This window comes from Cibotium barometz, chromosome 30 (assembly GCF_041138505.1).
Source record: "Cibotium barometz isolate CiBa-2024 chromosome 30, ASM4113850v1, whole genome shotgun sequence".
NCBI classification, from domain to species: domain Eukaryota; kingdom Viridiplantae; phylum Streptophyta; class Polypodiopsida; order Cyatheales; family Cibotiaceae; genus Cibotium; species Cibotium barometz.
The window spans coordinates 21,722,048-21,794,136 of NC_141075.1; the positions used below are offsets into that span (position 1 = coordinate 21,722,048).

Here is a 72,089-nt window from a genome sequence, read left to right on the forward strand (position 1 = left end):
TTGAGACCTACTTACATGGAGTGTGAATTCCAGCATGAGGTCTACCCCAAAGCCACTCTTGACGATTGCCCCTGAAAGTGGGATACCATGAATCTCCACAAAGGGTCGGGGGCTCTGGTAGTCTATAAGGGAGGGATTAGTACAGCTAATACCCATGCAGCCGGCAATACCAAAGGGAAGGGGAAACCCACCATACTGCCCACCACTAAAATTTGTGCTCGTACCATTGAGTTTCTCCAATAGTGTACTCAGACATTGTTGGACATCCGGGCTAATCCGAAGCAGATCAAAGAGGTTCACTCTAGCATGGTATTTCCTTTGAGTAGATCCTCAATATAGAGAAAGGTGTAAGCTATGGTTTGTAATGTGGAAGAGAGGGGGTAGGTGGTTTGTCCACAAAACACGGAAGGTTGGTTGTGGAGGTCCTTGAAGGCCTACAAAGAAGGACTGATCTATGATTATGCATGGAATTGGTAGAGTTTTATCATGTGGCTCATCCCCTTGTTTCTCTTTAGGCATGGCCTTCCTTTGTGATATGGTGACCACTATAGTGGATGGTGGATCCTCATGGGTAGGTGTTGGGGGTTTGACGAGACCCTCCAAGGGTGGGAGAGGAAGGTTAGCGCAAGTGGACGGAGGATGTCCTACAGAGACTAAGTGGGTGGTTGGGGTTGGAAATGTGAAGTCGAATAAATTAGATGCCCTTTGCTTGGGGAAATCCCGAGTATAATGGTCCTTGGATTTCATAAAATGCCGGTAGGGCGGAGCACCTTCACGAATGGGGTAAGGGCTTAAGTAATGACCCTATTCCCCTCATCTATAGTAGCAAAAGACAAGACAAGGTTGGGGAGAGCAAGTAGGACGGTTCACGGTGGCTGCTACCATGGTAGTTGGTGTAGGAGGATTAGGGATGAGTGGTGGAAGGTAGGTCACCTGGGGAGTGGGTGGGCAAGGAGCGTAATGGGCAAGGTTGAGGACTGCCGATGGGATAAAGAGGTTGTTGTTGACGAAGTTGACAACAAAACCCCTTGAGGTAGTAGTAGTCTTTATCTTCATTTTCTTCTTTTTCACAAAAGGAATAGTACCTCCTTTTTTGGGAATTCTTCGGATGGTGTGTCTAAGTGACTAGCATATAGCACACCACAACCCCTTTTTTGGGCATTCTTCGGATGGTGTGTCTAAGTGACTAGCATATAGCACACCACAACCCCTTCTTCAATCTCCATTTTGAGTTGGAGAAGATACTTTCTTCGCTTGGAGGTTTCTTGCTCACTTTGAGTGCCTCTAGCTCTCTCTTTAGTTGAGCCACTAGGTCATCCAATTGTGCCATTATTGGATGTACAGAGCCTACATCACACTAAAACATGAGTCGTGCATTTTCAAGTTGGGATGCTATCTCCTAGAATTCCAACAATTTTGTTGGTGTGGGCCAACTCTCTCAAATATTTTGCTCTATGAACCTAGGTAAGGCTTGTGTCACCCACACTAATGCACCATGAAGTCATCAGGGTAAGTCAATAAGCGGGCTACGAGCACTGTGGTTTGTGTCATGAGTTCTAACACTCTCTCCCCCTAGTAGCAATTGGAGCCAGGATGGAAAGTCCAGAGGAAGGTGTCCTTCAGAGTGGTCCAGTTTGCAAAGTGGTCAATTGGAAATCGATTGAACCACTTGTCCTGTAGAACCTTGGAGAGTGGAAAGAAAGAGCACCAAGAAGGCATCCTCCTGCTTAAGACTAGTCTTTTCAAAATGGAGATGAACCGTTGGACATCGTCATCCACATCCTCAATGGTGGATGATCCTTTGAAGGTGGGAAGCTTGAAGTTGACTCGGCCCAACACTGTGCGAAAGGGGTTCTATGATAGGAGGATTAGTTGAACCAGTAGGGTTGGCTTGGCCTCCTGCGTTTTTGTCAAGAGTGGGATTACCAAAGTTAGCTTGCCATAGGAAGAGGATCCCTAGTGGTATGTAGTTGAACCTCTTCTAACTATGGCCATGTATTGAGAGAGGACTCTTAGATGGGCTTGCTAGACTACCACCACGGGAGCGTGTATTGGGCATCCAAATAGGATGCCAACAGAGAAAGAGGATTTAACACAGAGGAAAGGGTGAGCTAACCAGACTCCTAGGCTGAGTCCCACCTAGCGCGCCAAATTTTAGTGTAGCAGGGCTAGTTGCCTCAAACACTAAGTGGTGGCTCTTCTCTGAACAGTATGTCCGGAGTCGCCGATGCTCACAACACAACATAGACGACACTATGTAGTAGAAAACGACACCAGAAGAGACAAAACTACAAAAGGAATGAGAACACTCACACTACTCAGAGAACACTGGTACATGACCTTCACTATATCGTGCGCACTCACCAGTGTTGAGATATCAAGCTCAACTAGTGCTACGGAGAGAGATAGAGACAGACAAACAATCAAACATATAGAAGAGAAGAGAGAGAGAGAGAGAGAGAGAGAGAGAGAGAGAGAGAAGCCTCATCCATCAATAATCTTAAATCTTATTACATTATCTTTACCAATTTTTTCAATGGAATGCATTTCAATCTTTCCCTAAAAATGAAGCACTTTTCCTCGGAGCTCCTACATCTACTACCCACAATGTAAAAGCCATCTAATAATCCCAATGCCTCTTTGATTAAAAGAAGCTTAAGATTGTCATCTAGCCTGAGAGGATCTAAGACTATATAAATGTATCAAGGATTAATATCATCCCACCCATCAAAGCCAAGAATTTCTCATTTTTTGCTACAATGATATCCAAAAAAGCCCAATTGTGGCATCTCCTCAAAGAAGATCGTATCCAACAATTTGTTATTGTCATCGGTCAACTTCAAGATATTTAATGACATTTCTCTACATGAAACATAATCAAGCTATATATTAATAACAATCATAGAGATAATAAGAAACAATAAAAAATACTTATACAATCTACCACCAATGGTTACTAAATAATAACACAACCATGTTTATTTTCGAAGAAGCTTATGCTTTGGGACAGACTTGATGACCTCATCAAATACTTGTTTTGCTTGATCTTTATCACCATGGACATTATAGTCTATTTCATAGCGATCAATCAAGCCCAGGTTTTAATAAATAATCATGAGCGTAATATTTTCATCTAATTTATCTGAATCTAATCGTATAGTAATTTGGAAAACATCGTTCCAATTAACAGTAGAAACCCGCCATGGCCCCAACTTGGAACATGGAAATAACGACACTCAAACTCATCAAACAAATTCGCCCTTTCCTCAAAGCAAAGAGTGCTTCTCATGTGCTCAAAAACAATGCTAATCACCTCTTCTATCTGTCAGTCATACATACAATTATATAAGTAAGTAGAAGCATGAATACTATATACGTCGAGGTGTGTCAAATATACTAATGCGAATACATTGTGTGTGTAAATGGATGTTTGGACCTATACATTTGGGTGCTTAACATTTGTGTGTGTACATGTGTGTTTTACTCACACACACACACATAACAATAACAACAACAACAACCACACACTCACACACAAACACACACACACAAATACATAAATATATATATGATTATTTATATATATATATAAGATAAAATATATATATATATATGATTATTTATATATATATAAGATAAAATTATATCTATATATACACGTGTGTGTATGTACACTTCTGCACGTCATGTTTGGGTGTGTGTTTGTGTGTTTGTGTGTGAGTACATGCACACACTCACCTACACACACACACACACACACACAGTTAATGCATGAAAAATAATAGCTCATTTAAGATTATTAAAACATTTTTGCACCATGTGTGTCGGTGTGTATGTGTGTAGGTTAGTGTGTGTGTAGGTGTGTGTGTGTAGGTGTATGTGTGTGTGTGTGTAGGTGAGGGTGTTTGTGCCATGTGTGTGTGCGCGTAGGGGTGTGTGTGTGTGTGTAGGTGAGTGTGCAAGTATATGTGCGTAGGTGTGTGTGTGTGTGTGTGTAGGTGAGTGTGCAAGTGTATGTGCGTAGGTGTGTGTGTGTGTGTGTGTAGGTGAGTGTGCATGTGTGTGTGACAAATTCTACTCTCTCTCTCTCATTTCATTTTTCATTAAAAACAACACATGGGTATATGTAAATAAACACTCTCTCTCTCTCTCTCTCTCTCTCTCTCTCTCTCTCTCACGCACACACACACAAACACACACACATAGTTAATGCATGCCAAATAAAATAGCACATTTAATATTATTAAAACATTTAAAAAGTCTCTCTCACGTGAAAACACACAAACACACACTCTCTCTCTCTCTCTCTCACTCTCTCTCACCACACACACACACTATTTCAAAAAGCCTCAAAAAACCTTTGCGCCACGTAGGTGTGTGTGTGTGTGTGTGTGTGTGTGTGTGTGTGTGTGTGTGTGTGTAGGTGAGTGTGCGCACGTGTGTGTGACAAATTCTACTATCTCTCTCTCATTTCATATTTCATTAAAAACAACACATGGGTATAGGTAAATAAATAAACACACCCACACTCTCTTTCTCTCTCTCTCTCTCTCTCTCTCTCTCTCTCTCTCACACACACACACACTGTCAAAAAAACCCACACACCCCCACAAAATACACTCTATTCACTGACTCAAAAACCCTCAAACACACACACACACATACACACACACTTTTAAAATTTAAAAAAACATTTTCACAAACTTTTAAAATTTACAAATACATATTCACAAACTTTTCAATTTAAAAATACATATTCACAAACTTTTAAAATTTAAAAATACATATAATACACACACTCACTATTCACAAACTTTATGAATTTTAAAAGTAATAGCCCTTATAGGTATTTTTAAATTTAAAAATACATATTCACAAACTTTTAAAATTTAAAAAATACATATAACACACTTTTAAAATTTAAAAAAATTTCAACATTTAAAAATACATATTTATGTATTTTTAAAATTTAAAAATACATATTCACAAACTTTTAAAAATTAAAAATACATATTCACAAACTTTAAAATTTTAAAAACACATATAACACACACACACACTATTCACAAACTTTTAAAATTTTAAAAAACATATTTATGTATTTTTAAAATTTAAAAATACATATTCACAAACTTTTAAAATTTTAAAAATACCACACACACACACACTATTCACAAACTTTTAATTAAAAAAATTAAAATTAAAAAATTCATATTCTCTCTCTCTCTTGGCCAACGTGCTCGCATGCAAGCGTGAGCTTCTCCCTTTCCCACACACCCACACCCCCCACACACACACACGGCCCACGCTGGGCTTACCGTGGAGGGGAGGCGGCAAAACAGACGACACCGAGGAGGGGAGGTGCCAAACACCAATCTCTCTCTCTCTCTCTCTGGGCCAATGCAACCAATGTAGAGGAGGGGAGTCGACACAAACAGACATCACCGAGGACGGGAGGTTCCAAACAACCAATCTCTCTCCCTCTCTCTCTCTCTCTCTCTCTCACACACACACCCCACACACAGACAAACCTTATTTATGTTAACCATTTTCATTTTTTATAGAAAACTCAGAGCTTACCGCCGTGGAAGGGAGGCACACTGCAGACGACACGTGCAGTCGACACTGAGGAGGGGAGGCGCACGTCCACGCTTCCAACAGCCCGCACAGTCGGGAGTTGTGCACAGAGCACGTCCACGCTTCCAAAAGCCTGCATGCCAACAAAAAAAGCATGACTGGAGAGCATGTCCCCGCGAGAGAGAGAGAGAGAGAGAGAGAGAGAGAGAGAGAGATGCTCACCACCAGGGAAAGCTTGCGTGCGAATAGGAGGGGTGCTTGTGCACAGAGCACGTCCATGCTTCCAACACCCTGCACAGTCGGGAGTTGTGCACAGAGCACGTCCACGCTTCCAAAAGCCTGCATGCCAACAAAAAAAGCATGACTGGAGAGCATGTCCCCGTGACAGAGAGAGAGAGAGAGAGAGAGAGAGAGAGAGAGAGAGAGAGAGAGAGAGAGAGAGAGAGAGAGAGAGATGCTCACCACCAGGGAAAGCTTGGGTGCGAATAGGAGGGGAGCTTGTGCACGTTGACTAGAGAGCACATCCACGCTTCCAATAGCCTACACAGCCAACAAAAAAAGGATGACTGGAGACTCGAGCGCACGTCCCCGCGACACAACCAACAGAGGATTTGTGCACGTCAACTGGAGAAGTCGGGAGCGCGAACCACCAAACAGAGGACTTAGAAACATAGAGAGAGAGAGAGAGAGAGAGATGCTCACCACCAGGGAGCAGAGGAGAGCTTGCGTGCAACGAACCACCAACAGAGGACTTAGAAATATAAAGAGAGAGAGATGCTCACCACTAGGGAGCAGAGGAGAGCTTGCGTGCAACGAACCACCAACAGAGGACTTAGATATATATAGAGAGAGAAATGCTCACCACCAGGGAGCAGAGGAGAGCTTGCGTGCAACGAAGGCTAGATGCTGTGTGCATAGGAGGAGAGCTCACTCGAAGGACCAAGATGTAAACAAAGGTGTGGCTGCTGCATGGGATTCAAATTCCCTCTCGCATTAACGAGAGGCAGCAACTTGGGACCTAAAACTTGGGACCTGCAACCTCTACAACCTGCGAACCTGCAAGAGAGGCAGCCCAGCAGAGCCTTGCACCCCTGCAAGAGAGGCGGCCCACATACATTAAGGGCGGCGCTGCATTGGAGGTGTGGTGGCCCAACAATGCAAGAGAAAGCCGGCGCATGCAGTGTCGACGTGAACATGGAGGCAAGGAAAAAAAGGCGACACGTGGAGGGCGATATTAGCCCTTTAAGATATAGTAGAGAAGTCCATACAATATGCCAGCTTTTTATATGAAAAAACATTCCTTAAAATAAAGGCTATTTAAAATAGCCCACTAATACATAATATAATAATGACTTTTATAATACCTTCCCTAACTTCTTTTTATATATAGCCTTTTCTTCGAAAAAATAATAATAATGACTTACGCTGCACCACCAAGTAGTAATCTGTTGAGATAAAAAATTTGAGGAAAATATACGACAACAGCAGACGCGGTCAGAGACGGCACATACTAGAGTCGTCAGAATTCGATTGTGCAGGCGGCGTGCACAAGCCCACAGAAGCCATGGCTAGCGTCCACCTTTTCCCAGCAGGCAGCGTTGGAGCCGCTTGCTAAGCAGCATATAAACGCCTCGAATGCATCAACCCCGCTGCTGTAGCCCGACACAAGGATGCCGTCCCCTAGAGTGGTTGCACACGCAGCCACCCTTATTATCTGTTGCGGTATGGAAATCCTCGCTTCCCACTGCTCTTCCTTGGACTTGTACCTCATCAGCTTGCCGGCATACAGCTGCCCCTTCATAACCACCACAGCGCATGGAGGCTTTCCTACAAGCCACAAATTGTCGATAACCTCCCATTTTCTGTTAATTACATCAAAACTCTCTGGAGTTCTCCCAATCTGGCCTTGTAAGTCCGCCGAGATCCCGCTAATCACAATAAATTCACCATTAATCACAGCCGCTTTGCATTGATCTCTCTCTGGGCCATATCAGGCAATGGCTCCCATACATCATTCTCCACATCATACATCTCTGCACTGCGGAGGGCATCGTTGCTACCATCATGGCCACGTCCAGCTACGATGACTTTTCCATCTATGCTCCCACAGGCAAAAACTGACCGCAAAGTGAGCATGTCTGAGCCTCTTTTCCACTGCCCACTTGAGAAATTATAAGGATTGCCTTGCTTGAGAGAAAGAGAGGGGGACTGTTCTTCTCCTCTTTCCTTCAATCATGGAGCTGTAGAGTACATAAATGTGTGTGTGTGTGTGTGTGTGTGTGTGTGTGAGAGAGAGAGAGAGAGAGAGAGAGAGAGAGAGAGAGAGAATCATGTACACAGGTCCTAATGTGTGTGTGTGTGTGTGAGAGACAGAGAGAGAGAGAGAGAGAGAGAAAGAAAATGGCATACGTCCTAATGTGTGTGTGAGAGAGAGAGACAAAGAGAGAGAAAGAGAATGGCATACTGATGGTTTGTCAGCACGCTCCTTGCATACGAGAAGAAAAGAAGATGGAAAGCCAATGTGGATACTTTGTTGTGCAGACTGGCATGAAGACATAGCTAGATTGTCAAGGCACTTTGTGTACAAATCTATATAGGGAGAGAAAGAATATGGGTTGGGGGTGTGTGTATGAGAGAGAGATGGCAAGAAACATTCTGTGTTGGAGAGAGAGAGAGAGAGAGAGAGAGAGAGAGAGAGAGAGAGATGGCAAGCAACATTTTGTGCTAGAGAGAGAATGTACTATGTATGTGCATTGGAGAGAGAGACGGGGAGACAGAAAGTGAGAGACTCGGTGCTAACACAGGTAGGCATGGGAGAGAGAGAGAGAGAGAGAGAGAGAAGAACCCAAATGTAAAATGGAAAATTTGAATATTTTTAATGTAAACTTCCCCTAAAATTTAAATGTTTGCTTACCTCTTTGAAAGGTAAATCTTAAAATAAGAAGATGGGATTACGCTAAACCTAGGTTTTCTTCAAGCATTGGAGGGAGCAGTGAGAGATCTATGTGGCACAGTGTGCACAAGAGGGAGTGATAGTTAGAGAGAGAGAGAGGAGGTGTAGGAAGTAGAAAGAGGGAGAGAGCGTGGGCCAAGATAAGTGGAACATTTTCAAAGGACGTAAAATTACTCTTCTTTACATATTCAAAAAGCTGTGAGACAAAGAAAGAAAGAGAGGGGCATCAAAGATAGAGAGATGAGAGAGAAAGGAGTAGGGTTGTTGCAAGATCAGGGTATCCAATTTTATCCAGTTTATGCTAGACTGGGACAATGCTTGGAGAGCAAATTTTGGGGGGCAAGGTACTTAAAATGAGATCAAGCAAATAATAGAAAATACCCTTGTCCTTAAATTAACTCAATATAACTTAAATTAATATAAATTAGTCTAATTAATCAAAATTAATCAAAAATATGATGAAATGATAAACAAATGATCTTTCCATACTTAGAGCGATCCAATTTATTTTTTCATAGATGCACCATTACAAGTACACTAGTCCCTATAGGTTTTAGATGATTCACATCAAAAATGTAATTTTACTAATTAGATTATTAATATTTGCAGGCCTTTTGATAGTTTGGAAGAATTTTGAAAAAGAGATCATTAAAAATCCAACCATTGGATTTGCAATTTTTACTAACCACCACATTCTACTAATGTCTTAGTATCTACCCACTCTTTTGATCTACAAGATTGAGGATTTTAAGTGGTAGCTATTGTGGGTACAAAAAGTGGCATATATTATAACACTTTAAAGACCTTGAAATATTTAAAGAAAATAGACAAATATCTTAAAATTTTCTCGAAAAATCAAGTTAAGCTCCATATTATGTGAAGATCTAAGGTACAAAGTGGGAATCTCATATGAGTTTATATGTAAAAGATATTAGCATTTTATGGAATCAGTTCAAATTTGGGACAGGGTGTATACATTGACTTTATACCTAAGAAAATGAGGACTTTTCAATGCTTAATCAAATTATGCAACTATATTTCCAACTTTGAATATGATGTTCCAACAAAAGAACTTGAAACAAAATTTCTTCATTTACTAGGAGAGATTAGCCACTAAAGGTAAACAAATGCCTATTTTTTTACTGTTTACAGGGTGCCTGAGTGGACAAAACTGGGCACCCTGATCTTGCAACCACCCAGTAGCATAGTGAGGTGGCAAAAAACATTGGTTATCTTGTGTGTCCATTGGGAGAAAACATTGAACAGCATGACCACCTGTGACCTTACCCAAGCGGGCTAGGATAACAACTTTAAAACAGGCGAGAGTGTGTGTGATAAGATGCGAGCATGTGACATGTTGATGGAGAGCATGCCTACATTCTAGCTGGTTTACAATGTGCTCAACCATAGTAGTTCTTAAAGGCGACGGGTTGAGCTGCTTAGAGAGAGAGAGAGAGAGAGAGAGAGAGATCTTAGAGAGAGGGTGTGTATTTACGTTTTGACCTATTCGAGCCGCAGCAAACCGCTCGAGGTGGAGGGACAAGCTCCTAGTATATATATAGAGGTGATGTTTCATCATTTTTTCATTGAAGAGTGCCTTCCATTAACATGTACTCTCCTCCCTCCCTCCCCCTCCCAACTCTCTCTCTCTCTCTCTCAGAAGAAAAGACATCTCTTTCTCTCTCTTACACACAAACTCAAATACAAAAGCATTCTCCCTCTCTCTCTTTCTCTCACACATTTGATCTCTCTCTCTCTGTCTCTCTCTCTCTCTCTCTTTGTACGTAATTACCTAAAACTTAGCCTTGCAATTAAGGCAATCCCTTAAGAGCTATGAGCTCGGGATTGCCTTTTTCCCTTTTTTTGGTGATACCCTTTGGTTACACACCTCTCTCTCTCACACACATATTGGTTCTCTCTCTCTCTCTCTCTCTCTCTCTCTCTCTCTCTCTCACACACACACACACACACACAAAGTACATACACACAGGCTTTCTCTCTCTCTCTCTCTCTCTCTCTCTCTCTCTCATACACACAGATACACATAGGTGCACACCACACCACACCACACTGATGCACATAGGTGTGTTGTGGTGCACACCACACCACACCACATAGGTGCACACCACATAGTGATCACAACCATACCAAGCAGCATGAAACTTTTGATATAAAAAACAAGATACACTACACAATACACTCGCTTCCACAGTGAGCTACTTGCTAACGTTAGGCAAATATGGACTCTCATTTTTGCCCCTTAAGGATTTCCACGCCTCCTCTCTCTAGAAAAAATGGGCTCATAGGTGAAATTTTTACTAATCAACTCAAAAGTGAGCGAAGTTTCGACATTTGGGATCTACTCTTTGAGGCCTTTCCAATGATATATAGCATGATAAGCAATTTTAAATATTCAAGAAGTCTCAAAATTAGTGATGACGTAGCATGCCACATCATCACCAATTTGAGGACTTCTTGAATAATCAAAATTTTTCATCATACTATATATCATTGGAAAGGTCTTGATAAGTAGATTCCAAATGTGCAATCTCTGCCAATTTTTGATTTGATTTGCAAAAATTTCACGATGAGCCCATTTCTCTAGAGAGGAGAGGTGTGGAAATCCTTAAGGGGTAAAAAAATGAGAGTCCATATTTCACCTAATGTACTGCATAAAGGGCCATAGCCAATCCTTGATTCCTCCACTAGCTATCATCCATAAAGAATGGCTACCTCAAGAAACAATGATATCACTCCTCTTCTTAAGGTAGCACCATAGGGAGTATTTCTCTTGGGCGACACAGATGACAATTGCCATGCTTGGTGACATAGATGACAATTACCATGCTTGTTGACGCCTGCAATACGCATCTCACTTAAGTTTTCTAACCCAGTACTTTGTATGGATGCCGATAGGATATCATGGCTTCTCAAGGACTATACACCCTCTTGTAGCCTTACGGCTTTTGTATATGTTTCTATGCTTTATGCATAACAAATATGTTTGACTGCTTAAATCTCCCTCATTTGCATAGAAGGGGAAGATTCTACCTTATTCTACTCTTTAAATTATTTCATGATATGCTCATCATGCTTTATGTTATGATTCTTGCAGGATGATAGCGAATGGTATGAGGAATTGATTGAGTTGGGCTGTGACTCTACCCGACTCTGTCATCTATTACCCAGGGATTGTTGGTATGTATTAAGCATGCTGAATTTCAAAACAAGCTCATTGATCTTGATAGGGCTAAGCTTGAAAATGATGAATTTGAGAAACTCCTCCTCCTCCAATTAGATATAGCTTCTTGGTTTAATAACTACTCTATTGCCCTGAAAGATGTCAAGAAGGCTACATCTAAATTTGAGTCTCCCTCTCAGAGTCTCCCCTCTTGACTCAGAAAGGAGGATACTGAGTCTCAAAATGAATGGATGGAAAATGGCCCTAGTTTAATGAGGAGATTTTACGTATCTTACTAATGTGCTAAATTTTCACAGGCCCTATCTGAAGTGTGCATGCGAGAAGCATGGCCACAAGAAAGATGCTTGCAGGAGCAAAAATATCATATGGGTGGACTATGCTCTATGGTTCATTCTGCATAATCTCGAAGATTTGTTTGCAGAGGAGATACTTTGAAGCAAAAAATGCTTCTCTTTCTCAAGTGGACACAGGGCAGGAGGCGCTCAAAGCTCAAGTCATCTTCCTCCATTATCGGAAGCTGCTCAAGTAAGCCATCACTCACATAGCTTTACAAGAGGCTGGCCCGATTCTCCCCTACATGGACAATGATATGACAAAACTTCTTGAAAGAGCTTTAGCCAAAGATGTAAATGCAGATGCCGAGGAGTCTACTGCTGAACCGAAACGGCAGAAAGAGAAGATACTCGTGGCCGTTTCACTGGTAGAGGAAGGGGATGGCACCATCCAGCGCAGCCACCTGTTAACAGAGGAGGTGGGCAGCTCGGCCAGACGTGGCAGCAGCCGCAGTGACACTTCATAGGCCGCCCAAGCATCCAATTCGATTTGTAGTACTGCTTCTACTGCTGCAACTAATCGGGCAATTGATAATAGCTCTGAGTAGATCTCGGGCCAAGACCAGCAACGAGCAGGAAATGGGAGATACCATAAGGCACCTATTATATGATTAATTTTTGCAGGAGTTTCACACCATAAGGCTTCACGAGGGAAAGGTTCAATTGGCAGCATATGGGAGAGGGTCAATTTCTTCTACCAGGCGCAAAGGAACTCTAGCATTTCAAGCATGTCCTATTTTGTAATGGTCTTATATCTTTTATCAATATTAAAAAGACTATCTGGCTTTTTTGTTTTGCATATGATGTCCCATATGTGTGCTGATTGATTTTTGGGATCGTTTGATAATTGGATGGAGATTCCGACCATCTTTATTTGAACTCCTAAATAATGCTCGATGTACTCTTTAAAATAGCCATGATTTTGAATGTAATTGTCATAAGCATGTGGAATTCAAACAAGGGAAATGGGGACATGTAATCACTAACAACATTGCTAATGTTGACCACCTCCCTACCCGGGAATGCTTGGCCAAGGGTCTTAACCATATCCCTTCTGAATGAATGGTGCATTACATCTTGCAAGGAAGAGCTCTCTCTCTCTCTCTCTCTCTCTCTCTCTCTCTCTCTCTCTCTTTACAAACCTTAGTGACAAGGGCTTCCTAACTCCGGGAAGTAAATAAGTAATGCCACTATTTGATACCTTCATCCACAAGGAGCTCTCTACCTTTTACCAAAAATCATTAGATAAGTGAAGGCCCAAATATTATACCTTCGGTAACCTTAATAGAATTTCTGCCTTTGTTAAACTAACAAAGCTCCTACTAATCCCACTTTTGTATGTAAGAAATTCATACGTATCATGGTGGCTAAATCTTGGCTTGATAGCCCTGACTTTGAAGAGATACATGATTGGCATGATGATATAATTACCAGGCTTAGCCAAGAAATTGCTACCCTACTAAAAGGTTGTGGGAAACCCCCGCCACATAAATTACCATTTCTTATGGCTACCTATAAAGCACACAAGGACGAACTGAGATGGATCACTGATGCTCATAACTGTATATATTCTCGTATTTTTGCTGTCTTGACAAGCATTCTTAAAACATGTGTTGAACCTCTACAAAGCTCTTGTATGAGATTAAGCAAGAAGATAAAACCTATCTTCGAGATAAACATTCAAACTTTCTAGATAATCAACTTACAATATGACCTACTAGAGCATTTGTCACTCAGGGTGCTTCACATATTTCATACCCTCATCTGTCTAAATCATCTGATCTTGGTACATGGTCCAAGCGAAACAAATTGGCCTTCCCTTTAAAAGAAGTCATTGAAATCAATGATTAGATCATTGATAAATCTTTTATTCTTATGGATGATCATATCTATAGGACAATACACGGGATCCCCATGGGATTGGCATGCTCTCCAATGTGGTGCAACCTTGGAAAAGGTGGTGTTTGGATTCTCAGAATCCTACTGATTGTACAATTAGCAGACTCTACTAATTACCAGCTGCAGTAGTGGTTGATCAGGCCAACTGCCAGGCTTGAGAGACTATGAGCTGGTGACACCAATTCACAGAAGTTCTTGGATTACCAGTGGTGGTTAGCAGACCACCACAAGTTAGTGCTTAGAGTGTATTGACAATGTTAGACAAGAGTGAGTTGACACAATTACTTAGACATCAGAATTAAGTATAGAGTTCAGAGACAATGATGATATTATAAGACATTAAGAAACAAAGTTGATTGTATTACATTAACAATGAGATACAAAGATAATACTGCCAGATATCATAGACAAGTCTGCTAATGCCAGTTATCAAATACAACATTGATAACCATCAGGTATCAGAGAGTTACAACAAAGATAGCTCAGGCTCTGATAATTACAAGGGCTAAGGGCTAATGGATACCAGAATAGCTCTAAGGCTCAAAAGTGAGTACAAGCTCCTAAGGCTCTCCTAGGTCCTCACTTGTCAAACCCCCAAAATGACCCCGGAGTCACCTTTTTGTACTCTTTTAACTGTTGACAATCATTGTTCAACTACCATGCCAAACTCTTGCCAGATCTTTGTCCGTACACCAGCATCAGCTGCCTCTGCTGTTCTCTGCCTCTGGTCACCACCTGACTCACTCAGGCTCACATCAGCCCCTTACATTCTTCCCCCTTTTCTTTTTTTGGCCCGACTACACCCTCCTCTATCAGCAAGCATTGGGAAACTATCTCCTAGATATTATGGACCCTATCAGATTGTCAAAAGAATAGGATCAGAGGCTTATGAACTATATTTACCTTCTCATGTGCATGTGCATCTAGTGTTTCATGTCAGTCCGAATGAAGGAAACGTTGGGTGTCTCTGATCAGATAGTATCTCCTCAAGCATTGGTCGAGGTGGAGGATATGTCCTCTCTAAGCCTCATGAACGTGAAAAGGTTATTGATTCATGGAAATTGATTCTTCACAATTGAATAGTTCCACAGCTTCGCATCAAATGGCGAGATCGTACTGAGGAGCATTCTACATGGGAGCCAGTTGATATTCTACGATTACATTTCCCTAATTTTCTTGCGAGTTTAGGAGTGAACTCTTAGAAGTGGGGGAGAATGTTATGTGCACAACTGGCACTTGCAGGTCATACCCATGTGCTGATAGGCTAGCCAGTGGGTCACGGGGGAGATGTTGGAGAAAGAGCATGAATCAATGAGGGAATGTGTGAATAGGCTAAAGCAATACATCACGAGATGTCCGAACAATGAGAAACCTAGTCAAAGAAGATTTATCTCAATCTTTCTAGAGGGCTTACGAAACAAAATATTGTATGCTCACCTGTATGCAAGAAAACATACACGCTTCAATGAGTGTTCCCTTGATGCAATGGACTATGATGATAACTTTGACATGTCCAATGTCTCAAGTCAAGAAGACCAGCCTAAGGAAAAGCATGAGTGGAGTAAGGGACTAGACTCCCCCAGTGCCACCACTGCAATAGAGCTTAGCCCAAAGAAAATTACAAACATAGTCGTGAGGAAGATGGAACAATTGTACCATCCAACCACATATCAACCAGAGGCTAGCAATGTGCCAATGAAGAAATGGTGTCAACTATGTAAGTGGAACTTTAGGCACACAACACTAGAGTGTCACCATATAGCTTGGCATGTTCTTTGCAACAACTTAGGTCACAATTGATGAATAGTGAAAGACCTTTTGTGCCAATACAAACTCGAGAGCAAGCTGATAAAAAGAAGAACGATAAAGTGAATCAAGATGAGCAACCAAAACAAGGAGAAAAGGTTTCAGTTTCTAAAACGAGCTTAGGCGGATCTGTCTTAGTTGACAAGATCAACGAGCCTTTGGACGTAGCCATTAAAGCGATTCTTAAGAAGCTGCAAGAGTATCCCAATCCTAGGGAGGAAAAGATAAATCTTGCTGTGCATCAGCAACAATTGATTAGGGACACTCAAACTGTTTTGGAGGACCTCCACCAGCCTATGCAAGAGGGCCGGTTCCATAAAAGCCAAATCTAGAGACAATACCTGAAGTCACTTCAAGCGTGGAAAAAGGGAGCGAGCCAACTACTCTTCCACCTTTGGATGAGGCTGTGCTTAAGGACGAACCGCTTGTGATTGAACCTCAGAGGCCATTGATTTGGGGATGAAATACTGGAATTGGAGGAAGAGATGGGTAATGAGATGTGGGAATCAGTATAAGGAGACAAGTTGGAGAGACATCATCTATCAAATCTCCGCCTCTTTCTATGTTGGATTTCATGGGTCAACAGGGCTTTGAAATAGACATTGCATCTCTGTCACATAAGATGGGCAAACTGTAGTTTCAACACCCAATAAGCTAACCCTTAAGACAATGCCATCTTACTTAGGAGAATACGAGAATCATTCCGAAGTTATGTGAGTATCGTCGATGTGAAAGTTACTTCCAAAAGAGAAGGATACAATGAACTTACATCCTTTATTGTCAACACCAGTAACTTGTACCCTTCCATTGACTACTTGTTGTTAAAGGTCAAATAAGAATTATGGGATGAGGTAGCATATTATTTGATAGGACAAGAACCGAAAGGTAGATCCTTAGGACTAAAAGACTTGTTGAAGGAACCAAGGCAGTACACTCCAGTTCCCATTCACAAAGTTGGAAAATATAATGAGGGCGATGAAGGTAAATACTACACTGCCGGTACATATCAATAAAGTGCAATCTATAGCTATTCTAGATATTGGGGCAAGGGTTAGTATAGCAACAAAATCCATATGGAAATCATGGGGAGCACCAGCCCTAAGAACACGAATGAATCTACAACTCTAGCAGATGGCAGCCTTGAAAATCCTATAGGACTGCCAGAAAATGTCACTATAGGACTGCTAGAAAATATCACTATTGAATCTTGTGGCATAGAGTACGACCATACTTTTGCTGTAGTGGACTTTGGAAAGAACACAAATTATGAGGTGATTTTGGGAATACCTTTTATATGCGACAATTCAGAATGATTCAAGACTAGGGCTATAACTACTTATACCTCAGGCACGCGAATGTCATTATTTACGAGGGTCAACCTCAAGAATCATGCCTATGAGGATGTTACACATTCCCCTGTTGAAGGGTTCGACTTAGCTTCATCTAAGAGATCATCAAAGCTAACTTTGTCTAAAGGATGAGCGGACTTGTGGATATGTGGAGCCTCTTGTAGAGACCTCCAACCAGAGGATGTTATTATTGATAGAAGTGTGACGGATGAGGCATATGTCCTATGCCCTTTTCGGAACATAGGATCGATCCTCTAGAATGGAATCACATCTTAGCCACTCTGACAACGTGTGCCTAATTCTATAATCTAGATGGCTATGACATTATTCCCATACGCATGCTTAGAGTCTATCATGATTCTGATGATACCTGCTCTGACCATGATAGCTCTATTGAAGAGTATTATGAAATGGAACACAATTCTAACATGAGTAGGATTCCTGAGACACACAAGGAGCAAAGCAGTTCTTTGCAAAACAATGATGAAGAGAGGAAAATTGGGAACACTTTGCCATCAACAATGTCTTGGCCAATAAAACATGATGATTTCCAATTGAAAGATAATGCCACCACATCTACATTACAGTAGTACAGGCTATAACTGGTCTACAAAATCTCTCCACACTTTTACGAGTATGAGGACAAGAGAGGAATTTTTTTCCAGCTTGTTAAAAAGGCACGACAGGATATCGATCCTCCGAGGCAAAGTGCTGGCTACACCTCAATTTAATCACATGAGTGGGAAGGTAATTCTTCACATGATGAATTTGGAAATGACTCAATTTGGTCAAACGGATAGAAGAAGTTAGAAAGGGGGGAGTACCCTCACGCTTTGAATGCAGAGAGACACAAACCTCTAGTGTCATTATTGAAAGTAAAAATCCCCTTGTTAACTTTTAGAAGTTACCATACATAGATCGACATGGGAAGGAATGGGAGCCAATGTGTGTTGATTGTGGTAGGACTCACATCTTCAAAGATTGTCCATTCTATCAACCCCCAAAACCACACGCACCGATGCCATCAATCATGAAGATCATAACAAAAAGGGCGGATTAACCTAACAAACATTCCCACATAAAAATAACTCTTTTGTCTAAGAAGACATATGTGTTTGTTTCTACAAACCTGGATTCTAAAACGAATCAGAGTGTATTTTCCTATGTAGTTTGGGAAGCTTTAGGTAAGCCGACTCTAACTCCTCTAGGATCAAAAGACCAAAAAAGCCTAAGATCTATAATTCTAAAGTCAAGATACAAGAGCAACCTATGTATTGTACATTTCCTAACTTGGGCGAGACAGCCAAAGATGCCACTTTGGGGTGGTTTTGGATATGTCGAATAGATTACCAAGTGGACGAAAAGGGCAATACATACTCCCTTAAGGTAAATTATTTAACCCTTACAGGAGAAAGATGCACAAAGGAACCCAAAAAGGTTCTAGAAGTCCAACCTTTTCGTGAAGATTCTTCAAAGGTTATGACAACTTCTAAAGCAAGAACAAAACCGCCTATAAAGAAGGTCACATTCAAGGAACCAATGACGACAGTGGTGACAACCGCTACCAAAGACCATTCTCAGCAAGCTAGTGTTGAAGTGGAAAAGTCACTTCAACCACTACATGGCTACGGAAGGGGGGAGTCCCAATCTTCCACAAGAAGTAATCAAGGAGTCAAGTAACCTTCTTGTGCGAAACCCCTGTACTTCGAAATCACTCATGAAGGAGTCGACAACCACCATAACCTACTGAGACAAAGGTAAGGCAAAAGCAAAATTAGCCATTCTACCTCAGCATCCCCAAGTTTCAACCTCACAAAATCCACATCAACTCATTAAGGAGTCAGCAACAGCATCTTCATCAACAAAATCCACATTAACTCATTAAGGAGTCAGCAGCAGCATCTTCATCAACAAAATCCACATTAACTCATTAAGGAGTCAGCAGCAGCATCTTCATCAACAACCAAAGGCTCACAAGAGATAGAGTCTAACACTAAGCGGCGAGGCAAAGTTTATCAGCACCAAGAGCATAACAAAGAAGACAATCCCAATAGGTTCTAGTGCTGAAACAAATGTTTGAAGCACGAAGACTACGCAAGGGTGATGAACACAAATGGGTAGAACGCCAACCAACAAGACGCATATGGTCAAGTGGCTAGACTTTTACTCAAAGGTCATTGGAAGCACAAGGTTACAACCAAGGCAATAGAGAGTTTTGGTTGCCAAAGCCAGAGTTCACAGCGCACAAAGTGCCTTCCACCACCGATCTTCCAATAGGAGGAGCTCCAAAGAGACAACAAACAACACAACAACCAAGGCGCAAGAAAAGGAAATCAAAGCCAAGAAGAGGACCAGATAAACCCAATATAAAAGATAGGTATGTTCAGACATGGATCCCTAAGAACACCATATCTCAAATATGGTGTTCAGAGACATGGATCCCTATGTTGGGACATGGATCTCAGATAAACCCAATATAAAAGAATAGGTATGTTCAGACATGGATCCCTAAGAACACCATATCTCAAATATCAACTAAGGGAAAGAGCCACTTAGTCTGGATCTTGGCCAAAAGAGAAGAATCAAAGGCATACCAAGAATGGATTGTCCCAGAAAATCTCATCAGTGCACAAGGCTATTATGAAGGGAATGCACAACTATGGCTACCAAAATCTCTTCTTTAGAGCCAAAGAAGCCACCTACCTTTTTCAAAAGAGAAGCTGCCGCAATCAAAGCCCAACAAACAGTGGAGGCCAGTGAGACAACCACTTCATATAAGGTCACAAACCCTCATGTCAATAAAGCTATATCCATTAAGCAACAACAAAGATGGGTCCCTAAGAAACTTTTTGTCGATAAGCTTTAAGCTTATTCAAGGCCAAAACCAAAAACAAGTCAACAATGGGTCCCAAAGCAAAGTGCTACTAAGGCCACTCTTAAATCCAAGGCCCTTGAATCAGAAGAGGATGAATCACTAGAGCACGAATCACTACAGGAAGAGGCTTCACAACTTTTCAAACCTTCAATCCAATTTTCAACCTACTGAATCAAGAAGAGGATGAATCACTACAGCACGAATCACTACAGGAAGAGCCTTCACAACTTTTCAAACTCTTCAATCCAATTTTCAACCTACTAAAATTTAGGTGTCATTAGATAAATCCTTACCAAAGTACAATCAAGTTCTTATATACGTAGTTCAAGACACAAACAGGAAAGTCCAAGTCACCAGTAGTGAAAACTGCAGGCATAAGAGTCAAGAGTCAGGCATCCAAAAGCCAAAACGTGCTTAGATATTAGACCCAATGCTTCATGTAAATATTAACTCTGTGACTAAGAGTCGTAGCTACTAGGTTACTGCTCAAGCTCGAGAGTTGAGCTAAGTAAGTCTGTCGCTCATGCTGGATGAGGTGAACATAAGAGTCGAAGTCTACGTTTATTTATAAGTTAGCAGAGATAGGTGTTCACACAATGCACAGGTGCACTATGAGGTGATTGAGTGTGATATCCTTGTCAGCAAAAGCCACTTAACGGATGGTTGGCAGCCGCTTAGATGCTCTTAAGTGTTAAAGTTGTTACAACTTATTTCTTAAGTACCCATAGACTTCTCTTGCACCGCATTTGATTTGACGTTGATATGTGAAAAGCATATAGGTTGTCCCACCATTGGACATTATGCATTCGGCACTCTTTGTTAGTTCACGTATGCAAATCACAACAAAGCATATGAATGTACCAAAGCTTCTTAGAGGTGGATCACAAGCTGCAAACATGCCACTAATGATCTTTAAATGACAATCAGAACTACAATTTGCAGGTACAAAGAGAGTAAACCTCAACAATAAAAACCCTTTTAGGAGTGTTGGAAGTTATTGGAGCGCTTCCAAGTGCTCCATGTGCTACATTTACTCCTATGAGAACCCTTCATTACTCTTTTCTCGCACAGCATATATGTTTAAATTGTAAAATTCTTTGTAAGCATATAGGGTGTTTACCTCTTGAATGCATGCATTAGGCACACTTTTTTGCCTTCACCCATGTACAACATACAACATGACAGACTATCAAAGACAACTCCAGCACCTACATAATAAGATCGACAAGTCGAGCGCACTTTTTCTCTCACAGGGTTTTTTCCCCTTGACCACATTTTGTGTCATGCACCACAGTTATATTTTCTCTTTCAATAAAAGAATTGATCAACCAATGACCAAAAGGCAAGGTAAACTAAGCTTCCATCAAAGCTGAGAGAACAAGGGCAAATCTTCACTACTACGGATGTCGCCACCAATGAACTTCATGTCTTCAACAACCGGAACCTCAAGTAACCTCACTTCAAAGTCACTTCAGACTATCAAAGACAACTCCAGCACCTACATAATAAGATCGATAAGTCGAGCGCACTTTTTCTCTCACAGGGTTTTTTCCCCTTGACCACATTTTGTGTCATGCACCACAGTTATATTTTCTCTTTCAATAAAAGAATTGATCAACCAATGACCAAAAGGCAAGGTAAACTAAGCTTCCATCAAAGCTGAGAGAACAAGGGCAAATCTTCACTACTACGGATGTCGCCACCAATGAACTTCATGTCTTCAACAACCGGAACCTCAAGTAACCTCACTTCAAAGTCACCGGGAGCCGACAAGTCTCTGCAACACGGCGCCTGAGGATGGTCGCTATTTTAGGAAGGGGGGAATGTTCCGGGAATGCCAGAATAGCAACCGGGAATGCTGTTATAGGAACGTTGAAATGGGCTATTTACTATTTTTAGCCAAAAACAGAGTATACGGAGTCAGATGGACATGTGGGTTCGTTCAATGTGTAGCTTATGTCAATATCTTTGATTCAAGCACTTAACTTCATCAAATTGGATGTCCGAGCTAAAAACAAGAGAAATACTCATTACCGTAGCTTGTCCCACAAGAATGTGTGGATGAGCGGTGAAGTGTATTTTAATTATGACAGGTTAGTAAATTGGGTTTGATTGAGCTCCAAGTTGTATTTGGGACGTGTAGTTTCATGTATTATTTATCTTTTAGCAAATGGCCTAACACTAAGTGTGAACCATTTTAAGGGTTTAGTATAAAAGCCATTTTTGCTAAAGAGATAGGGTTCACTTGGTCATTCTTGTGAGCTACACTCTCCTTGAGAGCTCTAGCCTTTGTAACCTCTTGAGAGCAACAAGTTTTCCATGCTTGTGAGCCCATGTAATCTTTGATTAATCAATGCAACTAATTTCTCTCTCATTCTCTTAATTAATCTCTTTATGTTAATGTGATTTAGCTTAAGCTTGCCATTGATTCTATGCATGCTCTTGTGTGGGTGTGTGTGTAAATGGTTGAGCCCAAGAGCTTTTCTTCTTCTTTGCTTGAGCTTGCTTGAGTGCAGGTTAGCTTGAAGTGTGTGTGCTTGATTTTAGTTAATGTTTGATTAGGAAGATTAAAGAGTGATTAATTAGTTGATTTAAGCACCATTCTTCGCTTGCTTATGCTTGTGGGTTTGCATAGAGAATGGCATAGTTTGTGTAGTAGGCAATGAGTGGGATTGAGTAGTGTGTGTGCATGTTTGATTGAACCCATTACTTGCTTCTCTTTCCTATTGCATAAGTAGTGTGTGTGTGCATTGGTTGCCTCTTTGTTCTAATTGAATAGCTAAGTGTGTATGTATGCATGAGTAGAGCTTATGGATGCAAATCCAAAGCATATACATTGAGTAGTTGATTGAGAAGAGATGGAGGAATGTGTGTGTAGATAGATCGGGATAATGTGTATGTTTTCGGGGTAGTATAGCTATTGAGCATAGAGTTGAGGGTGAGTAGATTGAGCATAGAGTTGAGGGTGGGTAGATTAAGCATTGCTTGAGCATTCTCCCGCAAGGGATAAGCCCTCATGCACTAGCCGGGTAGAGCTCCACCAGGTTGACATTGTGTAGAGATACACTATGGACCGTGGGTTTTTAGCTCTTGCTTTCACTTAGCTATGAGATAGGGAAGACCGCTTCTCTAGCAGAATATACACAACATGGCCAAGGTGAGCATGCATTGAATTGTTTTGAACGTATGCAGCTTGAAGGCAACCCTCCAAATGAGGTGACGTATGCTTGCATCTTGAACACCCATGGTATTATAAAAGCCATTGGTAGGGACAAACAAAATTCATGAGAAAATTGCGAGAGGCAAGGATTGTTGCAAGATAGTATTGTGCTAGGCAATTCCCTTTTGGAAATGTATGCCAAGTGCGGTGCTCTAACAAAAGCCCAATGTGTGCTTCTCTCCATCATTTTTTATAGCTGCAATTAAGGGTGAGAATAGAAGTCAAACATCAGCATTTTTGGAGCTCTTCTCAGGAGGAACAAATTGGGCAAATTTGGGTGTGCCTTGGGAGAGAATTGGGCAGCGTTTCTGGATCAAGAAGAGGGTTGAACATCAGATAGTTCTTGCTGAGGAGCTCCCTTCTCATAATGTTATCTCTTGGAGTACATTGATCACAGGATATGCACACCTTGGCCGACGAAGATAGTTCTTTTCATGTAGTGACCTATGTGGCATGTGGGGGTTATGCAAGAAAATCTTAGATGCTTTCGTGACCATGTATCTAGAATGTGGTGTGCATGCAAAAGCAAAAGCATTACTTGACATGCTTAAGAGAAGGAATGTAAACTTGCCTTGGCAATGCAATAATGTTAGCCTTGGCAATGCTTTGGTGGATATATGTAACAAATGTATTGAACTGTCGAAGGCACAACAAGTGCTTGATGAGCTTCCTGTTGAATGTTCTGGATAACCTTGGAATGCACTAATAGTAGGATACACCCAAGAGGAGCACAATGACCATGCTCAAGTTTTTTTTAGATGGATACAACATGAGGGACTTTTTCTATGTGCATGAGCCTTCATCTGCATCTTAAAAGCATGTGGTAGTATGGCAATGGGGAGGCAATTCATGATAGATAGGCATCATGAATCTTAAAAGCATGTGGTAGTATGGCAATGGGGAGGCAATTCATGATAGGCAATGCTTGCAAGCAATTTGGTGCTTCCTGTGGGAGTGTCTAACATGGCTAAAGATGTTACTTCTGGAAAGGGGGTTGCTTGGGAGTAATAGTGTGCTTTATAATGCTTTGGACTTTTGGTTTGGGATTCATTTGGACTAGTAACATAGTATGCTAAGCAAGGTCAGGGTCAAGATGCTTTAAACTATTTCAAACCGATGAAACAAGCGAGTCTCTTTTAGGATTAATTGCATCTTGAAAGTGTCTGACATTAGGAGGAGCTATCGATGGGGAAGAAGCTTATGATTATGTTGCTTGGTAGAATTTTTTGGGAAGAATTATTTTTATTGGTGTTGCTTTAGCTGTAGATATGTACCCCAAATGCTTTGTACTTGCAATTGTTTGAAGAGCACTCTTGGCTCACGGTCTACTTGCAATCATTTGAGGAGCTCTTTGCTCCAAATGTGAGCTTTTGAAAAGCACTAATTAGAGGATATATTTAGCAGGGGTGAGGATGTCTTTGAGCTCATGCCACACAAGGGCCTCATTCCAAAAGCAGTGACCTTGCATCTTAAGACCCTTCCATGGGAGCATGGGAACTAACATGGCTGAATAAATTAGACAGGGCTTATAGGATGAGATTCTCTTGGAATGCCCTAATTCCAAGTTGAACAAGCACATGTCTTTTTTAACAAATGTAGTGAGAGGGTGTAGTGACCTATTATTGCATTAGTTGACAAGGGGGGACAATTCAAACTCATGATGATATTTCTAGACACGCCCACCGCGAATCTGTATCAGTACTCCTATAGATATGGATGCCAAGCTCCGTGTTTGGGATTTGTTCTCTTAGATTGCTCTTATCACATCTATGTAAAAAAGGGGTTGGCTATGGATACTATGAGTTTGAAATGAATGCATCACAAAGGCCTCTTTCCAAATGCAATGACCTTTAATTGTAGCTTAAAAGCCTGAGACAGGAAGAGGGGGAACACATCCACCATGAGCTTGCAAGATAGGGGATTTGGCCTTTGTGGGCTTATTGAATGCATGTCAACAGGTGCATGATCAAGGTTTCCATGAACAGTTTTGAATAGATCTAGCATGAAGATGGTGGGAGGAAGCTTTGAGCTGTTTTTAGCAAATGCAGTGTGAGGTCCTCTCTCTCTCTCTCTCTATTTCTCCAATATCTATGTTGGCCAAGAATAAGGTCCTGTATAATGGCACTAGAGTACATGTTGATATTCTGGAAACAGGGTTACTCAAAAAGTGAGTGAAATTAGTCAACAGGTTGCCAACAATTGACACGAATATAAGCAAGGATGTAATATCTAAAAATGCCCCCATCACATGATATGCCTAATAGAGGTAGGGTGTGTATATGTGCACATCTTTTGCCCATTGGAGACGAGTCAACCCACTCGTCTCTTTTATTGGCTTGCCATAGGCAAGGACTTAGTATTTGGGGCGTTTCACGTTTTCTTAGGTAAATAATCATGACTTTTACTAGTTCCTTTTTAAAGGAAAAAAACATCATCAAAAGGGTAGTGAGAGACAGTGCTCGAAAAAAATATTTTTGAGACCTGAGAAAAATAAAGGCAACATTGAAAGCCATTCGGGATTTTGAACAAAAATGTAGTAAAATGCCGGGATCTATAACTAAAATGCCTTTTTCTTGGCCGGGATTCATAAAGAGGACCTAAAATTACAACCGGGATTTTTCAATTTCAACCGGGAAAATTACACTACGAACCGGGTTTTTCGAGCACTGGTGAGAGATATATCCTTCATCATTTATATTACATTATTCTTCTTTTTATACTAATGAATATATATTCACATCATCTCTCTCTAAAATTGGGGCTACAAGAAAAAGGTTGAAATTTGGTAAATTTATTTCCCTAGACACTATTAAAAAAATCTTAAAAATCTTAATATTATTTTAAATGTTTTTTTTTTCTAAACACTTAAGATTCTTTTCTCTTTAAAAAAAAGGCTTGAGAAGTTAGGACACTGTTGTGTCTCTCTCTACCGACGTTAATACCTCTCTCTCTCTCTCTCTCTCTCTCTCTCTCGCGATGCGTTTGCAGAAACATCAGCAGTCGGGGAAGAAAAGCGGTCCTGGGATGGTTCTCACGAAGACAGAAAGCAGTAGCAGAGATGACCTTCCTTTCTCCCTTCAAGGAAGGCGAGCTGAGAGCATCACTTTCCAGGAACGTTCTGGCAGCCGACATCAAGAGGATTGGAAGTAAGGATCCTTTCCCTGCAAGCATACAGAATGATCTTCTGCCTGCTCTAGTTACTGTGGTGGAAGAGAACTTGCAAATGTTGAAAGATTCTTTTCTTGGAGTTGAATATGCACTTCAAAGTTGTATTGATTATATTACAGGATATTGTTAAGTCCCATGTGTGCCCTATGGATGGGGCTCTTAGAAATTTTTTTGGGGGCTGTGTAGAAGAAAAGCCTGTAGATGGTGGCCAATGGACTTTGGTGACGACAAGACGGGGATGCATAGCAAAAAAGCAAGAGGAAGAATGCAACTCAAGAAGCCCACCTCGTGGCGGTGACATGGGAGGTGCTGGGGGTGGTGGTAGGGGGGGAAGAGGAGGTGCTGGGGGAAGAGGGGTGGTAGGGAAGGCAGGGAATGAGCTATAATCGCCATGACATCTTGCAAAGGAGTGCCTTTTCAGCGGATGAGGGTTGTTTATGTGAATCTCCCGCATTTCAATACACCTCCCAAAAAAAAAGAATGAGAATCACATGGCAAAGAGACAAGAAACTTTGGTAGAAAGGTCTCTTGCCTTCAAGAATGATAGCACCATTGATGAAGGTAGGGAGGTTTTGTATGATCCTAATGATGGGGATGAAAAGAGAGTGCACTTATATCATGGCATGAGGACATCTTCCTTGAAAAATTTCAGGACGAAGAGGATTGATCCTCCTCATTTAAACAATGAGTTTTCAAAAGGGCCCACATTCTATGTCACTAATTCTCTTCAGCATACTGTGGAGCATCCTATGCACAATCATCCCGGACAAGAAATGGCAGTAGATCCACCCTCAGTTCTAGTCTTTGATGTGAACATCAAGATCTTGCATGGAGAGAAGGCACCATCGCTTGAGGATGAGGAGAAGTTCAAAGTGTATTGGTTTCCAGATGATGGTGCAGATTGGCTCGCATTCTGCTCAGGAAATCTCAAGGGAGAATTGTTGTAGCATAAGTATGACATTGTGAGCCCTTCTTGTATACCGCTTGCATTGGGATGAGCTAAAACACTAGAGGCTGACCTTGGAGGAGGTGTGAAGCTTACACAGGTGGCATGTTGCTCCGAGAGAGCTAGGGATTGGACAATGGATCGGCATTTGCATCGAGAGTACACAGAACATCTACTTCAATCATGGCCGCCTCCTAGTATTTCTCAGCACTGTCAACCATTTTGATGGCTAGTGATCAATACTGAAGAGGAAGGAGCATATAATCAAAACTCACCTAGATCAAGCTCAAAATCGATTGCTAGCACGATGCTCACAATAGAGCTAAATTGACTTTTTTTTTCTCTGCAGGTATGGGTTCAGGCCATTTGGTGAAATGGGCAAAGTTGGCTTTTTTTTTTTTTCCTTTGTAGATATGGTTCAGTTAGCCATCAAAGTGGTTCGCAATGCTGAAAAATACTAGGAGGTGATTGAAGAAAATATTTTGTGTACCCTTGGTGAAAAGGACAAAACTGCCTTTTTTTTCCTGCAGATATGGGTTCTGGCCATTTAGTGAAAATGGCAAAATTGGCTTTCTTTTCTTCGCAGATATGGGTTCAGGTATCCATCAAAGTAGTTCGCAGCACTGAAAAATGCTAGGGGCGGCCATGATTGAAGTAGATGTTTTGTGTACCCTTAATGAAAAGGGCAAAACTGGCTTTTTTTTTCTTCGCACATATGGGTTCAGGTAAATGATCTGGCTTTATTTGTTTTGTCAGGAGGTTATGTTCAGATCAGGAGATTACAGAAACCATATTTGCATTGATACATGACTGTTTGAAGTTACACTTGAGTAGGGGCTATCGTCCATTTTCTGTTGACCGTGTCCAGGAATTTGGATGACAACTCTTGGAATCTGTGGTATGTGTGCTCCATAACTCCAGCTGTTACTAGCTTTCTAGCTACCTAAGCCTACAAAACCTTAGCTTTTTACATGCAGTACTTCTATCAACAAATTTTCGCTTTGCTACTTGCATGTTTACACTTGGTGTTTGGATTTTCTCTGATACTGCAGACATGTTGAACCTAATTCATACAGATTTGAAAATCTGAAAATGTTGTTCTATGTTTCTCCTGCGTACATGAAGATTGTTGACCGAAAGGTCATGTTACAAGTGCATCACATATTTGGGATGCTATCTGAATCAAAGCATGTTTTTCATCCTAATATAATGTTTTGTGAGGCACCACTTGAACCTGTCTCCGGCTTCTTTGGGTGTTTACAAAACACCACAAAGCATTCACTTCAAATGAAACGGGGAGTAAGATAAATCTTATTGACTTTGGTAGCACCACATTTGACAAGGAGTCACCCAAGCACAGATGTAATCCAGCAAATAGACAGATAAAAAGGGAGCTAGAGTGCTCCTACACAAAAAGAACGACGACACTTGTTGGCCCAAAAGCTTGGCGTCCCTTTCGGTATTTCTTTATTCACATTCAATGGAAGAGTTCAAGTGAATACATCATGGCCATCCATGGCTTATACATATGCATGTCCGAACTGCCATCCCTCTGGACCTCTTGGCATAGAGGTTTCACACAGCCCTCCCCAAAACACCACACTGTTCATTAGGAAGTGAATGGGGTCTTCTTGGGCCCTTTAATTTGCCCAAGCCTAATCAAGGTGATTAAGGAATAGCCAAATGGGAGGTTGTCATGTGGATTGAAATGTTGGGTTTGTAAGAGAGGTGTAAGAGTGGTCAAAGGGTGCACTTTTTCCCCCAAAAAGGGGGGGGAGGCAATTTTACAATTTTCGGACCTCCATAACTTCTACATACAAGCTCCGATTTGAGCGGAGATTATAGATCCGTGATCTACGCATCAAGAGCTTTCCATAGATATGTTACATGATATGGTTTTGTCCGCTAGATTTTAAATTTCATTTTCCTCCCAAAATTCAAATTCGAATAAAGTAGCCGTTTTGAAGCTTCTAATTAGAAAACGTTTCTTCTTAAGAGAAAAGGTTTGACTCCTTAAACTGCCAAATAAAAGGATCCAAGAAGCCTTCCATTGAGGTCCTAATGATTCACCTCTAATCAGCCAAGATAGTACAACCATTCGTCGAAGGGATGTGGCTATTGGATGAAGAGGTACATCCTTTGGCGAAGAGTCGCAACCAATCAAGGGTAGGGGTTGCCTTGGCTGGTTACTCTTTGCATCTACAACAGGAATCAGCAATGAAGAGAGTATCTGATACATACATACGTCACAATCGTGACATGGAACTTCAGGTTTCTTCCAACTTAGGGAAAGAAAAGTTAAATGAATTTAGAGCACCTGCACTAGGCATTGAGTATAATGTAATGATAACATATGTAAATACCAATGCTTATGGCACTAATATTTATTGTGATCCGATGGGCAGATATCTTGCCAAGGTGGAGGACCATCCAACCCCATTTACAACTCAAGCCATGGGTGAACTACCAAGAGAACCAATATGTGGGACAAGATGGAGCACTCTACACTCTTACGTTGGATCCTGAGTATACCGACAAGCTAGGGTTTCCGATTCCAAAAGGTCATGCAAAGAACGAGGCCGAGTTCAATGTGCGTCAGGGTACCTCAATTGAAACACCAGCCATGGAATGAGAAAGGACATGTATACCACCTTCTACTTTTGATGATTTACTACCTGGATTTGATAAGAAGCACGAAAATATACTTAAACATAAAATTCCAGTGCACAAAATTCTCATTGATGACCCATTCATGGTATTGTATAGGGACCATTTACACTTGTATTACATGACTCTAGCAAAACCGGGAGTAGACTTACCCATGGAAAATACCCTAATGTATATGTGAGTCCCACAATCACAGAAGTTCACTACCATGACGATTGGGGAAACATGTACACATGCCCTGATCGAACAGTCTTGAGAAACTTTACTTTTAGGGGATCATCCATTATTACATAGTAGGAGTAGCCTCTCCCAAGGCCACTGCTAAACCAGACGACACTGATTTCTTCGGTGAAACACAACCCCCTAAAACAGTTAACTTTGAAATGGACAAGCCTACGACATCCATAAAGACGACATTAGGAGAACCACCTATAGATCATAGTGTCAATCCTTTTGAAGTCCCTAAACCAAGCCACATCTATGTACCAGAGCCAAGAGGCTATGATGGAAGAATGAGTGGCGGAAGTGGTTTAAGAGCTAGTGATAGCATTCCAAAACCAACAGAATACAGGGAAGAAACCCATAGAACGAGAAGTAGGGGTACTACAAAGGGACATGACGATGAGTACACTCGTAGGGTAAGACCATCCACACTCCAGAAGTTAGTGAAGAAGTTCGACGAGTCCGGTGATCCTTACGACCACATCGCTTCCTTCAGACAAGCTGTGCATGCTGAGCAAGTCTCAGATTTACACATGCAAATAGAAGGGTTTGGTTTGACTCTAGATAAGGCTTTGTCATGGTTTCAGACATTGGAGCCAAGTGTGAAAGTGTCTCTACAGAGCTTAGAAAAGGATTTCATTGCCGCATTCTCTAAGATGGGCATTAAACACAACACTATGGCACAAATCTATGCTTTTAAGCTATCTAGATGCCCAAACGAAGAGAAGCGAAGCCAGGGGAGATTGATTTCTATCTTCCTAGAGGGCCTCAGAAACAAAACATTGCACGCACATCTCTGCGCTAAGAAACACACAAGTTTTAATGAGTGTTGTTTAGATGCTATGGACTATGATGACAATTTCAACATGTCAAGCATCTCAAGCTATGAGAGTCCAAATTCAAGCAAAGGGTCAGATTCAAGCATTCCAAGTGCTAAGGATTACAACCCAGACCAAATAGCTGACTTAGTGCTAAAAAAGATGGGACATATGTATCGTTCCTCTTACAGACCCCAACCTTACAATCAACCCCCTCCCCAAGGGCCATATCAGTGTGGATACTATGGTGGGCCCCACAAAAGCGAAGATTGTAAAACGTTTGCACCCATATCTGGAAATGTACCTACCTAGAAGTGGTGTGATTGGTGTAGGTGGAACTACATGCGTGTCACTCAAGAGTGTATTCACATAGCTAGGATGACGTGTGAGCAACCCACTAACACACCCATGAACCAAATGAGACCCGCAGTGAATTCGGAAAGAAACATGTTACCACAAGAACATGCAAGACCAGTGTTAGGAGCCCAACCATCGGTTCTAGGCACTGCATCTTTTAGATATGTGGGAACTCATGAAGTAGAGATGGGATTGGAAATGGTGAGTACTACGTTGATGAGGATTATCCTTTCTTCGAAACCATAGTTGAGAATCACCGAGGCCCAAGTGTAGTCCCCCATGAATATGTCAATGATGCAAATTGGCTTATGTTATTAGGCCCAAGTCCAATTCCTATGAATCCAGCATCTGGCAAGAAATATCCTCGGCAACGGGTAGGACCTTGTTTTGGATGTGGTGGTGATCATTGGGCAAGAGATTGTTCCCATAGAAAGATGGCAACTGCTCCACCACCTAGAGAAAGATTTCCTCCTGTTTAAAGGTATTGTCCAGGTTGCTGCGAAGAGGACTTTCCAAAGGATTGTTTGCCGAAACGCAAGTTTTGCAAGAGTCATAGGAAATTTCGTAAGCAAGTGGTGCTAGAGAAAAAGCAACAAAAGCTGAAAGAGTTAGAGGACATAGACAAAGAACACTTTGTGCCTCCTAACCTTGCTAGAAAGAATGAGTTTTTGTACTATGTTGGAGCAGAAGACTGCATAAAGCAAGAAGTCAAATGGCGTTATGGATTCCAACTGCTGCAAAACCTTCAAGAGAAAACGAATGAGAATCCCAAGAAGAAAATGCGTAAACCCAAACCTAAGTCTGTAATTTCAACAAGCAAGACAAGATCTGACTAGAGTTACATGACTAGGGTTGAGCGAAAAGCTCTTCTACAAGAACATAAATGAACTCTGAAAGCTTCATGGCCTTCCATGAGTGATGACTCAGAAGAAGAAGAGGATACTGCCAATATCCCTTCTAATTTCAAGAAGTACACTATCTAGAACCATAAAATAGTATTGCAGCCAATACGAGAAAAGCCAGAGACCCCAGGAGTCTCATATGACGGACCAGAGGATGCTGAGAAGGTAGATTTAGTTGAGCCTAATGAGGAACCTCGACCTGTTTGGATCGCAACGGACTTAACTCCTGAAGAGGAAGAAGTGCTAATCTCTTCTCAAGGAGTATCGAGATGTGTTCGCATGGAGTTACAAAGACCTCAAAGGTGTGGATCCAACGATTTGCCAGCATACACTTCCAATGAGAGAAGATGCTAAGCCATTGAAACAACGTCCTTACACCTACAATGATAATTTTGCCAATAAAATCAAAGAGGAAATCAACAAGCTTTTGGAAGTTGAATTCATCTATGAAATTGAACACACAGAATGGGTTTCACCAATTGTGGTAGTGCCCAAGAAAAACGAAAAACTACGAGTGTGACCAAACCAGTTGTTTACCCACTCTTTTCCATATCAGGTCCACACCACAATGGAGCGATTATATTGTGAGATATTTGACATATGGTCATACTAATGAAGATCTTCCTCAACATAGAAAGAAAGCCATAGAGGTAGAAGCTGGTAGCTATGTGCTCATTGAGAAGCAACTTTACAAGAGAGGAAAGGACGGCAATTTGAGGTTATGCGTTAACGAAGATTATTACCTTGAGTGCTGAGCCATGGTCACTGGAGAAACCACTGCTAAAATTATCATGTGGTCAGGACTCCGGTGGCCTACCCTTCATGGAGACGCTGCCGAGTATGTAAAAAGATGTGATGAGTGTCAACGTACGAAACCGCCAGTAGCAAGTGACAACATACCACTTTGTCTTGTAATGGCAGCAAGGGCTTTTGCCAAATGGGGTATTGACTTTGTTGGCCCCATCAAACCGCCAGCTTGCCACACACATGCGGAGTACATAATTGTTGCTACTACAGACTACTTAAGTAAGTAGGTAGAAGCAAAGGCGACAGTAAAAAACAATGCAAGAACCACAACTAAGTTCTTGTACGAACAAGTTTTCACATGCTATGGCTTACCGATAGAGATTGTGAGTGAGCAAGGAGTGCATTTCATCAATGAAGTGATTGAATCCCTTTTGGTAGAATTCATGGTAATCCATAAACGATCGTTGAAGGCACAAGAACAGACTGGGAACAGAAACTTCATTCTATACTATGGGCTTACCACACTGCATATAAAACAGCATTTGGTGCTACACTATTTGACTTAGTTTTTGGAATGAATGCAATATTGCCCATGGAATTCTTTGTTACCTACATTAAGAGTAGCAAAAGAGCTGGAATGGATGGGACACGAGCTTTCCGAGCTAGTGGACCAATTGGAAAAGTTGGATGAAGCTAGACTATTGGCAGTAGTAGGAATCTACGCTGAAAAATGTCGAAGAAAACAATGGCACGACCAATACGTCAAAACTGGCCGATTCCGTAGAGGAGATCTAGTATTGCTTTACACGCTCAAGAAGCACAAGCATAAACTGAAAATGAGAGGATTAGTTCCTTTTGTTGTCATTGAGTTGAACACTAGTGGAGCGGTGAGACTAGAGACATTAGATGGCGAACCCATGGCCAATTTTATCAATGGTAGCCGTCTCAAGTGATACGAAGGAAGAACCTCGCGATACGAAGAACCTCTCACAGAGGAGATGCTGAACAGGCTACATGAAGCTAAATCACGAAAGCAAGGAGCAGAATGATTGCGAAAACTAGCAAAAGAGGAAGCCCAAGCTTGGGTAGAGAAAGCAAAACAACGGAGACAAGCAGCAATGCTTACACTGTCGTTGGGAGTGGAACCACACAGAATATGTGGAACCCTTGTGCATAGAAATAGAACTCTTAGCAGAAAAGGCTACACTCACAACACCTGCATTAATCGACTCAGGATCAGACTTCAATGTCCTCGCTTATGAAACTTGGGAAAAATTGGGTATGCTAACTCTCCTAACAACACGACTGTGCTTCACAAGCTTTTCTAAATCAGAAACGCCAAGTCTGGGATCTTGTTATCTTAAGCTTCGAGTTCAGGATCAACCAATGTATACACTTTTTTATGTTGCTAACAAAGAGCAAGCTCTTGAAGAGATTGTGTTAGGAGGTTTTGGATCAGGCAAGCCAACTGCCAATTGGATTGGGAACTGCATCAGTACACCCTTAAGGTAAACTCTGAAATCCTTACAGGAACAAACTACACAGCAGGGGTTACTAAAAAGCATCCATCAACTACACAACTTTCTACCAGTGAAAGCCAAGAATGCTCAATAGCGAACATTGAAGAAAAGTTATGGATACCAGCAAAATCAAGCTCAAATCATGCTGGATGGATGGTAAAGAAGTCACTCTTATAGGAACAAGGCTACGGCAGGGGGGAATGCCAATTCTGGGTGCCAAAGTCTTCCCGACAATCTACTACCATTCCAACTTCACCGCTACAATCCAATGTAGATCCTTCAAAGAACATAAGAAATTCAAAACGTTTCATCCATCAACAAGCCCCGAAGACGTACAACTCTAAGCCTCATGGTGAGCTTAAGTGGATTCCAAAGAAAAGGTATTCTTCAAGCCCAAGGCTACTACCAAGGAGCAACAAAGATTTGGATTCCGAAGCAACCAATTTCAAATTCTGCTTTCGAGTCCAAAGCAACAACTTCTTCACACACAACCAAACCACCTCCACAACAAGAACAACCCCAAAAGGAGCTTCATAGACATAATCTTCAGCCAAAGAGAACCCCTTTGTTACCTGCCACTTCCACTTGCAAATGGGTAATCAAAGCTGACTACAACAAGAAGAAGTATCTTGCTAAAGAAAGCACTGGAGGGTTCTCCTCAAAACTTCACAAACCATGCTACATCCATAGGAAATGAAGCCGATCTATCCTTCAATGATCTGACGATCCAAGAGAAGGCCATCTACATCCAAAGTCGACTATTTGGCAAGGCTTCTACAACATTTCCCGTAGCTCTGCAAAGAAATTCATCTATGCAACTCAACCACCTTCTTGCAGCACTGCATTCAAAGGTCGCAACCAAGTCACCGCGGTAATACGCTTACAAGCATAGATGTCAGAGTCAGGCACTCTAAAGCTAAAACGTGCTCAGAGGTCAGTCCCATATGCTAAGCAATTATTACCATCCTCTGTATATATCTATTTTTCTTTCTCTTTTGTTTTATTTTATCTTAGTTTACCTTTTTTATTTACATTTCTGTATATGTTACATAACATCCAGCTACAGCAGGGTGAAGGCACTTTTTCCCACGTGGTTTTTCCGTTCAGCACTTTCATTTCTGTTTGTCAATCCTACCATTGCCTTTAGGCAGGGGGGAGTTGCGGAACCACAGGTTTAACACTCGACAGATTACACCACTACCAGGCAGGGGGGAGAGAGCAATGACGCTTTTTTCACATCACAACGGGCAAAATGCTAGCAAAGGAGTCGGCCATAGAAATCAAAAAACAAATGTTTTTCAGCTCAACTGAAGCAGACTCTTATAACTTCAAGCCCCAAGCTCAAAACTACTTTTTGGTCTAGAAATCGACGGTTTAGCTGCACTTGCAGCGATTGCAAAGCATCTGGATGCAGGAGGTGATGACCAAGCCCGAAAAACCCACCAGGAAACCCAGCACAAGGAGCCCGTACACAGAGAAGACGCAATGATAGCCGGGCTCTCGGTCTTGCAGGTAGTTATGCTGGGGCTCGGTGATGTCCAGGTCGAAGCGTGAGCCCTCCCACCTGAGCCCGTCGATCATATCGAAAATAGCGCTCTGCCTGACCTTGAACTGCTTGATGTCCTCTTTGTGCCGACCCACGCTCCGAAGCTTGTCCAGGACCCCGCAGAGGCTGCCCAGGGTGACGGCCAGCGCGATGAACACGGGCCCCCACCAGTCCGCACATGTGAACACGGTGGTCTGCGCAACTGCAGCGAAGATGACCCCTTGCAGCACCGCGTACATGCTCACCACCTGGTACAGATCTTTGCTCAGTCGCCGCACGGTTTTCTTGTGCGAGCTCATCTCGCCCTGCAGGAATATATCCTCGCGTTTCAGGTCCTCCAGAGCCATGGCGTGAGGGATGCTCTCCTTTAAGCTCTTCCAGATCTGGGCTTTGGAGAGCTGGGCCGCTGCAGCTGCAAGGATGCGGCGTTCGGGAGGGGGTGAAGAAGAAGGGGAGGACTTGCTCCTAGAAGTGCCCAAGACAGCCCAGTGGTTGGGACACCTTTTGGGCATAGTTTCGACACAAAATATGACTTTTTGGGCAATGGTTTGTGGGAAAAATAAGCGAAACGGATTGATTATGAATTCATACCTTTTCCCTATAAATAGGATCACTAGGCCAAGGTAGAGAGAGGTGTCGAGTGAGCTTCGAGGGGATGAGCTACTGGACGGTGCGTCAAGCGAGCGTTGATGATCAGGGGAGGAAGCGATCGCGTCCACTCTCACTCAACTGATGATCCATAATTTGCCTAACAATCTAGCCCATGAAAAGGAGAGGAGAGGGGAGAGGAGACACTCTTAATGGAGAAAAGAGAGGAGAGCTACAGGAGAGGAGAGGGGAGAGCAGACACTGTTATGATGGAAGCTTTTCACCTAGGTGAACACATCCTTGCAGTCCACTTTGGTTTTTTCTTCTCTACCGAATAAGTTGTCCAATTCATTGATAGATGCCATTTCTTTTAGTGCCTTCTCCACAATAGAGATACACAATGAGTGAAAAATAATTAATAAGATTCTCTTCGGTGTATTATTTACACAATAGAGTACATTTATAATAATAATAAAAACCGATCTAACAGTAAGAAAATCTCCCATTTGCAAATCATAAAAAAACAAATATAACAATAAGAATAAGAAGACAACCCACTTTCTAAAGTACAACATTGAATGGTGGTAGCTGATTATGTTTTCAAATGGCAACTTAGTGCTTATTATAAAGCTTGATCAGAGTAAAATCATGCAATAACTAGCTATTTAAACACATCTAATATAATGAAGATGTCCTTGAAAATCACAACAAATATTTAAATGATTGCACAAATTGTTATTCATCTTCTTCTATGTCTATTTCCAAAACAAAAAAACACACGCTTGAAAAGTTTTCAAACATTAAAGGATCTATTGAGTCCCTTTGCTCTACAAGGTAATCAAGTTTTCAAATTTCATAAAAATTATTAGTTCTTTCATATAGATGTAGGTTATATATAAGATCATACACACTAAGCACATATATACAAATGTGCTTAGTGGTGGGTACACACTAAGCACATATATAAGGTGGATACCCACATCTACACAAATGTTTTTATATAATTTTAAAGGTCATATAGAAGAAGGATGTCCACTATACACATATATTTCAAGGCTGTTTAATGAAACAATATATAGAATTTCTTTATGGTTTTGATATTAATGCATAAGACGTGTTTTAACGTGCATAAGGGGTGTTTAATGGAGCAATATTTAGAATTAATTTATGGTTTTGATGTTAATGCATAGGAAGTATTTAACGCATGAGAGGTATCTAATGCATAAGGAGTGTTTGTTTTTTTAATGAGGGTGTTCACTTATTGAGGCATTTATCCAAGGTAGAATTATAGCATAGGGTGCAATAATGCATTTCTTGATTGTAACATTTGAATTTTAGAGTGTGCTTGATATTGACAAATACTTATTATCTCTTTTTCTTTGATTATCCAAGGTAGAATTATAGGATAAGGTGCAATAATGCATTTCTTGATCATAACATTTGAATTTTAGTGTGCGCTTGATATTGACAAATACTTCTTATCTCTTTTTCTTTGATTATCCAAGGTAGAATTATAGGATAAGGTGCAATAATGCATTTCTTAATCGTAACATTTGAATTTTAGAGTGTGTTTGATATTGACAAATACTTCTTATCTCTTTTTCTTTGATTTTAAACAAATATAATTGCATGCATGATTAGACAAAGAAGGTCACTTTGATGGTCACTTTTTGATTTTTGGATATTGAGCCAATTTATTCTTTCTTTCCATGCTTTGACCACTATTATTTTCTAGTGGAAAATCTTGAAGGATATCAAGACCACTTATGATAGATTATTTTATGTCCTCTAGATGTAAAGGTATTTTGTTTCATCAGGCAGTAAAACAATGCATTTATTTCAAGATTCAACTATATTAATATGCCATGTGCCAATCATTAAAGGAATTCCTGTGGTTGGATGAATCTTTAAGCATTTGCCTTGATATAGAAGACTATCATTGAGAGGTGCCCTACAAGGAATAATTATTTAAAATCTCTTTTGAGATGACATCTAAATATATTGAAAGAGTTTTTTCAAAGAATTATGTAAATGAGTAGTGATTTCAATAGCAAGGTACTTCTTGATTTGCAAGACCTTGGATATTAATTAATTAAAAACGTCATTGACGAGGAGATGAATGCCATTTTTTAAGAAGTAATAGTTGGGCCCATATTCAAAAGTGAGACTCTTCCTCTACCCTTAAAAGTCCAAGCAAAATGTTATTTTGAAAGGGTAGTGGCTAGAGACTCTTCCTTTACCCTTCAAATGTCCAAGAAAAATGTTATTTTGAAAGGGATTTTAAAAGGGTAGTGGCTGGAGACTCTTCCTCTACCCTTCAAATGTTAAAAAAAAAAGTTATTTTAAAAGGGATTTTTGAAAGGGTAGTGGTTAGAGAGTGATCATTGTTTTAAAGTCACTATTTGAGTTTATAGAATGAGGTTGACAGTGCAAGTGCTTGAAAGGGTAGGGGTTAGAGAGTGATCATTGCTTTAAAGTCACTATTTGAGTTTATAGAATGAGGTTGACAGTGCAAGTGCTTGAAAGTCTCCATGATGAGAGCGCCACCCACAAAGGCTTTGTAGTGCGCTTGTCCAAAATTTGGCCTTCCAAAGTAGCTATGAGTTGATAGTAGATTTGGCATGCACGACAAGGGTTCTACTAGTGCTCTCCATTCCTATTTAGACTTTGGGGGTGGCATCAGAGGCTGGAGGGTGTGTTGGCTTGTGCACGGGTTTCTTTGACCTTGGTACCCAGATGTGGGGGTTTCCTTCATAGAACCCTTGTGCTTATAACAATTTTATCAGGATCCAATGAAGCTTTGACTTTTGGGATGGTACTAGATGCGGTCATTGCTTGGATCTTTTTATTTTCAGGGGTTGTGCGGATGGTAAGGTTCTTGAGAACTAAATAAACGACTTCCCTTTATAGAAGCTTTGGGTTCTAGCATCTTGATGGGGATGCAATGGGGGTGAGGTTTTGGGCATATAATTTTTTTTAATTGGGCTCCCACTAGATATGCAATGCTTATGGTTAGGCATTAGGCCAAATGGTGGGTACCAGGTCTTTCCATGGGTGTTGAATCTTCCTTGGCTAGCCAGGGTACTCTTGGATACCCACTCCTTCTTAGTGACCTCCCCAAAGGGTTGTTGAGGGTGATGAGGTTTATGGGATGGGTCTTCATCTTTCAGTGAGGTTTTGGATCTCCATAATGGCTTGAGGGGGTGGCCGACACAATGAGGTGAGAGTTTTGTGTAGTGTTAAAGGTTACTTGAGGTGATGGGGACAGGCTTCGGATGTTAATAGGTTTAGAGTGCCCCATTTTGTAAGGGATCTTTAGTGTCGTAGTTGTTCTTTTCCCACTACTGATGATGCAATCATGGTCATAATCTATCCCCTTTTGAGGATGATTCTCTCTCTCTCTCTCTCTCTCTCATTGTGCCTAGAGGGGTTGTGCGGATGGTAAGGTTCTTGAGACCTAAATAAATGGCTTCCCTTTATAGAAGCTCTAGCATCTTGATGGGGATCCAATGGGGTTGAGATTTTGGGCATATAACGTTTTTATATGGGGCTCTCACTAGATCTCCGATGCTCATGTGGTTAGGCATTAGGCCAAATGGTGGGTGCGAGGTCTTTCCATGGGTGTTAAATCTTCCTTGGCTAGCTAGGGTACCCTTGGATACCCACTCCTTCTCAGTGACCTCCCTAAAGGGTTGTTGAGGGTGATGAGGTTTATGGGGTGGGTCTTCATCTTTGGTGAGGTTTTGGATCTCCATAATGGCTTAAGGGGATGGCTGACACGCGATGAGGGAGAGTTTTGTGTAGTGTTAAAGGCTACCTCAGGTGATGGACATGCTTTGGATGTTAATCGGTTTGGAGTGCCCCATTCTATAAGGGATCTTGAGTATCGCAATTGTTCTTCTCCCACTACTGACGATGCAACCATGGCTTGAGGGGATGGCCGCCATGATGAGATGAGAGTTTTTTGTAGTGTTAAATGTACATGAGGTGATGGACAAGCTTCGGATGCTAATAGGTTTGGAGTGTCCCATTCTATAAGGGATCTTGAGTGTCACATATGTTCTTTTCCCAATACTGATGATGCAACCATGGCCATAATCTATCTCCTTTTACGGATGATTCTCTCTCTCATTTACCTAGAGGGGTCACATAAAATTTGCATGACATAGGTTTAGATCCAATAAGAAACTCTGCTTCAAATGGATTAGAAATTGTTTACTATAGTAATGATGTCCGGATGGGGAAGGCATGAGGGCGTGGCCTAATGAGGTCCAAATTGTGACAGGTGTTTTGTGCCCTATGCAAACATGATGAATAGGTAGTTGAAATATACATGTATGTTGGTTTAGAATGAGCATTTGTTGGCAAATACGGTCAACGTAATTTGAAATGAAATAGACAAGGCATGTGGGTAGGCCATACACTTGCTAAAAAGATATACCTATTTATGAAGGTGCAGGGAGTGATCCAGAAGAATGCAGGTGATAAAAAAAGAGAAAGAGAATGGTGAAATTGAAGGAATTTGTTGGAATTAGAGTTAGGGGTTGCAACAATGCACACACACAAGATAGAGAAGCTTGAGAGCACACAAACTCACTAGATTAGAATGAACAAATGTGTGCCAGATACAAAAGATAAGTACACACCCCAAAATGAGTAGATAAGAGGGTGTACATACACATGGGGGAAACAACCTCCTATTGAGGGAAAAAGTTCCCCGGCGGTCCTAAGTGTGTTTACACACATCACTACCATATAATGCTACAAATCTCCCCTGTAGTGATAATGTGAACATGTACAGGGTATGGCCGATCAATCCTGAAAAGGTAGTAAGCCCAAAGCTTTAAGAAAAGCTTCAAACTTTTCACGAGGAAGAGCCTTCATGAATAAATCTACCATGTTGTCATGTGTAGGCACATAGACCAAGCTGATCTCTGCTCTGCAGAGAGTCTTTCCTTGACAAAGTGGTAATGCACCTCAATGTGCTTAGTGCGAGCATGAAACACTGGTTTCCTCGCACTGCTTCTTGGCTATCAGTGAAAATCATAGTGTTAGGCCAACACCCAAATCAGCCAACCATAAGACGTCTGAGCCAGACACACTTAACTGTAGCTGTAAAAGCCGCCCTGTACTCAGCTTCACATACGGAAGTGGACACTGTAGGCTGCTTCTTGCTGAGCCATGATATACATGAATCATCAAGGCAAAAGCAAAACCCACTAGTGGACACTCGTGTTGTGTCATAACATCCAGCCCAATCTGAATCACTAAAAGCATGCAGCTCTGACTCACCCCCCTTTGGATAAAACAATCCAAAATACTGAGTGCCCTGCAAATAGTGAGAAAACCCGCTTGATAGCCTGCCAATGCTTTGTACTTGGGCTATGCATAAATCTTCTCAACTGTGAGACTGCATACTGTATATCTGGCCTCGTGTTGCATACATAAAGAAGGGATCCAATAGCTTGCTGATACAAACTAGCATCAAAAGAGTCTCCTGCATCTTGAAGACTAAGTCGAGTACCTATCTCCATAGGTGTAGCCACAGGTTTACAATCTTCAAGATTAAACCTCTTCAATAGCTTATGTATATATTTAGACTGCAGCATAACAATGCCATCATTGCGCTGCATAAACTGAATCCCGAAATAATAATGCAAGGGCCCTAAATCTGACATCTCAAACGATGATTGCAAATTACTGTTAAAGGCTAAAATCTGATCTATATCGGATCCCGTGAGGAGCATGTCATCAACGTATAGAATGATGACCAAAATTGTGTCGTTACTCCTCTTCACATAGAGGGTACTCTCTGTTGGATTGTTGAAAAAATCATTTGCAACCAAGTATGCATGAATCTTCTCATACCATGCTCTAGGAGCCTGCTTAAGGCCATAAAGAGCCTTTTTCAACCTGCATACTTTAGACTCTTCTCCTTTCATATCAGAACTAGGAGGCTACAATACATACACCTCCTCATGTAAATCACCATTCAAGAATGCAGTCTTAATGTCCAACTGATGTACATTCCACCCATGATGTGCTACCAAAGCAATGAGACACCTAATGTTAGTCATACGAGATGTGGGTGCAAAGGTCTCATCATAATCAATGCCCTTTTGCTGGGCATACTCCTTTGCAACAAGTCTGGCCTTGTAGCAATCAATGCTACCATCTGCTTTGTGTTTTACCTTGTAAACCCACTTAGTACCAATGGCCTTCTTGCCATGAGGTAGATCTGTCAAATACCAGGTGTCATTCTTGAGTATAGAGTTATACTCATCCTGCATAGCATGCATCCAATGATCATCATCCTATGCTTCCTCAAAGGAAACAGATTCCTCCTCATTACATAAAGTAGAAATGAGAACATGATCCACATGAGAATAACCTGCATGATGAGAACCTGCACGAGTTCTGCTAGGTAAAGGAGTTGCCAACTTGCTCTCCCCCTCAATGTCTGTACAAGCCATTTTGGCATACACCTAGATTCGTCTATGGCTGCTCTCTCCTCATCCACTACATCCTCAATAATTGCCTCATCAAAAGGCTGATTTGCAAGTTGATTTTGCACTTGCAAAGGCTGAATTTCAACACTTGGTTGAGCATTCAATTGCTCTACATATGGCTGCCCTCCATTAAACAAAGGTAGGAGCGAATCAAACATGTCCTGTGAACATACATTTTGCTATTTTTTGTATGAAAGCATGGGTTGAATTGAGTTTTTGACAAAAACAACATCTCTACTTACCAAAATCCGCTTTAAAGCCGGATCATATCCCTTGCTTTCTGAATTGTATCCCACAAATATGCATTTAACTGCCTTATCAATCAAGCTTACTATGTTGTTGCTCAGGCATAAGAGCATAAGCAAGACAACCAAAAACACGCAAATGAGCCACAGAAAGCTTCTTGCCATGCCAAACTTCATAAGGAGTTTTAGACTGCAAGGCCTTGGTAGGGCATTTGTTCAACACATAGTTTGCGCACATAGTTGTCTCTAACCAAAAACCATGAGCTAAATCTTGGGCTTTCACCATACATCGTGCCATCTCCATGAGAGACATGTTCTTCCTCTCATGCGCACCATTTTTTTGAGGTGTGTATGGCACTGTACATTGATGCCTTATGCCTTTTTTGCCATATATGCATAAAATTCCTTGGACATATACCCCCCCCCCCGATCTGAACGAAGGGTGCCAACTTTACATTCACATGAATTTTCAGCCATGGATACAAAGTGACTAAAGTATATAAAAACCTCTGACTTATGCTTTAAAGGATACACCCAGCTATATCTGGAGTAATCATCAATAAAAGTGACGAAGTAGAGATATCCCCCAATAGATGGTGTCCTCATAGGACCATGTACATCACTATGTGAGCTATAATTTCTTAACAGCTCTCATAGATCTATCCTTTGGAAATGATGCCTTACCAAGAATACACCCCTCACATAAATGTCTAGTAGGGGTCTCAAGAGTTGGCAACTCAGACACCATATCATGTCTTTGAAGGCGTAACAAACTTCCATAATTCAGATGGCCAAATCGTTCATGCCATAATTCTGCATCACTCATAGCACGCGTTGTATTGACTGAGCAAGCATCATGCTGCAACGTCTCAAATACATTCATCTTGTATAGGCCCATGAAACAAGGTACCTGAGGCAATGATAGAATAACCATCATTTCTATCCTCAATTGTACATCTGTCATCCACAAATTTCACCATCAAGCCAGACAAGGCTAAGGCTGAAACTGACAGTAAGTTCTTCTTAATGCCTGGCACATATAAAACTGACGGTAAGTTCTTCTTAATGCCTGGCACATATAAAACTTTGGAAAGAGTAAATGCATCCCCATTTGCAGCAGTGAGCACAACTCTACCAAATCCTTTGATAGGATATGAGGAACCATTTGCACATGTGATGGTTCCTGCACTTGAGACGACAGATTCCAGAGATGAGAACAAACCTTTTTGTGAAGTAATGTGCTTACTAGCACCACTGTCAAAGGACCAAGCATCCGATTCTGCCATTGACATGCATACATCATGAATAGAAGGGTCATAACTGCAATGTATAGTCCATGCCCAATTATCTTGATGAGCAAAACTTGCAAATTCCTTCTTCTTTGCACTTGGTGCAGATGCCTTCCTTCTCTGCCATGCTGGATTCTTTCTTTTTCTCCTTCTCTAGCCTTTTCTTGCACTCATGTATGTAGTGCCCTGGTTAGTTGGCTCACACTGACATCGAGCTTGAATCTCAACACTGACGTAGGCCAAGTCGATGTCGGCCAAAACTCTCTCTGATAAATTGATAATGTATCTCAATGTGTTTCGTCCGCGCATGGGAAGCTGGGTTCCTAGCCAATTGTATACTGCTAAGATTTTCATAATATATGACAACCTTTCTCTCCACATGCAACCCCAAATCAGCCCAACAAGTAGCTTGTGTAACCAAGCTACCTCTCACACGATGCCACTGTAGCTCCTCTATACTCGACAAGGCAACTATGATCTGCTTCTTGTTGCTCCATGTCTCACAGCAACACTCCCCAATGAAAACATAAATCCATTGGTAGATCTCTTGTTTGAGATGCTACTTGTCCAATATGTCCTGCAATAGTGACACCCTTCTTTTTAGGCTTATCACCTTCTTTCTCTGCATCCTTACCTGAGGATTCAGATTTTGGCTTATAGCCACCATGCGAAGAAGCTTAATCTTTGCCGCTACACAGCCCAAACCCAAAATCGAGCAGAACCAATCCAAAATGACACCTCTCCAGAACGTTTGCAGAAACCTTGCAGTGCCCAAAACGTGCCCGAAAGGCACCCAAAACGCACCCGAATTGCGTCGCGGACCCTGAACATACTTCGTATAGAGCAGACTACAGTATACACCTTCTTCTCCTAAGAGGGTATCTCAATCAGAGACAGAAAAATAGGGTCGTGAAGAGGAGGGAGGTAAACTTCTAGATCAAGTATCAAGGAAGCTAGCTCTGATACCAATTATTAGAATTAGGGTTAGGGTTGCAACAATGCACACACACAAGATAGAGAAGCTTGAGAGCACACAAACTCACTAGATTAGAATGAACAAATGTGTGCCAGATACAAAAGATAAGTACACACCCCAAAATGAGTAGATAAGAGGGTGTACATATGCACGAGGGAAAAACCTCCTAATGAGGGAAAAAGTGCCCCGATGGTCTTAAGTGTGTTCACACACATCACTACCATATAATGTTACAAAATTGGGTGGCAACCCTTTTTTAAGGAAGGAATGTAGAAAAGGTATTTTTTGGTTTTATAAATGGGGGCTTTTTGGCTAGAGATCACGCGACCATGAAGAAAAGACATGATACGACCACTCATAGGGAGACTCAAAGAGGAGAAGAGTTTAGAGTAAAGTCTGTTAGTGCAATGTGAGTAAGTGTGGATAGGGCCAGAGCAGAGGGAGTGAGTGAGTCAGAGGATCAACTGAGGATTGTAGGAGGCAACAAGATCAGTGTCTGAACCCCTTTTGGAACTTGGTGTTGTCCACAGCTTACTCAACCTACAGTTTTTGATTGAAAAAGATGACTGAAAGAGTGAGTAAAAGAGAGAAAGAAGTCTGCAAAAGCTGGTTGCAGAACCCAAAAAGATATTTGATATTATGGAGATGAATATGAGGACTTGAAGAGTTGCTATAGGAAGCACTACAACAAAAGCAAGCATTAGCAGCACTTATTTGTGGCATTTTACGTTACACATTACGCTACACCACTATAAACGTCACTAGGCATCATTTATATATAAGTGCCACTATAAGTGATGCCCAAGGGTGCTTATAGCAACGTTTAGTAGCGGAGCTTGATAAATAACTTTTTAAACTCGCGCGGTATCGCCGACGCATTTCTTTTCCCCCCCAAAATATTTCCTCTGCTCCTTTCTTCACCGGCTCCATCTACTCCATCAATCTACCTCTATTCCATGGATTTTTACTTCCTTCCCCTCCCTCTTCCTCTTCCAATTTCTCTATTCATCACGACATGGCTATGGTGTGACCTAATGAAGGTATTCTTTATTAAAAGATTAAGGTCATATAAAAGGGCAGGAGAAGGGTGTGTGTGTGAATGGACTTATGGTCCACTAGCTCACCTATTTAAAGGTGAAGCTAGAAGGCATTAGTAGAGTGCAAAAGCCAAGTTATATTTCTAAGCAACTTAATAAGCAAGATCTCTTCTTGTATTTTGGGTCTCTCTCCTCCACATGTTTGAATCTAGCATGAGCACCATGTTCTCTCAACATGGTATCTAGAGCTTGGGTAGATTAGGTCCCATATTGTGTGGTGTAGGCTAGTTCTCCTTCTATCACTTTTTGTGGATCTGTACCCCCTGCCAATGGAGGAGCTCTAGCAGCTTTTGGAGGCCGAATCATGGCTTGCTCTCAACTAAAAAGATCAAGAGGACATCTGGGCGCTTCATTTCGTACCGCTAATTGTGCGGTTCTCCTTCAAATCGCTGCAGCATTGTCTATTCAACTCGACGCAGTCCTTTCGTTGTCCTCCATAGTTCGTACGACCATTCGCCGCGTGTAGGCGATTGCAGGCTTAGAGGACTTAGGGCTTTTGAAGCCCATGGTCTCAAGGTCCTACATCTCAAGTTTCAGCACTAATGATCCACCGATGCGTGTGCTAGAGCCAAAAGACCAGGTCTGGGTCTGTGCATTTCATGGCAGATTTTATAAAAGCTTCAAAATTATTGTTTTTTAAGCACTAAAGTGTTATTCAACACTACCTCTATGAATTAATTATCAAAGGCATTCTTTTTTAGGTTGAGGAGCAAAACTTCTTCAAGCCAAGAAGAAGTGGATCAAACAAATCCCGGTGTGTACGCCATTGAAGCCATTTGTAAGCTTCAAAATAGTGTTGTTTAATACTAATCTTCTTCTTAATCAGCACATTAATCATCAATACATTTTCTTCTCAAGCCTTTCTAAGTTTTTGGTCAGTGTTTTGAAGTGATGGGGAATTCACCATTGATTGGTTCATAAGCCTTGACATCAACAAGCTAATCAATGAAAGTATCATTTGACACTAAAAAGGGTGCTCTTAAGTACTAATAGTGTTTCTTAAACACTAATGGTGATCATAATCACCAAAAAAAAGTGTTCTTTGATACTAATGAAGCTCTCTCCATCAAAATTAGTGGTTGGGCACAAACCCTATGTGCTAAACCATAAGCTTCATCAACTTAATCTCCTTTTTTATGCATTAGGGAAAATTTGGACTCAAAAAGGGGCCTTGTAAGAGATCCCTTGGGATGGTGATGTGGACAAAGCAAGCCAATAAATCCACATATAATATTGGAGGGTACGTGCGTCATTTTTGAGTTCTTTATTCCATTAACTGACATGTAGGGTGTTTTTTAATTCAAAACAATGCATCTTGAGTATAGTTTTTTATTCCCACTATGGTGCCTTATTTTATTGAAAAAAGACACCACTCTCTTTCTTCATTACACTTTTGAATGTAACGAAGCCAACTTTGCTAACCAAACTTGAACCGAACTTCGTCCCTGCAACCCATCATCTTGCATTGTCTCCCTCATTGTCTTCCCGACTGCACAACCACAACCACTCCAAATCTGAATTTTTTGAGCGGGAGGTTTTTGATTTTCTCTTCTTCTCAAGGCGGCAAGTTTTGAAAAAGGATGGAAAAGTATTTGTTCTTCATGCGCCATACCTGCTTGTGCATGAATAACAATCCCATTTCTTACCTTTTTCAAGTGAGGGTTGTGCTTACAAGTACTCTGTACATTTTGGACAAGGAGGTATTATTTAGTGATGTTGTCTTTTGGTTTTAATGAAGCAATCTTCTTCACGGGAGATAAGTGTAATATCTTTGGTTTTTTTTGGTTAAAGTGTGAGTTCATGATGCTTTTTGGTGTTGTTAAAGCACAGAACAATGCAATGGAACCTGTGCAGCAAAAGAGGAAAAAGGTGGACATCCACTTCCAAGTAGAACCCGATTATGCTCCCTGCTGTAAGAGAAATTGGTCTAGGCCAGCATGCGAAGCCCGCATTACTGAGCTTCGAAATGAAGGAAAGAAAAATATGGACCTATGGTTGGATGGTAGTATTTACCCACCAGATCCAACCTCCTCTCAATCTCCATCATTCTTTGGGTTGACAAGTTTCTTCAAGTTTGTGTGTGGATTATTTTGCTTTGACTGGCTCTTAGTCTCGCGTTATAGTGAATCAAATCACTATAACGCAAGATCAAAGCTCAAAGGATGCACGATAATCCGCCTCTTATTGGTGTCAATGAATTCACCATAATGCGAGAAGGATTATTGTGTTTCTGTGGGCCTTCATCTCGCGTTATGGTGAATGGATTCACCATAACGCGAGGAAGTGCATATTGCTTTCTTGGCCACCCTCTCTCGCTTTATGGTGAATTGTTAATCGTGTACTACTGAATAGCAAAGTTTTCTGCTTTTTCTTGCGTTTTCAGATGGCTCGTGTAAGGCATACAGCTAGACCCATTGACAATGCAGCTCCCTCATCTACTAGGAAGAAGATGGGCGTTCTGAAAGCCTCAAGATCCAGGAAATTGAGCAGTCCTTCCCGATTGTCCAAAACGTAGCCTAGACTAAGGCGTTTCGCAGAGCACCTGCGAGAAATCAAAAAGTTTATGAAGCACCCGACAGCTGCTATTCCCAGATTGCCTTTCCAGAGGCTTGCCAGGAGAATTTGTGAGCAGAATGGAATTTTGTTTAGGTGGAAGGCATCGGCCTTGTTTTGCTTGCAGGAGGCCACAGAAGATTGGATGATCGAATTTTTTTTGGATAGTTACGTTCTTGCTGCCCACGCACACAGGGTGACAGTAATGAACAAAGATTTTTTCAGCCTAGTAGCCCTTCGTTTCAGATACGATAAGTTACTTAGACCAGTTACGTTTACTGATGAACGAATGTTACAAATTTTGGATGTCCGTCCTGTACAAAAAGTGAGAATTGAAGAGGTGACCGAGGGAGGTCCAGATCATGAACATCAGACTCGGGCAAATTTAATGACAAGCGCTCAAAGGGAACATCAAACTGCAATGCTTGCATTGCAAACAAAAAGGAAAAATGTTCGCGCACTCCACGCCATGAATCGGGAGGCGCTGCAATTTTTGTTGCCGGAGTTCTATGTACCCTTTAATATTAGAGGGCATAGATGTTATTTCCCGATTCATGCTGAAGAAATCAACATTTTGTTTGATCCCAAAACTGAAGTCAACGACAAAGTGCTCAGATGTGTTTTAAGGTATACTCTTTTCTCTGTCCTCCCACAATTTTTCATTCTTGGCTCTTAAAGTTGATGCCTCACTCTTGATATGTTTCCTTGTGAAGTTTTGTTATTTCGCTATTGCCCGAGGATGTACAGCAACGAGTGTTCCAGATTGATTCACTGGTCTCAACACTGTTGCTAGTAGAGTCAGTTCCGTACCTCGATGTGCTGAATTGGTTTCGGGAGGTCCAGCTGGACGATGCCCGAGTATTTTTTTTGGCATATCATGAAAAGTGAGTTTGTCTCTCTCTCTCTCTCTCTCTCTTGCATGATGTCTATAGGAATCACCGTACACGAGTTATATAGTGCTTCCTTTGGATTGAAACTAATAGAAATCTATTGTGCAGTTCCTATTGGAGTCTTCTACTAGTCGACGTGCAAGAAAATGTCATTTACCTTGCAAATTCGACATCTGGTGTCCATGGAAATGTTTTGCTGTAAGTAAAAATCATTAAGATACATATTATTGTTTGAGTTAGAAGTCCGGATTGATCAGGATAATGATTGGTCTCTGTTTACAGTGGAGTCAGGAAACTAATGGCAACTCACGAGAGCCTCAGCATGGACATCGACACCCTGGATCGATCGACCATCCGAAGGGTTAGTGTCCCCAAACAAGAAGATGGCTACTGCTGTGGGTGGAGGGTTGCACTTAATGCAATGTTGCTGCTACGAAGCATTTTTCAGCTCCCTTCAGAGGATGTAAGCATTTTCAGCTCCCATACGCATGCGTGCTCTTGTTTATCTTCTTATTATATATTATCATGTTGATCTTATTTATGCCTTGATGAATTGTGATGGTAGTTTCCATCAATGTCTCGCTACGTGGACCTAGACGTCCAAACGTTTAGGGAGGAAACGATTGCGAAATTGATTGAGGTCGCTGAAGTTATGCCTCCAGACGGGCCAGTGGACTTCATCCCGCCCAATCCACGAGGGGGGATAGGCCCCCCTGAGCCTCTTACATGGGCTCCATACTTGGGAGAAGAGCCATGGCTCCATCCTGAAGCCGATACCTATGGGTTCCAGTAATAAATAGTTTTTTCCTTCTTCCAACAAATGTACGTTTGTAAATATGCAGCTAGCTATACATGTATTGGAGAGAGAACATCAATTGTAAATACACTTTTCATTTGAAAATCAGAGGATCAAATTTGCTACTGTGTTCCTTTATTGCTTGCTTTCTTACTTTAAGCCTTTTTTGTGTACATAAAAATTCAATTGGAGAATTCTTGCCTTCATTACATTGTTTTAAACAATAAAGCATTACAAAAGCAATGTTCTGAATAGATAAGTTTATTGCATATGGAAAATACATTGTCACCATATACATGGTCACATCATATATCTTCTAGTGCCTCCAATTCATGTGGGGCTGCAACATCTTTACAAATGATATGATGCTCTCTTCTTTTACTTAGCTTCCGACCATCGAGCTTGAAGCAAAATTGATCTGGAGGATTCTGAATAGCTACTTCTAATTCCTTCCTAACATATTCGAGAGTCCAATTCTCTTCCACTTCCAATGTCAAAGATGGGTGACCCTGTCGAATCATAACTATATCTATCAAGCAAGAGTCCATCGCCACCTTCTATAAGTAAATGACATGCACAGATGTTGCCTGGCAATATAGTATCTGATTCTAAAATATCATTAGGATAATTTTTCGAGTATAATCAAATAAGCGTTGTAACTGTTTCACAAAAATACATTATAATGTTATAACACTCACCGAAATGCAATGTCGGAGGTGTTCAATCGACATTCGATCAAATCATCTCCCTTTGATGATTTCACTCTCCAACCTTTGTCAAACAAATGATCAAGCCAGGCTTCATCTACATCTTTGCACACAAAAGTTGTTCTAGTTTTTCTCAATTGTTTACAATCAGAAAATAAATGAACAAAGCATGCAATTGGAACAAACAAACTTAAGTGCACATTTCTTGCACCAATGCTAGGCTTCATAGCACATTTAATATCATTAAACATTTTGGTCCTGTATGACTCTATCACTTCTGTGTCAAGCAATGGCCACTCAGGACTATCAAGTGCAGGCAACGAAATACGTTCCAACTTTCCATGTCGACTCGATTGAGTGGGCAAGGTATAAAATGAGTCATAGAAATATGTTCTACTTCTTGCGAGATCACTTGGTGCACGACCTTCATATTGAAGTTCCCCCACCTCACCATGTACGACATTCAAGAATCCCGTCAAGCATTGTGCAGGCTCCCACTCCTGAAGATTGGATGGGTACAAATCTGTGCAAGGTAGAAAAATGTATATCAATCACCTTATTTGCAACATTGAAATACAAAACACAAGCACTTACAATGTGGTCTGTGTCTTGGAAGTCCTTCCCCAATGGTCCCACATTGATCTCTTTTTGCATGAATACATGCTGGATCAACACTTCTTTGACAGTTTTCCCTCCTGGTGCCATCTTAAAGTCAAGGATCCTTCCTTTCCAATGTTTGGCCAAGTCTTCAGATGCCTTTCCCTTCACTCGGTAGTGGCCTTGTTTTCCTGGCTGCATAGTGACCCAAGAGTACTTCCTGTATACTTGGGGAATCCATTCTTCGTTCTCGTCTTTTATGTTATACAACACAACAGATGAGATACTGCTCCTTGCTCGTTTCAGTCCACTTTCGGGTGCCATGATAGATTAACAGACGTATGAGAAAGAAGAAGTAGCAGAAAGTGGATGACTGGGCTAACCGCTTTTGTGGATCAAGGAGGGAAGAAGAAATGAGGGACGGTGTGTTCTTTTGGGCGCCAAAGATGTTTCGAGATTCAAAAGTGGAACCAAGTTGAGGGAATAACCAGGAGAATGTGTATCTATCTATTCCAAGCATTCAAGCTTCATTAGTTCTAGGGGTGGTGGAAAGAATTTTTTAATGCTCCACGTCTAACACAGGAATGTGGAAAACATTCTTTTATTGTGTTAGTTTCTGACAAAAAAACGGTTTTAAATATTTTAAGACAAGGTGATGGTTTTTTTTAATATTTCATGAAGATAAGAGTTTCTCCACGTTTTGGGTGGGTTTGTACAGAGGTCCCACCACCGGTGAATCTCGTTTGTAGATTACATGTCACTCAATCTATGTGTCTATTATTATATTATTGTTGAAACAGCCCTCTTTTGAGTCCAGAATTTTCCTAATGCAACATCCTTGGCTTGATTAAGGGTTGTTGTACTCTCATAAGCCATTCTCTTTCTATTTAAGCCAAAACATCACAAAGTTTCTAGTTTTCTTCTTCATAAATCAGCCTATTACACTCTTGTAATCTTCCTTCAATACCCAATGTCAAAGGAAAACACCCAAATTAAGAAGTTCTCAGGAGAGGGCTTCCACACTTGGCAAGTTCTTGTCAAGTACAAGATGATGTCCAAAGGTTTTTGGCCATTCATCTCCGACACTAAGGTTATTAATCGAGCTAAGGTTGAAGATATTGAAGATGATGAGAGGGCACAAGCCATCATCATGCTCCATCTTGATGAGGCTCTTATGGGATGAGCTTGACAAGCTCTATGGAGCTTGTTGGTAAGAATTCCAAGATCTCACTTAAAATTGAATTTTTTATCTTGGAGCTCAAAGAGGGAGACGGCATTGGAGCCTTTATCTCTTACTTGAAGGGCCTTATGGCTCAACTTGCATCAGTGAATGCGAGAATGGATGAAGATGATGCAGTGGCTGTTTTGCTACATGCAGTCAAGAAGGTGTACCCCACCTTAGTCACACCACCCTGAAGAACATACCTAATTTCACCCTTGAAGGAGTCATTCAATCTTGTCTTGATGAAGAAAAGAGGCCAAAGGGAGGAGCTGAATCTTCAAATGCATCGATTCCATTGAATATCAAACAAGCTTTGTCACATCAAGTGAGCAAAGTAAGGTGTACCCATTGCAAAAAGGTAGGTCATTTTGCAAATATTTGGATCAAATATCCCAACAAGATGAAATGTAACAAGTGTAAACAAACGGGACATATCACTTCTAAATGTCCTAACAAAGAGTCAGAGGCTAACTTTGTATCAACCTCTAACTCCTCTGAGCACTTGTTTTAAATTTCAATGTAACAACATCTATATTCCTAACCTTGTACGCCTAATGTTATAAAGGCAACCTATGTCCAATACCACCTATTCTAATTATTTCATAGTTGGTATTGAGGGAGGGTATTAAAAGATTAAGGTCATGTAAAAGGGTAGGAGAAGGGTGTGTGTGTGAATGGACTTATGGTCCACTAGCTCACCTATTTAAAGGTGAAGCTAGAAGGCATTAGTAGAGTGCAAAAGCCAAGTTGTATTTCTAAGCAACTTAATAAGAAAGATCTCTTCTTGTATTTTGGGTCTCTCTCCTCCACATGTTTGAAATCTAAGCATGAGCACCACGTTCTCTCAACATTCTTCTCTTATGCTTAACCCTAATGATTAATAGAGTACATAATGAGATTAGGGTTAAAGTTTAAAGTACCAATCTTCTTTTAGCTTCTTCTCGTTCTCCTCTTTATGAGCATGCTTAATATGTGTTGGTATTTTCTATGTCTCTTATTTTTTTGTAGGTAGAGTTCATTAAATGTGTTACTAATCACTTTTTTTAATTTTATATTTTGTAAGTCTTTGACGAGTCCTCTTCTTTTGCTTTAAAATAAAGAGGTAATTCCTCTTTTTTTTGTATTTGTTAATGCAATCTCTATATTTATTTCACCCTATGGTAGAGCAGGTTTAGGTTTCGCTTAATGTATAAAGCTTATTCAACAATAAGCTTATGGGTAAAGCTTAATGCTTAGAGCTTAAAGCTTATACATAAAGCATTGTTGGCATTGCAACCATCGAGTCAAGCTAGGATAATGTGTTAATAAGAAATAAAGAAGTGGCATCACAAAAAGAAGCCGAATTGGCAAGTGAACTTAGGACACACTAAGAGGGGTGAGTGAGTACCAAAATGCCTAGAAGGATATAGAGAAACCAGAGGCTACACAAGCCCTAGTAGAGGAAATACAAAAGAGGTTTAAGGAGTAATGATTGTTGTGCAAGCTAGTTGGCCCACTAAAATCATGTCCTAGGATGACGGGGAGAACAAAACATCTGAATGTACCATGACTTGTGTCAAAACACACAGTGACACAATGACGAGTGTGAGACTAACTAGAAAGAAGGAGGAAAGAATGATTTATTCTCAAGAATATTTGAGGAAGGAGGAGATTATCCTCTATGTATGAGTCAACAAATCTTGTCCTAGAATCATACAATAATGCTGCTAGTTGAGACTGAATGCCTAGAGATGTGGTAGCACTAACAACATTTCTCTTCACACATAAAAAACATGCCAATTGAACCTGGATGAGAAGAAATGCGTGGCTATGGATTAATTTAAAAGATTGGGTGGAAATCAAAATGGAGGCCAATCCCCTACTATAACCAATAAGGAATACCCTTGCCTCTCAAGAAGCACTTAGAATTGGTTGGAGGAAGTGAAAACCTTTGAGAACTAGTTCAAATGTTAATTAATCAGATGGGAAAGTATTATGAGAGTAATGACACAAATGCAACACTTCTTCTAGTGGTGCATAAGGGTTATAAGGCTCTTGAGATCCTTGACGGTGGAGTTGGAATAAGTATCATCACAAAGCAATATTAGGAAAAATAGGAAAAACCATCCTTAGAGGTAGACAAACCTCATTGTAAAAATGGTTCACGGTACCATGTCATGGCCTATGGGAGTTTTCCAGGACTTGAAGATGAAAGTCTTCTCATTCCTGCTACTACTACCATACATTTGTGGTCATGAATTTTACTAGGCAAAAAGGTTTATATGATGTGATTCTTGGTAGACCTTTTATAAGGAGTGCCAAGCTAGTATGCAATTGGGCCACGAATCTTATTTACCTATGAAAGGAATAAAAAATCCAAAAAGTAGTGGAAGATGCATCCTATGGATGGAGGGTTGTTTGGAAATGATTGTGAAACCTCTGAAAGAACAACCTCGGTACAACTATGTGCAACCCATCAACACACAAAACTATTACAAGAAGAGAACACCTTGTATGCCCCTCTTCCTAATGTGATAATTTTTGTGATCTGGATGCATGTACTAGCCACAAATAGATGTCATTGGGGAAGACAAAAATAGAGTTTGTGAAACTAGATTGGAAGAATAAAATGTCAGTCACATGAGACCATCTCTAGTGGTGGATGAGTCATGGGAAAGCTCTTTGGAAGAGCAATAGTCTATGGATTAAGAAAAGGAGGACCCATAGATGCTCAATGGCTACAATACATCAAAGCCACTAAAATTCACAAAATTCTCTAAGAATCAGGGAGAGGAGTTAAGCTAGATAATTCTACAAACACCGCAAGAGCCAAAGTGAGCCTAGAAACCCCCAAGTTTACAAGATCAGAGATAGGGAAACAAAAATAAAGCATTGGCTAAAGTTGAATGAGAAACAAAAAAGGCATTAGTAAGAAAAGAGGATAATGAGGAGGAACCTTACTTCAAGGAAGGTTCCCAACCATTTCAAAACCTTTGATGCCCAAAAGTGAACCAAGAAACCCCTGAGATCACAAGATCGAAGAGAAGGAATAAAAATAAAGCATTGGCTAAAGCTGCACGACTCCTGAACGAGAAGTTAAAAAAGGGAATTAGTAAGAAGAGAGGAGAATGGGGAGGAACCAACTTGCGAATGGAAGGTTTCCAACCATTTCCAAACCTTTGATGTTGATAAAAGGAAGGTGGTTCACCTAAGGGAAAAACACTCCGAGGGTGAAAAACATGGGTCTCATATGACGAGCTACGGAGGTGAAGGAGGTAGATATTACAAAGCCTAGTGAAGATCCCAAACTAGTCTTCATTGTTTCCATGGACGTAACCCTCTGTTTAAAAAGATAAAACATTAAGCAATAGGAGCATGAGTCTTTGATATAGATTATATATCACGTCTAAAAAACTTGAAATCAAGGGAGAGGCTAAAAGATGAGAAATTGTTGCTATGCTTTTGTAGGGAAGTAAGGGATACAAGGATGCATGACTACCTATTAGCTAAGCCGACATTGTTTGATGATTGCTTTTAAGATCAACTTTGAGGAGAATGTGCGTTTCAAAATTAGTAAATTTTGAGGCCCTAGAAAAATACGAAAAATCATGATAATTCTTTTTTCTCGAGAATTTAATATTTTTGGGGGCTATTTAGTGTTGAAGTACGTTTTTTACGTGCTAACATTAGATAGATCCAGATTATTTGCATATATTTAATTCGAGTGTGCCTCGTATTTGTAGTTGTTTCCATTTGGATTAATTCTAGATGGTGTTTTCATGATTTTTTACCGTTGTTTAACCACCAAATGCTAATTAAAGCATGTTTCCTTGTGTATAGTCAGTTCTAGTGAATTGATTTGCTAGATCATTTTGGTCAAAAGAGGGCAAGTGAAGTTGAATCTGAGTGAATCATGCTTTTTTAAAGAACTTTATTACCATGGCTTATATTGACTTCTCAGTCTCAATGATAAAGTCGTTGAGATGAGTGATCATCCCAACTTGGGTGGGAAAGATCTAAAATTCCAAGTTGAAGAAGAGAAGGCTGTTGAAAAGAGTGAATTTAAAAATAGCATAGGATATTAGTCTTTTGACAATTATGTGTAGAAGTTTAGACAATTGGCTACCAAAGCCACATCTGATGATCATACCTTGTGTGGGATTTTCATCAATTGTCTAGCTCGTAACTATCAATATGAGGTAAAGAAATGCAAGGTCAAAACGGCTGAGGATGCTATTTAGGCAGCTCACGTTTTTCATAAGACTATGGTCGGTGCCAACACACTTCAAAACCATCATCTAATGAAAAGAAATCCACGTTCGCTTTTTCAAATAGTGGACAAAAAAGAAAGTTGATTTTCACACCAAAACCAAAAAATTCTGACAACGCCAGCAAGAAGCAGAAATTTGTGAGAAAGGATAATATCACATGTTTCAAATGCAAGGAAAAGGGACAAACAAAGAAATTTTGTCCTTTGAATGGAGCTACAACACCTCCTATGCTTGGACAAAAGGCGGCATCAAAGAAGTTCATACCAAAGAAATCTGTGCACATTACAAAACTTCAAGGTAAATTTTATGAGGTCAATATTACGTATCTTGAAGTAAGCCAATATTACGTATCTTGAAGTAAGCCAATGTTCAGATTGTACTTTCAGTGTAAAGATGTTTTTGGTCCAAATGAATTATTTCCTATTTATGGATCAATAAATGGACATCAGGTTCATATTTTGTCTGATCCTGGTAGTACTCACAATTATTGACAACATTGTGGTACAGAGGATGAAGCTAGAAACCACACAGAATGATCACATGTACAAGGTCATGATAGCTGGAGGACGAGTCCAATTCTGGAACAAGAAGGTGTCAAAACTACGGTTAGACATCCAGTTGTACTCAGATAGACTTGATTTTCATGTCATGAGCTTGGGTCATGTAGACATCATTCTAGGGATGGAATGGTTTCATTAAAAAAAAAGGATTTTTCTGTTGATTGGATCAAACATTTGATGTTTTTCCATCACACAATGGAAACCTTGTTACTCTTAAGGAAAAAATTGTTGTGCCCAAGGAAACTTTTATTAATGAGCTTGAGTTAATGGAAAAACTTTTTAACTATGAACTTTTCCAATTGGTTACGGATCTAGTGTCTTCATATGTTCATTTTGATGTAAACACTGTTTCTTTGGATGTTTGGGAAAGTAAAGTGTTAAATTCCATTAAGAGGGAATTTCAAGATGTATTTCTTGATGAGTTACCTTATGGATTACCTCCTAAATGAGAGGTGGACCATAAAATTGAGACAGTGCTGCTGGGTGTAGAACCTGTTAGTTTTCCTCCATATAGGCTTAGCTAGACTAAGGAAGATGAGGTAGCAAAGCAACTAGCTGAATACTTGAGGATGGGTCAAATTAGACCAAGTAAGTCATCTCGTTGGGGTGCACCAGTTCACCTCGTTAAGAAAAAAGATCAAGGTACCTGTGTATTGATTACAAACGTCTTAACAAAGTTACATTTAAAAATAAGTACCCATTGCCTAGATCAGACGATCTTATTGATTTGTTTTGCAAGGAGCTAAGTATTTCACAAAGCTTGATTTGCAAACCGGTTATCATCAGATCCGTAATGCAGAGGAAGATGTTCCTAAAACAGCTTTTAGGACATGTTATGGCCATTATGAATTTTTAGTGTTACTCTTTGGTCTCACTAATGCACCAGCAACTTTCCAACAAATGATGAATGATATATTTCAGGATCTGTTAGGAAAATGCATGGTGGTTTTCTTAGATGATATTTTGATATACAGTAAAACTCTGGTTGAGCATGAGAATTATCTTAAAGAGGTTCTAGTAAGGTTTAGGAAGGAGAAACTTTATTGTAAATTATCTAAGTGTGATTTCTTTAAAAAAGGAATTGTTATACTTGGGTCATAAGATCTCACAAGATGCTTTAAGTATAGATTTGGATAGCATCAAAAAAGTTTTGGAATGGCCAATTTTGTGTACGGTCAAGTGCTTAAGATCTTTATTAGGTTTCATGGTATTTCTTCAAAAATTTATCAAGGATTATTCAAAGTTGACAGTGCCTTTTACCACCCTTCTTAAGGGTAAAAATAAGAAGTCTAATTCTCTGATTGAGTGGAGTACAGGAAAATTTTGATGCTTTGAAATATAAATTTCTAGATGCTCGTGTGTTAGCCTTACCAAATCCTGGAAGGCCTTACATTGTAGAGACTGATGCTAGTGATTTTGCGGTAGGTGCAGCTTTGTTCCAAGATAGGAAGCATGTGGCCTTTGAGAGTAAGAAACTCAACGATGCACATACTAGGTACCCAATTCAGGAGAAAGAGATATATGCAATCATTTATGCTTTAAAGGCATGGAGATAGTATCTCTACAGGTCTTAGTTTATGGTCTTGACAGATCATTATCAAGTGGACTTGAAAGGTAGAAAGGTGAGATGGGCTGAATCGATGCTGCAGGACTTTGATTTCATTATTCAATATAGATAAGGTAGCTTGAATAGCATTGTTGATGCATTGAGTCAAATTGGTGAAGTTAATGAACTTAGCTTCACAGAAATTACCTTCTAACTTGTACGATTCACTCAGGGGAAAATGCAGTATAGATATTTTCTTTGGAAAATATTAGAATTTGGCAAAGTCAAGGTCCTCTGAGGTAGATCAAAACTTGGTGAATCAAGGAAAAGCCAACCAATTTTTTATTCAGAATGGTCTTTTATTTCAAAATGATATTGTTTGCGTACCAAATGTGCCAGAAATTAAACTCAGGATTCTATTTGAGTGTCATGATGCACCATCAGCAGGACATGTGGGCATACAGGCTTTGGTTAGAATGACTTTTTATTGGCAAAAAATGAAGGATTTTGTTCAAAATTATGTAGTCAAATGTTATCAGTGTCAGATTAATAAGGCAGAGTGCCTTAAATCTGTTGGGTTATTATTGGCAAAAAATGAAGGATTTTGTTCAAAATTATGTAGTCAAATGTTATCAGTGTCAGATTAATAAGGCAGAGTGCCTTAAATCTGTTGGGTTATTACATCCTTTAGATATTCCGTCTCGAAAGTGGAAAAGTATTTCGATGGGTTTCATTATGGGACTTCCACGTACCAGCAGGAGTCACGATGCTATTTGGATAGTCGTGAATAGATTGACAAAGATGGCTAGGTTTTTACCCACAATGGCAACAATTAAAGTGCCGAAAGTGGCTTACTAATTTGTTGAGCAACTGTTTAGACTGTATGGTCTACCTTCTAATATTGTGAGCAATCGGGACTCTAAGTTCACGACTCATTTTTGGCAAGATGTTTTCAAGAAATTAGAAACTACTTTGAGTACGAGTTCCTTTGATCACCCACACTCTGATGGGCAAATAGAGCATGTGAATCAGATTGTAGAGGATATGCTTTGTGCATGTCTCTAGAAAACCATTAAGTTGGTAAAAATATCTTCCAATGATGGAATTTGCCTATAATAGTTCAAACTCATGTGGTGCATAATAGGGAACATGAATATGTGGGACAGCCGTCCCGTGTGGCAAAGAAAGCATTCGGCTACTGGTTATAGTATGTTCTTCATGCTTATGTATGGGTATCAACCCACGACACCTGTTGATGTCATCTTAAGGACATTGAACTTGATGCATCAAGGGATTTCTTCAAGATATGCAGGAAACGCTGTCCCAAGCTCAAGATTCTATCAGGAGTGCTCAAGATAGAGCACGGTTTTATGCTGATAGGAGACACACACCTTGGTCTTTTGAGCCAGGAGCATTGGTTTATTTAAAAGTTTCTAAAGGTTCTCTGACTTTGTCAACAAAAAAGTGTTCAAAATTATCTCCTAGATATTGTGGTCCATTTCAGAGTTACACGTCGGAGATTAGTATGGTTGTGTATGAATTAAAACTATCTCCACATGTCAGGGTTCATCCAGTCTTTCATATCAGTAGACTGAAACAAAGAAGCTGGGAGGTGAGGATAACACAGTTACCCCTCAAGAACTCGTTGAAGTCGAAGATTTGTCTTATGTTCCACATGAACCTGAAAAGGTACTTGAATTCAAGGAAAGAAAACTTCGTAGTCGTTTAATCCCTGAGGTTAAAATTAAGTGAAAAGACATGAAAATTGAGGTTTTGACTTGGGAGTCAGTTGAAAACGCTCAGTACAATTTTCCTTCTTTTTATTGCAAGAGTGCAATGTTTTGAGAGAGGGGAAGTATGTTATGTGCACATTATATATGCATATACTAGGATGATAACCCACCCTAGGCATGTGAACATGGGAGCATGGGAACATGCAGAAGTGGGGCAAGGGTTAGTTCTAACCTTAGGTTAAGGTTAGGGTTAAAAAACCAAGGGTCACACATGCAAATGAAGAGTCAAGAGTCCCTTGAGGGCCCTCCTATATAATCGGGGCATGGGGCACTCTCAAGGGATGTTCTCTTGTGTAGAGAATTGTGTCTACTCTCTTGCATTTAATACTAGAGCTATGTGCTGCTAGAGTGAAGTCATATAACTTGATGATATGGGACACTAAGGTAAGATATGTGATAGTTCATTGTATTTATGTGTGCACCTTGGGCTCAGGAGTCATCTCGGGTGGCTGAGTATATGCATGGTTATTAGCTAGAGATATCTTTAGAGTTTTAACACATCCGCTGGTGGAATATGAACCATAATTGCACCAACCATGCCAATGACAAGTGTGGAAGCTATCACCCAAGAGGGTCATCAATGTCTTCCGTAGCACTAGTTGAGCTTGATATCTCAACACTGGTGAGTGCGCACGGTATAGTGAAGGTCATGTAGTACCAGTGTTCTCTAAGTAGTGTGAGTGTTCTCGTTCCTTTTGTAGTTTTGTCTCTTCTTCTGGTGTCGTTTCCTACTACATAGTGTCTTCTATGTTGTGTTGTGAGCATCGTCGACTCCAGACATACTGTTTTCAGAGAAGAGCCACCACTTAGTGTTTGAGGCAACTAGCCCTGCTACACTAAAATTTGGCGCGCTAGGTGGGACTCAAGCCTAGGAGTCTGGTTAGCTCACCCTTTCCTCTGTGTTAAATCCTCTTTCTCTGTTGGCATCCTAGTTGGATGCCCAATACACGCTCCCATGGTGGTAGTCTAGCCAGCCCATCTAAGAGTCCTCTCTCAATACATTGCCATAGTTAGAAGAGGTTCAACTACATACCTCTAGGGACCCTCTTCCTATGGCAAGCTAACCTTGGTAATCCCACCCTTGACAAAATGCAGGAGGCCAAGCCAACCCTACTGGTTCAACTAATCCTCCTATCATAGAACCCCTTTCGCACAGTGTTGGGCCGAGTCAACTTCAAGCTTCCCACCTTCAAAGAATCATCCACCATTTGAGGATGTGGATGATGATGTCCAACGGTTCAGCTCCATTTGTAAAAGCCTAGTCTTAAAAGCAGGAGGATGCCTTCTTGGTGCTCTTTCTTTCCACTCTCCAAGGTTCTACAGACAAGTGGTTCAATCAATTTCCAATTGACCACTTTGTAGACTGGACCACTCTGAAGGACACCTTCCTCTGGACTTTCCATCCTGGCTCCAATTGCTACTAGGGGGAGAGAGTGTTAAAACTCATGACACAAACCACAGTGCGCGTGGCTCGCTTATCGACTTACCCTGATGACTTCATGGTGCATCAGTGTGGGTGACACAAGCCTTACCTAGGTTCATAGAGCAAAATATTTGAGAGAGTTGGCCCACACTAACAAAATTGTTGGAATTCTAGGAGCTAGCATCCCAACTTGAAAATGCATGACTCATGTTTTAGCATGATGTAGGATCTGTAGGCACTCAAAGTGAGCAAGAAACCTCCAAGCGAAGAAAGTATCTTCTCCAACTCAAAATGGGGATTGAAGAAGGGGCTGTGGTGTGCTATATGCTAGTCACTTAGACACACCATCCGAAGAATGCCCAAAAAGGAGGTACTACTCCTTTTGTGAAAAAGAAGAAAATGAAGATAAAGACTACTACTACCTCAAGGGGTTTTGTTTTCAACTTCATCAACATTAACCTCCTCATCCCATCGGCAGTCCTCAACCTTGCCCATTATGCTCCTTGCCCACCGACTCCCTAGGTGACCTACCTTCCACCACTCATCCCTAATCCTCCTGCACCAACTACCATGGTAGCAGCCCCCGTGAACCATCCTACTCGCCCTCCCCAACCTTGTCTTGTCTTCTGCTACTATAGATGAGGGGAATACGGTCATTACTTAAGCCATTGCCCCATTCGTGAAGGTGCTCTGCCCTACCGGCATTTTATGAAATCCAAGGACCATTATACTCGGGATTTCCCCAAGCAAAGGGCATCTAATTTATCCGACTTCACATTTCCAACCCCAACCACCCACTTAGTCTCTATAGGACATCCTCCATCCACTTGCGCCAACCTTCTTCTCCCACCCTTGGAGGGTCTCGTCAAACCCCCAACACCTACCCATGAGGATCCACCATCCACTACAGTGGTCACCATATCACAAAGGAAGGCCATGCCTAAAGAGCAACAAGGGGATGAGCCACATGATAAAACTCTACCAATTCTGCGCATAATCATAGATCAGTCCTTCTTTATAGGCCTTCAAGGACCTGCACAACCAACCTTCTTTATAGGCCTTCAAGGACCTGCACAACCAACCTTCTGTGTTTTGCGGACAAACCACCTACCCCCTCTCTTCCACATTACAAACCATAGATTACACCTTTCTCTATATTGAGGATCTACTTAAAGGAAATACCATGCCAGAGTGAACCTCTTTGATCTACTCCGGATTAGCCCGGGTGTCCAACAATGTCTGAGTACACTATCGGAGCAACTCAATGGTACGAGCACAAATTTTAGTGGTGGGTAGTATGGTGGGTTTCCCCTTCCCTTTGGTATTGTCGACGGCTACATGGGTATCCCACTTTTAGGGGCAATCATCTCGTCAACAGTGGCTTTGGGATAGACCTCATGCTGGAATTCACACTCCATGTAAGTAGGTCTCAAGGTGACGCGGCCAACCAACTTCCGTGTCCGAATGCCTGAGCAATGGGAGATGACCCCTATTGGCCGAGTAGAAGGTGTCACTGTAGTAATCTAGGGGATTCCATTCTTAATCGACTTTGTAGTGATCTAGCTTCCTAAAGTCAGAGAGGCCTACTCATTACTCTCATTAGTCATCCATGTCTTAGGACTACATGTGTTTTGCATGATTGGGGTTTTGATCCGTGATGCCACAATAGCCCCCATTTCTTCTCCCAACTCTTCAATGCCCACTTCTTGGTGGCTAACGAAAGAAGAAGGCCTTGTTCCCCATGCTAATGAGTTCTAACTCCTGACTGGCTCCAAGTAGCTGCTCAACCTTCCATCTTGCCAAGATCCTATCCCTAGGAATTCAATCTCAAAACTTCCGAGGAGCCTCGTCCCATCCTCTTAGCCTCTTGGCTATGGGACCATCCTGCCCTCCTGTTGAAATATGCAAGTGTATGGGAACAAGCCCTCAGCTAGAGATTGTAAAAGGGAGTCAGTAATTGAGTAGGTAGCAGTGAAAAGGTGAGAAGAATCTACTGAGTGAATATATGGGTGTGGAAAGATTCTAGGAAAAGGTGCCCCTAGATGTAGGGGAGGTGGCACAAATCAAGTAGAAATCAGTGGAATTAGATGTTTGGCATCTTGTGGATGTAAAACATATAAATTGGGGCATTGGCCTAATGAAGAGAAATTACTAGTTTTTGAGTATCCATGCCTACATTAAGCTATTAGATTAATTGTGCACTAATCTTATCTATCACCTTCTAATTACTTGCTAATCATGCTGATCCTTGCATTTGATCCACCATAGCTCATCACATTGCTGCAAATTTAACTTGGTATCAGAGCCAAGCTTAGGATTCATCTAATTTTTAAGCCTAATCACCTTGGTGATTAGGAACTAATCCCCTTTTTAGCTTCTTTTTAACTAAACCTCTACACCCCTAGCTGGTGGAGGGGCTTGATATCCCTCTAGCCTCAACATTAGCCAAAGATCTCTTAGCCATAGCTAGCCATAACCCCCACGCATCAGACCAGTGCGTCAATGCAGCAAATCGCTGCTAGGAGCAATCGAGAATCACGAATCTGCAAGCATCTTTGTCTGGAAGAAAAACCTAGATCTACACTCCCACAAGGTGAATCATTCTAATTCCTCTTAGCCCCACAGGTTTCCAAGGGTGCTCTACAAGGCTATGACCTCAGATTTTAGAAATTCTTCAAGGAGAAGTGGCATCAAGCTGTGCATCAAATCTGCAAACAAGTGACTTTGGAAAATAGAGATTAAGTATTCAATGTTTGATCAAATCTTTTGTTTTTGGGCTTGATCCTCTACTAGACTAATTGCTATTGCTACCTTTGAAAGGATTTGAGCTCATTTGAACTCTTAGACACCAGATCTGGCCTCCCTGTACACTCTATTTTTTGCACACAAAATAGGAGATTAATTTCACTAACTAGTGATTGTTTACTCGCGTGCCAAAGAGAAGAGAATCATCACTAACATTCTTCATGAACAAAGACAATGAATGTGACAAAACATGAATTGCAAAGACACCGAAAATTCCGCTTCTTCATCAATCCAAAACAAGGCTACATCATCATGAAGGAAAAACGAAACAGAAACTGAAACTCCATCTACTACAAACTGCCAAAACACATGACAAAATACTGCATCTTTTGCTTCCTACAGAACACGCTGCATGATAACTAATCCGCCAAATACATAGATCGCCAAAAGGCTAAAAGGCCACAACTCTTCGGATCTCAATCCGGCTTTCACACTTGTCGTCCATTGTGCCTTCCAAAATGCCTTCTTCGCCGCTTTCACACTTGTCGTCCATTGTGCCTTCCAAAATGCCTTCTTTGCCTTGCCCCTAACACCTGGCACTGTCCGGTGGAGCGCTAGGCGGACTCGTTACCCGCAGTCCCTTGATCCGCATCCGCATCTAGTGCCTTCTCCGAAATCTTCACTGCCTCCTTGTCTGTCTTCTCCTCTGTCTTCTCGTCTTTATCCAGCTCCCCTGTGCCTTTATCAGCATCATTCACACACTTAACTCCCACATCACTTGCTTTATTTAACATCCATCTCGGGATCTCAGGCACTCTGCCATAAAATTTCTTCAACCTGAATCCATTTACAGGCTTCTGCACCATTGTTCCAAAAACATCCTGTAATCGGAATGTTCCTTGACCCATCTCTTCGACAATCTGATACGGCCCGAAATACCGCAGCTTCAGCTTACCAGGATGCTGGCCCAATTTCGAATTGTACATCATCACCCAATCTCCTTTCTGAAAAATCTTGAATTTAATCTGCCTGCCAATCCAGGCCTGCCTCCTGTTCTGCATTACTTGATTCATGTAAGCACTCACCAATCTGTCTTCTTCCAGCTTCAGCAACTGCCTCTGTCTATGAAGTACTGATTCCTCTGGACTGAGTCGATGCTTAACCGCAATCTGCAAACTAGGAATAATATATTCCATTGGGACAACTGCCTCCAAACCATACACAAGCTGAAAAGGAGTCAATCCTGTTGCCACTTTATAAGCTGTACGGAATGACCACAATGCGGAATCCAACTTGTCATCCCAATCTGACCTATTTTCTGACACAATTTTCTTCAGAATTCTGACAAGAACTTTATTTGTGCTTTCCGCCTGCCCATTCGCCTGTGGATGATATGGTGTAGACTTCTTATGCATAATCATATGCTTGGAAGTCAACTCTTCAATAACTGAATTCAGGAAATGCACTCCCTGGTCAGACACCAATTCAATAGGGCATCCAAACCTAGTCATGATGTGCTTGTACAAAAATCTAGCCACACTTGCAGCTTTATTATCCCTCAGCGGAATTGCTTCTGCCCATTTTGTCGCATAGTCTGTCGCCACCAATATGTATCTGGCTCCTGTCCTTCTTCCTTTAGGCTTAATTGGACCAACAAAATCTAGTCCCCATTTCTGAAAAGGCTCCAAAGGCAAAACTGGATGATCTTGCATTCTATCTGACTGTGTAGGTTGACCCATTCTCTGACATTGAATGCATGATTGTGCATACTTATATGCATCCCTGAGCAAAAATGGCCACCATAATCCTGCTTGCATGACCTTTCTGCCTGTAATTTCACCCGAGAAATGACCTCCTGCTGCACCCAAATGTGCTTCTTGTAAGACTAACTGTTGCTCCTCATCTGGAACACACCGCCTTATAATCTGATCTGCTCCTCTTCTGTACAGTGATCCAGCAATAATTAAGAATGGTCTGCTTCTCAAAGCAAACTTTTTCTTCTGGTCTGTTGACATCACTGATGGCAAAATTCCATCTGTCAAAAATTGCACCATTTGGTCATACCAGTTGTCATAAACTTCTCCAACAACCTGAAATAACTCTGCATCTGGCAAATCATCTGACACTCCTGGTGATTCCTCCCAGTGTTCTAACCGACTCAAATAATCCTTCAGTTCCTCCTTGAACTTGTCATCTAAATTGACACTCACTCTGACCATCCTAGGCCGCTCCTTTGTGCCTAGATTCAATTCTTGCAGGTCATCCTCCTGGACCCTTGATATGCTGCTTTCTAACTTATCATACAAAGATTCAGCTCTATCTATTGCCTCTTGTGGTGTCAAATCTTCTTCTTGAACATCCTCCTCTGATTTTTTAAACACTTCTGAACTTTGCTGTCCAGTATCCAAATGAGCCTTTTGCTTTGCATTCCGATCAACATATCTGCTGACAATATCTACCACATCAACCTCAAAAATTGGAATGACTGTTGGATTGGCATCAAAGAATTCAGTCTCCTCTTCATCTTCCACCTCTGATGCCAAATTGAGAGTCTGAACCAACATTGGTCTTATGGAGTTTGGAACTGTCACTTTAGAAATCATTGGCACTTTTGCCACTTTTCCTCCCTTCTTGATCACAATCTCATTCTTCTCCCAATCTTGTTTCAGCCTAGCTGTCTTGAACCAAGGTCTGCCTAATAGCATGACATAAGAACTGTCTTCTTCCTTCATTCTGATGACAACAAAATTTACTTGAAAACTCAAGTCTTGCACTCTAATTACTTGCTTCCTCAACATTCCGATTGGCTGCACACGTCTCTGATCTGCCATCCTAACCTGAAACGGTGCTGGTTCCAACTTAACATGTTTCATTTTGAGGAATTCTGACTCTGCCAATATATTGACTCCTGAACCGCCATCAAGCAGTACATCCTGATATACCTGTTCATTCCAATGAACTTTGACAGTCGGAATTGTGAAGTCAACATCTTCCGGATCCACTTGATATGCATCCACACTATCCTCCAATGTCTTTATGCCTGGCTTGCTTGACAAACCCTTTGTTGCTGAGTAAAATTGATCTCTGAAAATCGGAACCAAAGAAAGTAGCTGATCCAGTGTGAAATGCATTGGTGTCATCATAAGACGCTCAAACAAATCCTCTGACTTGCCATTCTCAAGAACTTTATCAGAGTCTTCCTCTTCTGCTTCCTTATGGGTAAGCTTCTTCTGCTCTTTCAAAACTGCTTTGCTTACTTCATTCCGCACATCCTTCTGCTCTTCCCAATCTATGGGAGCTTTCAATCGTGCTTTTGATCTGGTGACAGCCATTGCATCTACCTTTAATTTGTTGCAATCCGAACAATCGCATTCCGGCATGCATTCCAGTACTTCCACTCCTTTTAATGTTTCTTCAGCCATCACAATGTTCACTACATTTGTTGTTGGCACATTCTCAGTGCTTGGCTGAGTTGTCACTGGTGCTGTCAACTGAGGTAACTGTTGTGCTGCATTTTGCTGCATCCACGGTGGTGAATTCCAACTCTGCTGATTCCAGCTTTGTGTAGGTTTCTGCCAATTCGGCTGTTGTTGCTGCCATCCCTGTTGATTATTTTGCCAACCTTGTTGCCAATTTGGTTGTGACTGTGTCTGCTGCCAATTTGGTCCCCAAGGTGGGCTACCACCCTGCCATCGAGGACGAAAATTTGGATTAAACCGAGGACGAAACTGCCTTCCCTGAGGTTGCCAATTATTCATGGGATTTGACCAACCTACATTTTGCTGAGGACTTTGCTGCTCAGGAACAACTCCACTAGCTTCTGCCATGACTTGTTGGACTCTTGGTGGAACCGGTCCCCTGTAATTCGGGTTATACCAGCAATCCTTTGTCTTGTGGAATTTCTCACAAATTTCACACTGATCTTTCTTCTTGTTGACTTCCTTTGTGACTCCTAATTCCTTCAATTTCTTAGCCAACAACTTCTCCATTTTGGTTTCAGCCTCCTTTTCATCCGATTTGGATTTCTTTTCTTCCTTCTTCCGCTTCTTCTTGCGGTACTTTTTCTTTGACTCACTGTCTGATTCTTGATCACTGTCATTTTCAGAGTTTTTCTCATCCTCAGATTCATCTGTTTCTGACTCCTCTGAATCATCACCAGAGTCATCATCACTGTCATCACTTTTTGACCTCTTGCTTCTCCTAGACTTCTTCTTTGTATCTCTCCTAGAAGACTTTCTCAAAGAAGCCACTCCAAACCTTTTCTCAGCCCTTGTAGCTGTTTCAATTAAGTCATCCATTCCTCCTGCAATATCTACTCCTGCAACTGCATGTCGCAATTCTTTCCTCAATCCATTCATGAAATATCCAGCCAGCATTTCATCTGTCGGTCTTTCTTGAGCAGTTAACCGATTCAGATACCTGTTGAATTTTTGGGCATAATCCTCGACAAACATCTTCTTTTGCTGAATTTCTTTCAGCTTTGTGAGTACCTCAAAAGGAGTCTTCTCCTTCCGGAATCTATTCAGAAATGCCACTTTCAATGCATTGTAGTCAGCAAAATGTGCTGCTCCATAATTATTCAACCACTGCATAGCCTTGCCTTCCAAGGTGGCTTCAAATTGCATTCTCTTGGTCTGGGCATGGTACACTCCATCAAATTGACTGGCCTGCCATTTCCTCTCAAATTGAGCTATATGGCAATCAGGGTCTTCTTTAGACGTTCCTGAAAAGGTCTTGAATCTGACTCGGAGGTCTTGCCTTGCCTGAGCTGCCGCCATTCTCGGAGACGCTGGACTTGCTGGTGTTGAAACTGAAGATGACGAATTTGATGACACTTGTGGTGTCACTGAAGATGGTGTTGAGAATGCCAATGGAATGCGCACCCGCAACTGTCTTGGTGCTCCTAAAGGATCAAATTGCAGTCTTCTTCTTGACCGCAAAGCTCCATGGATAAATGCTCCTCCAATAAACTGCCTAATTCGACGATCTTCTCCGTCTGAACCATTATATTCTTCCACATCTTCCAAGTCTTCTACATATGCATTCTGGTCTGCCCCTTCTGTGTCATCACTTGCTGCACCTTGAGCCCAAACATTCCAATATTCCTCTCCATATCTTGATGAATTTGACCTCAAATTATAAATGCGAGTGGGTTACTGTGACCTCTCCAGGCTGACTATCTGATTTCACGCTGAATTCTGTTGGAGATACGAAACGTCACCCATGCACAGAAGATGATGAATTCGACCATGGTATCACACCACTATCACCGTGATCGCCAGTGTTTACTCGCGTGCCAAAGAGAAGAGAATCATCACTAACATTCTTCATGAACAAAGACAATGAATGTGACAAAACATGAATTGCAAAGACACCGAAAATTCCGCTTCTTCATCAATCCAAAACAAGGCTACATCATCATGAAGGAAAAACGAAACAGAAACTGAAACTCCATCTACTACAAACTGCCAAAACACATGACAAAATACTGCATCTTTTGCTTCCTACAGAACACGCTGCATGATAACTAATCCGCCAAATACATAGATCGCCAAAAGGCTAAAAGGCCACAACTCTTCGGATCTCAATCCGGCTTTCACACTTGTCGTCCATTGTGCCTTCCAAAATGCCTTCTTCGCCGCTTTCACACTTGTCGTCCATTGTGCCTTCCAAAATGCCTTCTTTGCCTTGCCCCTAACAGTGATTAGCACTAATCGCTACATTTTGGTGCAATTGATGGTTCAAATTTACCATTGGATATCTGATACAGATCTCTATCACTTTAGATTGTAATTTGAAGTTGGTTTGATATCCCAACCATCCAGTACAAATCAATTATCCTTGGCTTTATGCAATTTTTAGTGTATTCATGCTTGGTAAATTTGTTGTAATCATCATTTAACACCAAAACAGAGTTGTAAAATGGTAGACGTTGCCCTTGAATCTTGAATTGGATCAAGAGGTAAGACCCCCTTCACATCATCATGAGCACTGCACAAGAAATAACTAAATTTAACGGGAAGTAGTTCCATACATGGCAAACAAAGACCATGTATTTTCTCATGAGGAAGAATCTATGGGGGTTAATTGAGGGAAGAGATGAATGTCTAGTGGAGAATGGGGAGAATGAGTGGAAGAATAGAAATGAGAAAGTATTCTACACCCAAGGAGGCCTCGCACGAGGACGAGGCAGGGGA

At 41.1% G+C, this 72,089-nt stretch overlaps 1 protein-coding gene and 1 long non-coding RNA gene across 6 annotated transcripts; one reads left to right on the top strand and one right to left on the bottom strand.

The window, feature by feature from the left end:
- The first annotated feature begins 26,120 nt into the window (after positions 1–26,120).
- Positions 26,121–32,800, top strand: LOC147621268 (uncharacterized). 5 transcript variants are annotated; one of them, XR_015269785.1, is made up of 4 exons: positions 26,127–26,359; positions 28,084–28,225; positions 28,380–28,467; positions 29,733–30,912. It is a non-coding gene; the product is annotated as an uncharacterized LOC147621268 (long non-coding RNA). The 5 variants fall into 5 exon arrangements; XR_015269786.1 differs by lacking the exon at positions 28,380–28,467; XR_015269787.1 differs by lacking the exons at positions 28,084–28,225; positions 28,380–28,467 and having other exon boundaries at positions 26,121–26,359; positions 29,733–32,800.
- A 3,036-nt stretch (positions 32,801–35,836) lies between these two features.
- On the bottom strand, positions 35,837–37,000 carry LOC147621269 (uncharacterized). The gene is made up of 2 exons (XM_086823973.1): positions 36,733–37,000; positions 35,837–36,567 (listed from the first exon to the last, which is right to left on the bottom strand). Exon 2 carries the CDS (start codon positions 36,451–36,453, stop codon positions 35,935–35,937), a length of 519 nt encoding a protein of 172 aa, XP_086680099.1. The 5' UTR covers positions 36,454–36,567; positions 36,733–37,000; the 3' UTR covers positions 35,837–35,934.
- Positions 37,001–72,089: the final 35,089 nt, after the last annotated feature.

Bases quoted from the DNA above. Each gene is read 5' to 3' on its own strand.
- LOC147621269 (XM_086823973.1), bottom strand. From the start codon at position 36,453: ATGGCTCTGGAGGACCTGAAACGCGAGGATATATTCCTGCAGGGCGAG.